The sequence below is a fragment of the Lissotriton helveticus genome, chromosome 4_1 (assembly GCF_964261635.1).
Source record: "Lissotriton helveticus chromosome 4_1, aLisHel1.1, whole genome shotgun sequence".
Taxonomy (NCBI): Eukaryota; Metazoa; Chordata; class Amphibia; order Caudata; family Salamandridae; genus Lissotriton; species Lissotriton helveticus.
Window position 1 is genome coordinate 295,485,010 of NC_136063.1, and position 72,089 is coordinate 295,557,098.

General features: G+C 44.5%; 1 protein-coding gene across 1 annotated transcript; it reads left to right on the forward strand.

The window, feature by feature from the left end:
* Window positions 1-15,446: 15,446 nt before the first annotated feature.
* FBXO32 (F-box protein 32) lies at window positions 15,447-57,202 on the forward strand. Its single transcript, XM_078686803.1, has 9 exons — window positions 15,447-15,688; window positions 22,182-22,294; window positions 35,675-35,724; window positions 36,875-36,967; window positions 44,724-44,817; window positions 45,579-45,763; window positions 47,688-47,870; window positions 49,118-49,261; window positions 51,057-57,202. The coding sequence occupies exons 1-9, from the start codon at window positions 15,576-15,578 to the stop codon at window positions 51,144-51,146; spliced, it is 1,065 nt and encodes a 354-aa protein (XP_078542929.1). The 5' UTR covers window positions 15,447-15,575; the 3' UTR covers window positions 51,147-57,202.
* The last annotated feature ends 14,887 nt before the right edge of the window (window positions 57,203-72,089 follow it).

The following is a 72,089-nucleotide window of genomic DNA, read 5'->3' on the forward strand; positions in this document are numbered from 1 at the left end:
CTAATGTTAGAGCAAGGATGCAGAAGTGGGAGGTTAGATAGATACTGTCCTCAATAGTTATGTACTGTGCTTTCAATTTGCTACTTGTACTGTGAAACAACTTTCGGCTCAATCACTTTGTGTTATTAATGTTAAGGAGCATTGGTTACAGACTATGTATTTCTTTCTTCATATAGTTGCTCCTTCCAAATCGACATCACGGAGGGAGCAGGCTCGAATGTCCCGGCAACGGAGGCTGGATGCCACTGTCGCCGAATATCGGCGGCTGGTGGCCCTGGAGGAGGAGGACACGCAGTCAACCGGTGGAACCACAACATCCTCCACTGGGACAGCTGCATCCTCCTCCGTGCCCCCACGGGCTGCCAGACAGCGCAGTGCTCCAGCGGTACGGAGCCGGGCTACCAAAGCCAACCGCAACCGCCAAGCAGCAAAGACATCAGCTGCCCCCCACAGGAGTTGCAAGGCACGCCAGCGCCGCTTATCCCTAAGAATGTCCTACCTGGAGCAGGAGGTCCTTAGCTATAAGAACTTGGTGGAGGGCCTCCGCTTCGACCATGCCACCCTCCGCAAGGAGTATGATGCCCTGGCCGCTAAATTCAACAGCACCCTCCAGTAGTGTAGTGTCCCTTGCCCTTTTTTTAGAGACCTTGGGGGGGGGGGGATTTGGGAGTTGGGTTCTTTTTGGGACTTTTGAAAGACAATTGTTGGGGTTAGGGTGGGTCTTGAGGGAGATTATTTTGTTAGGGCTACATAAATATAATTTTTTAAACTTTATCTGACCATACCTGTTTTTTACTGCTTTTGAGTCTGGTGGGTGGGGGTTTAACAGTAAGTTTGTTTTCCTGAAGAGTCCTAGGACTTTAGTAGTACTACCGTCAATCTCTCGTCTAGTCCTAATAGTCCATTATACTACCTCCCACCAAACGCTTATCTTACCTGTAATTTGTGTTTGAAAGTAGGGCTAGGCCTAGGGCTGGCTCCACGGTAAATGGGGATTAAGGTTGGCAATCCTGGGCGGATGAAATGTCCTCATTGCGGTGGTACTAGTGGTGTGACACAGTGGCAGTTGCATGCCTATGGAAAAAAAGAAAACGAAACTGGTTTGTCCTTACTGTAGCATTACAACGGTTACGGTACGATAGAGAATATAGCAGGTGACAGTACACTAGAACAGTGCCACAATGTAGCCTAACAAATGGTAAAGTATTGCAAGTATAACTAGTACTTGCGTTGAATTTATTTGACATTGGCTCCTACTACTACAAGAAATAGTACTGAAGCTGAGTAAGTCTAGAATATATCCTCGGATTCCTTCACCAGCCTGTTGCTATGACCTTATCCTCCCCAGCAAGTGTGTGGAATTATTGATGTCATTTAGTCACACATCAAGCAAAACCACACAGCCCGGGGGAAGAGGGTTAGGGTTTGGAAAATGGATGGGAATGGGGGTTTCTTTTTGGGTAGGTTTTGTTGAGAGAAGAAAAAAAAAAGCACAGCATGGACAAACAATAATTGAAGATAAAGAAATCTTTGGGTACAAACTAAAGCTAACCACAAATCTTTTAAGTGACATAAAGGAAGTGCATGCCCTACTGCATGCATTGTTAGTTACGGATAAGTAAGTAGTACTAGAATGCGACAGTACAGGGCTGCAGCGTTTTTGGCTAGCCTATCTCTGCACTCAGAGAAACACTTCTTACATTAAATTAGGTTTAAAAATTAGCCGAAGTAAAACCTATAGAATGGCTGTAGGGATCAATTTAGAAGCAGAGAGAGATCCAAGAAATGCAGTCACACTCATAGAAGAAAACAATGGATACTGTATCTGTATGTTGTTGGAGTTGTCCTGTTGAATTTGGTAAGTAAGTTGCATGCAGCAAACAATTCCTCTTATTAGCGGCACTCCTCCATTCCAGCTGACGCTTCGTCCATCAATGTTGGTGACCACTGACAGAAGACACCCTGTCCACTGCCTGCCTGGCGGATGTTGAATTGCGGCTCGTTAATGTGAAGCCTGACTCCATCTTTTTTCCCCATTGCACAGACTGAAACCCGGCCTGTAATTATTGAACGGAAAACAGTAAGTGCTATTACAATACCACTGATAAATCAATATAAGGTATGTACGCTGTGTGGTGCAAAAAGTCACACTTTGATTTTCCTAATAGACAGTACAATATTTTTGAAATTGCGTACTCTGTCTGAGTCACCTTTTGAAGGATAAATAAGTATGGCCAAATTAATTTAGCGGATCTTTCCCCTCAAGCTCGGTGTACTGTAAACTGTGTTTTAGAACAAAATTAGACCTTCCCAGCAGTGCTCCCACCCAGACCCTTACTAAAGCCAGTCGCAAAAATGTAGAAGACCCCCAATCAGATCTCAAAAAACGAGGCCTAGCAGAAAAATGGTGACAAAACGTACTTTGAAAGTAAAAGTAGGCCCAAATACCCCCTTACCCACCGTGGATTGTATTCAAACCACTTGCAAGCAAGCAAAAGTATCCATAGCCAGCATCGCGCCAAGAGTGCTATAAGACCCCAGAACTCAGTTGCAAAAATCTAGAACACCCCGAAACACATGCAATCCTGCTGCTAGGGCTAACCCTAACGAACCCTAAGTTACAAAAAGTGCCAAAAGGCTTTTCCTTATGGATTTTGTCCAAACCACTTCTATCCGGTATTAGACCTTCACAGGAATGCCCCAAGAGACCCGCCAACCCACCCGCAAAAAAGCACGCGACAACACCCCCAAACAGCCAAAAAGCAAAATCTCATACTTACAATATCTCTCGGCCTTCGGTCCAAACGCGCTGTGCAGCTAGGTCATCATCTTAACTCCTGTTTTCCACCACGGATTTTCTGAAAAGCAAATGCAATCAAGATTAGACTGTCGCAGCAGTGCTCCGACAGAGACATCAAAACCAACCCACAAACACCAGGAAGCCCCCCAAACAGGCCCCCGGAAACGCTACATTGAGCAAGATGTCAGAAGAAATAGCAAAAAAAAATTCTGCATGGATTTTGTCCAAACCACTTCTATCCGGTATTAGACCTTCACAGGAATACCCCAAGAGACCCGCCAACCCACCCGCAAAAAAGCACGCGACAACACCCCCAAACAGTCAAAACGCAAAATCTCATACTTACAATATCTCTCGGCCTTCGGTCCAAACGCGCTGTGCAGCTAGGTCATCATCATAACTCCTGTTTTCCACCACGGATTTCCTGAAAAGCAAATGCAATCAAGATTAGACTGTCGCAGCAGTGCTCCCAGACCCCAAAACTCACCCACAAACACCCGGAACCCCGCCAAAGAGCACCTCAAAGGCAAGCAAGTCAGCAAAAACGGCAAGAAATGTCCGCCTCATATTTGGTCCACAACACTTTTATTCGATATTAGAGCTTAACAGCAATGGGCCCAGAGCCGTCAACTCACCAGCAAAGAAGTAGAACACCTCCACAAGTGCTGAGTCTTTCTTCATTGGGCGTAATCCAGCCCTCTGCTTTGAGGGAAATAGGAGTCTGGAGGAGGAGGATAGAGGAGCATGTTCTTCTGAACTTGTGAACCTGAGGAATGTAGACTGCGGCACCTTCAAATCAATAAGCAAACAAGTGAAGACAGTTCTGCTGATGGGCTTGTTTTTGTGATTAGGTGATTAAAGTTTGAATTAAATTAACTGTGCAAAACAAAGAAAGACAGACACACAGGAATAAAAGTGAATAAGGACGAAAAAGAAAGTTATTGATTCATTGTCTCATTTTCAGGGCTCGGTGTCAGGGAATAAGAATAAGAGTTCGTCATCATACTCTGCGAATTCAGGCAGGATGAGGTCAGCGTCACCGAACAGAGAACGAATTCCCTCATCTACGTTGCTGTCCTCCTCGTCTTCATGCGGCATGCTTTCTCGTACTTTGTAATCTGGTGGTATGAGGTGCTGATTCATCTTGATCATTGTTAGCCTCTCCACATTTTTGGGCGAGAGGCGGCTCCGTTTGGGAGTTACAATGCCATCATCAGCACTGAAAACACGTTCAGAAGACACACTTGCGAGTGGGCAAGACAAGTAGTTTATAGCCAGGTTGGAGAGCTGTGGCCACAATTGTTTTTCCCATGCCAATACTGCAATGGCTCATCATTAAGAAAGACCTCTGTTGAGTCATTCAGATAGTCCTGCACCATCGACTCAAGGTCCTCAACGGTTCCTCCACTTTGGTTACTTTTTGCTGTGCTTGTGACCTCTTTTCGAGAACCATACCCAATCCAAGTTAGCCAATCCTCTTCAGCAGCCAATGTTACTCTTGTGAGTGGTGCAGATGATCCGGTTGCCGGTGTCTTTCCCGGCTGAGAGGTCACTTGTGCCACAGCCACAGGTGCAGAAGTGGATTCTTTTCACTGGGGATGGCCTGCTGATGCTGATGCTGATGTACTGCCTTCTCCTTCAATATCCTGCCGTTCTTTTTCAAACCTCTTGGCTGACCAGGCTAGCCAACGTTTGTACTTTTTAACATCTTCATCAGCAAAAGGAAAGAATGCTTGGCCTGCCAGCGCCTTTTTGTAGCGTGGATCCAGAATAGTAGCACAAATGTAATGCTGTTCTGAGTTGATCATTTTAAGACGTTCATCACCACGTAGGCGCTCTAATAATTTCTCTGACAAAACAAAAGGGTCTTTGTTTTTTTCATCTTTTTCTAACTCAGAAGACACCGCCTTCAGTTGGTGCTCCAGCATGCACAACAATGGGATAGCTTTTCCCAAATTACAGTCCTCCTTGCTGACTGCACGCGTGAAGACCTCAAAAGGACGAAGCATGTCTGTCAGGCTTTTAACTATGTCCCATTGCGCCGCACCCATCCTCAGGTCCTTCTGAGCTGTACCCTGTTTTAAGAAATAGTGATCGAGTACCGTTTACTGCTCATACAGACGTTCAAGCATGTAGAAGGTTGAGTTCCAACGTGTTGCCACCTCCTGGATGAGTGCTTTCACTGGCATTCGACGTTCATGTAGCAGGCTCCTCAGATGCTTCCGGGCCTTAAAAGAATGGCTGAAATGGTTGCACATTTTTCGGCAGGTGGCCATTACCTCGCACGCTGGACTGTCTTTATCACTCAAGAATTTTTGAACTACCAGGTTGATACAGTGCGCCAAACACGGCACTCTGAAATAGTCACCCAGCGACATGGCCTTAACTACATTGGCGCCATTAAAGTGGAAACATAACCAATCTTGCGTTTTTTTGGGGGACAGCCAGTGAAAGACCTTTTTGTTAAACTCGTCCAAAATGTTTCGTGCTGTGTGACTTTTCTCCAAGCCAAACATGGCTAGTGTTGCATGTTTCCGAGCAGCTTTAAAAACTTGGTCCGGGTCAACACCTGCGTTTAGCTTTGCTTTAACCCCTGAAAAAGAGACCCAGTGTGCAGTGATGCACATGTAATCAGCGCCTGCGCCACTGGTCCACATGTCTGTTGTCAGATGTATAGTGTGAACAGCACTCTTCTGCAAAGCTGCCCCAATCACCTCCAGCACATCTTCATGTAGTGCTGGAACCGCAACTCTGGCAAAATAGAACCGGCTAGGAACCTTCCATTTAGGGCAGAGCGCTGCCACTAATTCTAGAAAACCTACCGCTTCTACAAAAGAAAAAGGGAGAAGGTCCACAGCTAGCATTTTAGCCAGCTTAGTGTTATACAGACGCGTCAGTGGGTGGTTACGTTCATATGGCGCGTCTGAACAAAACATGGTTCTAATGTTGCCCTGGACCAAGCATTTACGGGATGATAATGACTTTGTTGACCCAATTATGCTCGCTGGTGAACTTTTTCGCGTTGGTGTCTCACTCGCTCCAACACTCTTAGTGTGCCTCACATGGGGTGTGCTGCTGACAGGGGTACTGTGTGTAAGTGACGTGTTTGACACGTCTTCTTCCTCCTCGTCATCATCAGATGAAACATCAACGTTTTCTTGACTTCCAATTCGGGCTTCCTTAATCGCCTTTAGGTGCGCAAACCATTGGACAGTGTGCTGTCTCCTAAAATGACCTCTCTGGCCTCCGGTACCATAGTTGGTACCTAACTTACCACGACTAACTGCAAGCTTACAAAGGGTACAAATGGCGAACTTTTCCCTTTTTGGGCAAACAGTAAAGAAGTCCCAAACTGGGGACTTGAAGTGTCTGTGGGGCCTGGAGGAGGCGGCGATACTGGTGGTGGTGGTCATGCTGCTAATGCCAGATGAAGTGGAGGATCTGGATTGCCCAACTTTTGTACGTTGTGCACTTTCACCGCCACTAATTAAGGTCGAGGTGGATGGAGGTCCCTTCTTGTGAGAAAGAAATATGGAAGCGGTACGAGTTGGTGTACTACTTAACTCCAATGATTGTGGTTTTTCTACTGCCTCCTCGTCGACAACATCATCATCATCACCCTCAGCAGCTTTTCGGGCTAGGGTCAAAATGTCTGTTTGCTGCATGCCCGCTGGGGCTGCAGTGACCTTTATGATGACTGGGTCGTCGTTGTCAGAGTCTTCATCAGCAGCAGTATCCGCCACTTCTTGTTGAGCCTCATCATCACACTCCATAACTCTGAGACTTTGGACGAGCTTCCTTTTACGCTTAACTACCTTTGTCAGATCATGGTGTGCCTCACTCTCAGACGGCAGTGGTGCTGGTTCCCAATTTTGATCCGTATCATCAGAAGGAGGTGTGCTTGAAGAAGATGTAGACACCACCCTTGATCTCTTCCTTGCTAGGGAGACAATGAATGACAATGAATGATCATCAGGAGGAGTGTCTTCCTCAAATGATACCTCGCCTTGATTGTCGATTTCCTGATGTGCCCCTACTTCGGGAGGAACAACTATTGTGGGCACTTGTGACCCTCCATGCACCTCTGCTTGCGCATCTCCTTGCGCTGCCTCTCCTTCCACATGTACTTGGGCTTGTACTTGCACATGTGGTTTTTGTTGCGGCTGTGGTTGTTCAACACTCGTCAGATGAGTTACAACAACCTGTGTTGATTGAGGGACATTGCTGCTACTTTCTTGCGATGAGCCAACATCACTGGTCGATGGTGATTGAACAACTAGACTAAGTGCCTCTGCAGCAGTCAAGGGCTTGGACTTAAGTTGGCGTGGTGGTGGTGGTGGCACTGAGCCCAATGTAGCGGGGGTGCTGCTCCCAGCTTGGTCCCCAGCAGATCCCGCTGCTGCTGCAGGCGTACTTTTTTTTTTCCTCCCAAAAAAAGGGGCGGCCGGCACACCAGTCTCCTTGGTAACTTGCTTCTTCTGCTCCTTACTGGCAACTTTCTTGCTAGAGGAGCTACGGGGAACTTTTTTTGGGGCCATCTTCTTCAGAGCAGGTCAGAACAGCAGGCAGCAGTTGCACGAGTTGCAGAGTTGTCTGTGTCCAGACGTGACGTCGCGTGACGTTATGCTGCACACACACACCGCTGCAGGACTTCTTCCTGGCACTGGTGGTTCTCTTGAGTCTTGTGAACCTAAAAGCAATGGAAGACAGAGGAACATCAGTTCCGTTATACACCCCAAAAAATGGAAAAACACAGAAAAATCAGCACAATCCCATGCCATCCATGATGTTTACATTCAAGACACCACACAGAAAGACTAGGCCCATGCAACACTCACTACCCCTGGGCATAATGGATGAAAAGTAGGCAAAATAAGTGCAGGCCTCAGACACTGCCTCTCTTCAAAATGGCCCCTTGCACCCCAAGCACATGTTGCCTGTACCAGCCAGCACTCAAGATGGCCACCACCACCACCCACATGGCCAGTCCACATCAACAGTACACCCCAAAAAAACAGAAAAACACCCCAAAATCACCACAATCCAATGCCATCCAGGATGTTTACATTAAAGAGAGTGAGACCCCACAGGCACACTCAGTACATGCACCACTACCCCTGGGCAAAAGGCCACACCAGCAGCCCCAAAAAACGACAAAAAACACAAAAAACAGCACAATCCCAGCCCATCCATGGCCTCAATGGTGTTTAAATTCAAGAGGACACCCCACAGAAAGACTAGGCCCATGCAACACTCACCACCCCTGGGCAAAGGGCCCCACCAGCAGCCCCAAAAAACGACAAAAAACATAAAATTCAGCACAATCCCAGTCCATCCATGGCCTCAATGGTGTTTAAATTCAAGAAGACACCCCACAGAAAGACTAGGCCCATGCAACACTCACTACCCCTGGGGATAATGGATGAAAAGTAGGCAAAATAAGTGCAGGCCTCAGACACTGCCTCTCTTCAAAATGGCCCCTTGCACCCCAAGCACATGTTGCCTGTACCAGCCAGCACTCAAGATGGCCACCACCACCACCCACATGGCCAGTCCACATCAACAGTACACCCCAAAAAAACAGAAAAACACCCAAAAATCACCACAATCCAATGCCAACCAGGATGTTTACATTAAAGAGAGTGAGACCCCACAGGCACACTCAGTCCATGCACCACTACCCCTTGGCAAAAGGCCACACCAGCAGCCCCAAAAAACGACAAAAACCATAAAATTCAGCACAATCCCAGCCCATCCATGGCCTCAATGGTGTTTAAATTCAAGAAGACACCCCACAGAAAGACTAGGCCCATGCAACACTCACCACCCCTGGGCAAAGGGCCCCACCAGCAGCCCCAAAAAACGACAAAAACCACATAATTCAGCACAATCCCAGCCCATCCATGGCCTCAATGGTGTTTAAATTCAAGAAGACACCCCACAGAAAGATTAGGCCCATGCAACACTCACTACCCCTGGGCATAATGGATGAAAAGTAGGCAAAATAAGTGCAGGCCTCAGACACTGCCTCTCTTCAAAAGGGCCCCTTGCACCCCAAGCACATGTTGCCTGTACCAGCCAGCACTCAAGATGGCCACCACCACCACCCACATGGCCAGTCCACATCAACAGTACACCCCAAAAAAACAGAAAAACACCCAAAAATCACCACAATCCAATGCCATCCAGGATGTTTACATTAAAGAGAGTGAGACCACACCACAGGCACACTCAGTCCATGCACCACTACCCCTGGGCAAAAGGCCACACCAGCAGCCCCAAAAAACAACAAAAAACACAAAAATCAGCACAATCCCAGCCCATCCATGGCCTCAATGATGTTTAAATTCAAGAAGACACCCCACAGAAAGACTAGGCCCATGCAACACTCACCACCCCTGGGCAAAGGGCCCCACCAGCAGCCCCAAAAAAACGACAAAAACAACAAAAATCAGCACAATCCCAGGCCATCCATGGCCTCAATGGTGTTTAAATTCAACAAAACAGTTGTATCATGCACCCATAACCAACCCTGGTCCTACTGGATACTGTGGCTACCCACAATATATTTTATTTAATGTTCTGAAAAAGTTCCAAAATTGTAGTTGCAGCAACTGTAATGCCCCAAACAAACTTACTTGTGAAAGTTGATTTCTAATCCAAAAGTGATCCAAAGAAAGTCAAAAAGGCCTCAAATCCAAATATCCAGCAGCACCCACAAAAAGTAATCCTTCCAGGTCAAGGTCTAAATGAAAGTGACCAGCACATGAAGAAAGCACTGGGAGGAGCCTGCTGGACAGGAACAGGAAGTTGGAGACTGTGGGGCACTTCCTTCCTCCCCCCCCCCCAAAAAATGGACTCCTTGCAAAAAAAAAGGCCATGCAAATGTCAACCTGAGGAGTGATTCTGATAAAAATCATCATTTTCTGAAGGTTTATCCTGTTTGCTGGTGAATTTCTTGTGCAGAATTGCAAAATCTCTATTTCGCGAGTGCGAGATTGTTCCTGTCCGCCGCAACTACGTGTTCGCAATTGCGAACTCTCGCGAGGCGTGCTGTGCAAGGTGGCAAGCCGGGATTACGTATTCGCGGGCGTCAAACTCCCGCGGGATCCCGCAGCAAGATCCAAAATGTCGCAGCACTCGCAAAATATGATCGAGAAAAACAACTCGGCAAATGCTAAATGACGGAAAGTGAACGCCGTGCACCACGCCGCGCGCCGCAATATTGTATCACCAAGCAAAAAATCTGCCGCGAGCGAATTCACGGATTTTCGACAAATTCGCGAGAGTTCGCGGATTGTGAATTTGCCGAAAATCCGAAAAATCCGCGATCGGAGCGGATTTTACGCCCATGCTTACTCCAGTGCCTTGATACCCTTTTTACCTTGGTAGATCTTCTTTGAGTCTACCACAAAATTCGCCCGTCAACCACGCATGTCAGGCAATGATGTCTATACTGTCCGGGGGAAGTAAGGCGCAAGGCACTTTGATGATTGCCACTACTCGCTCTGTGGTCTCCTTCTGCGGACATTAAGGGAGGGCATCATTTGCAAATGCAATGGTTATATCTGCTCTTGTTGCAAACATGCTCGCTCTTAACGCTAACGGTGCGAAAACATGTCTGTTTACTGCTATCACTACCTTGAGTACCTAAAATGAATCACATTACACAGTCCACCAGTAACACCTGGTGATCTTCCTTTAGGTAAAAGGAGTCACTCAGAGGTTGGGGGCATTGATAAAGGCCCATCTCTGCCCAACCACTCTTCACCAGTGTCATGCTCTCTCTTTCCCCAACCCAATGTACCACTCAGATCAGACAGAGAAACGCCACCAATAAGCAGCTGGTTCTGAGGTCAGCACCAACTCTCCAGAACCTCAGACAACCAGCATTCTTAAAGACACAGTATATTCCAAGAACTTATGAAATGGAAGACAGACCACAGCATAATCTCTGTACTATTCCCGGGTGGAAATTCCGAGTGACCAGTTGCACATAGGAACGCATCCACAGTGTACAGCAGCAAGGGTAATTCTAGATGTTATGGAGTCGGAGTAGAGAAAAAAAGTACTTTTTTCCAGTCCTCCATCTCTAACGATCTCTAACATTAAGTATTCTAGAATGTGGGCCTGATGATGTCAGCTGGGGCTTTGAGATACATTGTGACATCATTCACCTGAGGGTCCCTTTAAAGAAACACTACCTGAAAATCATAGGCACTGCTTGACAGCAGTTCTGTTTCCAAGATAAAACTGGAATCAAGTGAAAAAAAATTCTGTAGCGGTTCAGAACATACCAAAAATGCATTTGCTGCCAATGGATCTACTTCAACCCATGCCTAATTGCTCAGCATGAATTTCCACTTGGAAATGGTATGAAGATTTTAGGGTGTTTCTTAATTCACTGCTGGAATCTGGCCCCCCTTTCTGCGCCCCATTTCAGCCAAAGAGTCTCTATGACCTTGCTTGTGGATGCTTCAGCCCTACCGCTACTAATGATTCTATTAGCACATTTTGACTTCTATAGGGGTACTATGGAGGAATGGCCGTTGCAAATAGAGGTGACGGTGTAGCTGACAGTGCAGCAGGCATAGGGGAAGTGGAGCACAGGCGTGTGAGGGGCACACTGTATCACAATTATGGCTGTCTTCTTCTAGTCAGTGATTGAGGGAGTTATCAGGAATGTGGGTCTTGATGTTTCTGTTGCATCTGTTTCTTTTAGCGCTCTTATTTTCCTCTAATTTGTTCTCACTGATCTATGTAATACTAAAGTCAAGTGAAGTTTATCCTGGTTTGTACATTAACTATTCATTTGTTACTAGTTTTATTTTTGTACATTTTGCTCTCCAGTGAACTGTAACACTGTGGCAATAAATGACAGGGAATTCGAAACTCATAAATGGTTTTTTTTCAAACTTAACAATTATTTAGAATTTTACCAATACCTATACAGTAAAATGTTGAAAATATCACAGCATATTTACATTTTAAATCTCTTATTATTAAAACAAATCAATACGAAACTATAGCAAGAAAATTAGACAGAATTACTATAAACTTATGAACTCTAAGATGATAATAAAAATAATTAAGTATTAGAGAGTATATTTGGACAGAGTTATATTTTGTGTTAAACGAGTGTCCCTCAGCTTCTCCATAAAAAGGTTTTTAAGAGATTACAGAAAAACAGACATCCCCCTTAAAATACAACTACATTGCACCCCTGGAATGGAAAATATTGGTCTCTTTAAGGGAAAAAACTTGCATATCTATCTAATGCAAGGGAGAGTATTGATTTGTTTATTGTCCACCACTAAGCAGTTGTTTCAGAAAGATGCTATGAAACATAAGCAGTCAGTGTTTTGCAAGAACAATGTACGCCCTCAATTTACGGCTAAACCTAAGCGCATACATTTCATGAAATACATTTACCACCTAACAACATCCCTGTGTGGTTTAAATAATGAATGTTTTTGCATTATTTACACAGCATGTTTTTAACATCTGATAGCATGGGGTATTTTTTCAGCACATCTGCTCCTATTCGTTCGTTGAATGTTGTGCACTGTTCCCCTCTTTTAAATTCTGATGATGCTGACCTGGTTTAAAAAAGTAGGTTTTTTTTCTGTTTTCCACATCAATTACCACACAGCTACTTTAAGGAAAAAAATCATGCACTAATTAGAAAATCCATTGGACTGCCTGGTCTGTGCTGGTGTTGAAAGACCGCGCCAACCAACAGTAACCCCCTTCTTTCTACATCTATTAAGTTTATGATGGAAGAAAGTTGCTGAATTGATTCAAAAATGTGGTTCCAACAGCTTTCTTTGCTTCCTCTTGGCTAATCCCAAGGTGCTCATTATCATCCGCACAAGAGCTCATCTACCGACCTTGAGGTCCTAACGCTGGTAATAGTCTTCCTATATTATTTTTGAATTCTCATAACCACAATTGGGAAAATGACTTTGGTTCATCAAGGAAAGGGAGAGGTATGGCTCAGCGGCCAGGCGGCAGACTCCGGAGTGCAGGGCTCACAGTTAGATCCTGGTGCCGGCGGCAGCTCAGCTCAGCATCATGTGACTCTGGGCAAAATCTAACTTAATCGCCTCCAGTGCCTTGATACCCTTCAGGGGTGATTTGTTCATGCTTTACAAAATTATGAATTATAAGAGAAAAAAACAGATTTTAACATATTCTCTCATATCTGAACTTTTTTCTCAGTATCATTATGTTACATGCATGTCAGGGAACATGTGTGTTTATAGGGATATCAGACCATTTAAATGTGTTTCCCATAAAGTAATTTAGGGGTTCGCAACTGTGACCTCTAGACTGCAGCTTGCGAGACCTGACAGGGCAAAACGTGATTTTATTGGTTTGCGGCTCTCCAGAGTTTTTATTTGTATTTTTTACCTTTGCTCAGTTTTTCCTGGAAAACAATAATTTCCACACATCTGTCCTGGGATTTGCTAACACAGTTATGGAAAGTCTTAGGGAAAACTTGCACTGTTCACTTCACCAAGCTCACACTGGAACATCACTATCTGGGGAAGGGAAGCTTGTTGAGCCTGTCATGCCCTCTGTCTGCGATTACTTGAATTGAATGAGGTCATGTCACAAGCCACTGTTGGAGGCACAAACTTCAGCACTGTGTAAGTAGCAGGGATTAACAAGGAAGGCTTGAGGATGTAAATGTAAATGTAAGATTACAAATGTTTCATTTTTCATCTGTTAATGGCTGGAGATGACCATTTATTAGGAAAATATAATATTTTTGAGTGGAAATTTTTCTATCCATTCAAAATTGCTAAATGAATGACACGTGAAGCTGTGAATTACTGAGCAAACATGAAGTTTCAATTGAAGTGAGGACTGGACTGTATTGCATTTAAAGATAACAACGAAATAGGTGCATTTGAGTAAAAAAGTCTCATAATTATTGTACAATCTGTGGTGCTGCATACCCACCTAAAAATTACACTAAAGCCCTCACTAAAAGTTTGCAATTTAGTTCCATTGAGGCTGACAATGTTGCAACTGAAATTGCAGGCTCGGCTTAGAACACCTTCATTTCAATTGAAACTTGGGCCTAGATTTACTAACACTTCACGCTGGGTGTGTTTCTTTTGGACCACGAACTTGATGTGAAGCGTTGTGGTCGGATTTACTTTCCAACACAAAACATGATTTACGTTGGAAACTTGCCTGAGGTAAAACAAGACAGCTCTCTGCACTGCTTTGTGCATCTTTGAGTCAAGGGGGTGTGCCATGGATGGTACATTGGCGTTCTCAGGCAACCACTCTCCACATTTTTCCAACTTCACATGCGCTGCTCTGAACACATACAGAGTTGGAAAAGTATTAAAGCATAGTTTTTACACTACAAGGGTCCCCTTCCAGTACAAACCCTGTGGTTGACTAGAAGTACACACGCTTTTCCTATTGTACAAGGGAGTGTGCGTTGGTGCATGGCAGCCTAAAGTGTGGCAGCGCAGGGAGACAGGAAAACAGCACCATATCTCAGTAACTATGGTGCTATCCTGCTCTCTATTGTAAGCCAGGTAGCAGAGCAACTTTAGTTGCTGCAATGCGTTGCGTGACATCTTAGTAAAGCTGCCACTTGATGTTTGCTCAGTATTTCACAGTTTTGGGGCCATCAATAATTTTCCAATTTTGACTGAATAGAAAAATGCACATTAAATATTTGTTTTCATTATTATTCATTCTAGTTTTTTTTCTAATTCACTGTTGTTAATGTCTTCAGGATCAAAGGTCACATGATGTCCCTTCTAGTGATATGATCGGGGGTCAAAGAGCATGTGATGTCACTTCCTCTAAACCTGGCTTTTTAGGGAATCGATGTCCTTTATTTATTTATGCGTTTTTATATAGCGCAAACTTTACGTAAAGGTATCACAGAGCGCTTTACAATAGGACCAGTTATATTACATAAGGACTTCAGCGTACCTGAATAACATAAACTATACGAAACAAATAAACTCTAAACTCACATAAGAAAGGTAATAAGTACATATGTCTACTACAGATATTCGCGGTTAGAGTTACATATATACAAGTTGCAAATTCCCTCAAGATTACATTTTAAGAAGAGTTGAGGGTTGGACAAATATATATTACATATTTCCTGGGAGTTTCACTGGCATTGCATGGAGGTGTATCCATTTCCAGGGCTGCTTAGTTACACACACAAAATTGGAAATTGTAAACCAAAGAGAGAAAGAGAGAATCTTTCCAAAGGGCAGGGAGATGCGGACTGCAGACATTCCAAGCAGCGCAGTGCCAGTGCAAACAGCAGAGGCGAGAATGAATTACGAATAATCCCCCCTATCCCCCCTCCTACAGCGAGGGTTGATTGGCTGCGGAGATCCTGTTTCTTCTACCTGTGCTTTGTGTCTGATCGGTTCCTGACTGGCTCCTGCTGCAGACGAGCAGCTGCTCCTGAGGTGCAGAGTCGGGTAGCAACAGCAGCAGAGAGCACGTGGTACAAAGTTTCCACTGGCGGTCCGGATTTTGCAACAACAGAGATTAGTGCATCAACAAAGCCACGTGCTCGAGTCGGGGGCGGAGCAGCGCACATTTCCGGCAACAAAGGCAGCTGATATAAATGCAGCTTGGGGGAGCAGTCGGGCAGAAAATCAGATCTCAGCAGAGCGGACAGATATCCCCGAGAGGACAAGAGCCGGGCCGGGCCGAGGAGCGCGCAGTATCCCCCTCACACCCCCCTCACTCTCACCTCTCATCAGCACCCCCGAAGATGCCGTTCTTAGGGCAGGACTGGCGGTCCCCGGGGCAGAACTGGGTGAAAACCGATGACGGGTGGAAACGCTTTTTGGAAGAGAAAGTCAACTATATTAATGACCTCGGCAGGTGAGTGAGAGGCGGCTAGAAGCACTACAGTCATTCCTCAGAAGGACTATGCACCGAGGCGGACCCTTCACAGCCGGTTCTGCTTCCAGGCGCTTTATATTGTCTGTACGATCTGAAAACAAAATATCCTAGTATTAACATGTAGGTTTGAGGCCTCACTTGGTGTCATGTTATGTGAGCGTGGGTTATACGATTACGAGCCTGTGTGGATTTGTCTGTGCGTGCTGGTACTTGTGGTTTCACCTCTGGTATTGTAGATGCTGCGGAGGGCCAGGACTACTGGGAGAGTGAGTTACACTTGACACAGAAGACCGAGAGACAGTGGTTGGGCGTGCAACAGACAAATCCGTTTACAGTTTGTTATTACAAGTGTGGGTTTAGGCCTATGATGGGTGGATTACCAGTCTGTGCCATCGCCTCTATCCAGAGAGATTACGGGGCCCGCAGGAGACGGGCTGTTCCAGGCTTTACTCGGAGCGGAGCCCACAGACATACTGCTCCTGCGTTCTGACCAGGAAATGACGTTGTCAACTTTCCAAGTCCTCCATTCCCTGCCCTCTGTTATTCCTGTTTGCCTTTTTCCGCTGCTGTGCACCGGGTGTCAGGGGCGGGCTGGCCCATAGGACAACCTGGCAGAGCAGAAGAGCTGGTCTGATGGGTCTGTGTGTGAGCTAGTATTGTGTCTGTTTGGGGGACTGTTTTATGGTCTGATGGTTTGTTTTTTACAGGTAATTTACCTGATCTCACCACGGACATTGACAGAAGCAACCACAAATGCATGCTGCCTCGGCGCCTCCTATAGCTTGCAAAACGCCAACACCGCGTGTCTTTACAAGTTCAGCACTGCCATGAGTTGAAGAATGTGGGAAACTTTTTATTTAGCTTTCTGATTTGCTAATAGACCCTTTTATTTCAGAGCCCGGGCCTATTTTCTATCCCAGACCGAAGATACATCCAGGACATTCACCCATACCTCCCTATAGGTGTCCATGTTTTCAAATGTGCACCAGAAATGTGCACGCACGTTCCGCATCTTTGCTTTGTTTTCTTAGTTCCCTTGTCACTGGCGCTCTCTGTACAGCCGCCCCCCCCCCCCCTGCATTGATGCCGCGTTGGCGAGCCTCGGTGTCTGCTCTGACGCATTTGTTATTTCTGTCTTCCCTCGTGCCCCTTGCATGTCTGATCGAACACCGAGATATCGAAGCTACAATGTTGTATTCTCAGATTTTTATCGCAAGAACAACCTGAATACTACCTTTTTTGTTATAAATATGTCTGTCGGGGAGAGTGTCCATATATCATAGGCGCGTGCAGAGCGCCCAGCTGGGCTGGAGAGGTTAATCCGCTCCTCAGCTCTCACGTTCTGTTGATCCCCAGAAAGCTGCTTTGCGGGGGCGGGCGGGTATAAACAGTGACTCAGCCGCTGGCGGAGCTGGGCCGCGGCCGTGCAGCGCTGAGGAGGGGGGCAGGCTGCGGCTGGTGCGCGCAGACGCTCTGTCACAGGCATGTGATGTGCAGCTCCCCCCTTCCCTGCAGGATGTGGGCTGGTGGCTAAATTGTCGGCTGCGATGCGAGGGCACCTGAGTTATGATTCCGGCTTCCAAATTTTAACAATGTAACCGTGTGATCCTGGGCGAATTACTTCAGATCAGTGCTCTTGGCGGCCAGTGGAACACCATCTTACAAACCAGGCCTCGTAAAATGAGCGATATAAAAACGAAACATTTACCTAACATTGTGCAAGCAAGAAAGGCCACCAAGACATAATGTTAGCAGAAGACGTCACACCTCCAAGGACACACAGCACCAGTGGTGGACTGTTATCAATCATTGTTTTTAGATGTGGTACTTTAGCACCCCCAGAGTGCATTATGATGATAAACCGAAACCAAGGACCGGGGCACAGAGTCCTTGGTTAAACGGATTCATCTTGTAAACAAGAACCTATTTAAACTGTTTTTGTGAGTTATGCAAGCTTGCTCCCTCCTTACCCACAATGCTTTTAAGATTGTTACTAATCTGCTGGAAAACTCGTTGAACACTCTCCAGGGGTTGGGCCAACTCCTCCTCAGGGGTGAACGTGTATTATTACTGTGTCTTGTGCTCCTGATCGATATCTACTTAGTCTCGGTACTGAGGTCGTCCGTATCAAGGATTAGAGAAACGACACTTACATGCAAAGGCTTCTGTTCTAAGTTATTTTATTTTGTACTTGGTGTTTGCAGAACACGTGTTTCACCCTTTACAATGCCTTTGTGGCAGGGGCTTTCTCAAGGCTCTTTTACAGTTCTGTAGGACCTAATATATCCTAATTATTCAGAGATATCAATTATTCAGTTATATTAAGTTATATAACTTGTGTGCACCACAAGCAGTAATTAGTTAAAGGGGCAAGTATATTTTTAGTTTTGACCTTATGTATATTTTTTTTAGTATTAGCTGCCTTGCCAGACTATTGTTTTTCACTTAAAAATACATAATATACATAAACGGGGATTTTGGTCTACAAGCTTCATCCATTGGCCTGTTTTGATTTCACCCACCACAGCACAGCCCACTTCAACTACTGGCTCCGTTCACTTTCAGAGACTACACAAAGCCTGTGCACGTTGTTCTCATCTGCCTTAAAACAGTTCTTTTGATTTAAGTGACAACTTTGTGCATGTTTTAAGTGTGCTTTTTTTGATAGCAAAAAAAAAAGTTTTTTTATTTTAACATTAAATACCAAATATGTATTTTGCTTGCACTTCAACTGCCTATTGGTTGGGAATTTATATTCTATCTGCTTTTTAAGTTGCTGCAAACAAGTGTTTAAATATATCGTAGCTGTCTGTGATTTGAGTGCTTGGTTAGTTTGTTATTCCTGTCTCAGCCGCAAATAATAATACTAAAAAAGATTAGGTCGCAGTATTGTTTCTGTGGTTTTTATTTGTGTAGCATATACATGCAATAAAACAACATTAAAAGCACTGACATCACAAGGCCACACTTATTGGCTTTGATAGTGCCTGTTTTTGTTAGGAGAGGTTAAGACGCCACAGACGCTTACATCATGAGCTAGATCTACAGGCCCATGCACACATTCGCTGAAGCTCCTCCCTTGTGAAATGGAGTTGGTGACTGTTAGTTCCTTCTCTGGAGCTGTCGCGTGACACAGCCCTGAACTGCCAGCAGCAGCCTTGGTTACGCACACTCACTAGTGTGTCTCAGAATGTGAGCACTATTGTGAATGTCAATGCAGGTTGGACCAGGGATGTCTTTAAACATCCCCACTCATTTCGCTATTGCACCATTGCATGTCGCAGTGCACACATGCACTTCTAGTGTGCTTTTTAATGCACAGCCCAACAAGCCACCTTCCAAACGGTACTGATGCAAATATGTCTCGTACAGCATCTTATTTCTTGACCGTATGTCAAATGTGTCATATTTCTTTATACATGTGGTCTGGTAGAGCAATTCTTCATCAAAAGGCAAACCTAGAATGTTAGTGTATTTTTTCTCTACATCTGAGCGCAGCTTTTTCCCCCGGGGTAAAAAGTGAATTGTGCTAATGTAAAATTTTGCATGATTTACGCGTGCATACTTTCCACTGTATGGAAAATCTGCATGAGTAATTTTTAATTGAATTGGAAAATTGCTTCAAATTTAGGACCTTAGTACATTCCAGTATTGAGCCTTTCATTCATTGGGAATCCAATGCGAGAAGGAAATCTATACCATATGTAGGAGTAAACATAAGGGAGTAGACGTCTGTGTTTTAGTGGCAGAGTTTTGGGAAACTGTGAGTTTGTGTATACTGGAACTACAAGATGGCCGTGGACCCCTACGAGAGCACGTCTGCAGAGGTAGAGAAACTCCCAAGTTTCTGATCAGTGGTAGAATTTACGGAAGAACCTGGCTAGTCATGTGTCTGTAATGTCCAGGTCAGACTTTGTGGCAGGATCATGTTGTTAAGACCAGTGCTGAATGCCACACAGAGCTGATGCTGAGATTGCAGGTATGGTCTGACTGTGAGGGTGTTGGCCCGATTTCGGCGGGCCAGTGAGTGTCGTCCCATGGGAAGCTGTTCCCAAAAATCAGCACTTCTGTGTTGTCTGTTTAACTTCAGGCAGTCAGTCTTCATCCAGTTGGTGACATTCGTCATGGCATTATGGAAGATGGTTCTAGTGATGGAGGGGTATTCCGTGAGCGAGAGGATGAGCTGGGTGTCATCTGCATATGTTGAGGCCATGGGTTCTGACAATGTCGGCCAGGGGTGTCAGATGTTGAACTGGGTCGGTCTGAGGGACGAACCTTGAGGGACGCAGCAGATGATACTTTTGGGCTCAGAGGTGAAGGGCAGTAGCCGGATTTGGGTTATCTCCTTGAGCTGCAATACCGCCCCCACAGGAGAACGCCCCCACAGGAGAACGCCCCCACAGGAGAACGGAAATGCTGCAGAGAGTTAAACTGCCTGGTTAGATTTCACCTGCACAGCCCTTGCGCTATACTTGCGAAATCGCCTATGAATTAAAAAAAAAAATCTTAAAACTGGATTGGAGCCCACTCATTGGCGGGCCCCCATGTCACTCTAGTTTCCTTGCTTTTCATTGGTCAGAGTCTCCTCCTCACCTCAGCCTTCTCCTGGGGCTTCCCCATTTGCTCCTGCCGTGAAGCATGGAGCAAGCACAGCTTTGTGTCTGCAGCCAGTGTCCTTTCACTTGCTGCAGGCTCCTGCAAGTAATTACAAATAAAATCGGTTTGCATGTGTCTACAGTCCCTCTTCTTCAACACTCCCGCTCTCTGTTGTGTTTTTTGCTGTGCAACATATAAAAAAACACTTTGACAAAGTCGATAGATTTCACATAGGCGAAACCTGTTGGCTTTGCCAATGCTTGTTTTTGAAGAGTTGACAAAATGGTGCCCGATAATGTACTCCTTAAAGACCAGCAGATGCTGCGAAAAACGCTACTTGGGTTAAAGTGTAGGACATATCGTACTGTACTCTGTGCTAGCGATGGCGTGTTGTCCAGAGGACAGAGGCGATGTTCTTCCTTGAAGCAAAGATAAATAAAGGCATGGAAACAAACTGTGGCAGTAAAAGCCTCCTGCAGCAGCCAAGTGCTAGGTACTGTTCAAACTCCCTTTCCAGGACCACCCCCAGCACACAAACACTCCCATCCTCCCTCCCTCCCCCCACCCCCAACCCCCAACCCCCATTCTTCTTGCCCCCACCTTCCGAATGATGGTGTTAAATATATCTAGTCTTCTCATGTTAACTCTAAACCTTTCTGCTTATCTTCTGCTGCATGCAAACTATTTGAAGGTTCTGAGAGTTGTTTACTGTTGCTGGTTGCAGCTAAGCAGTATTTAATGCTTCAGTGGTTGTCTCCAGTTGGTGCCAGCCGCTTCCCCCTTAGAACTATTGCTTTGCGAGACTGCCTCTCCCGGAGCCACGTGCCTCATCGTGATGGATAGATACGGTTGCACCAGCCTCTTCAGCAGGTTGGGATCGTCTCAAGCCGGCACATGCAAAGCGATGACGTGTGCAACTGGATGGCCTTTCCTCCAGACCGGTGATGCCTACAGGGTAATGGCTGTGGGTGGATGTTCCTCCAGGCTGTAAATGTAAATTGATACTTGTATAGCACACTACTCACCCACGAGGGTCTCAAGGCGCTTGTACGAATACGGCTGTGGAACCCATCCTGGCTTTCCCTGTGAGGTGTCCACTCCTGGGCACCCCCAAGGTGGAGGCCAGGCATCCTTAGCGTTGTGGGGGCCGTTGTGGAGATTAAGCAAGCTATTGCCCAGAGTTGCAGAGTGGGACTCCATGATTAGAATAGGCACCGAAGCGAGAATTATCAGGTCCGTGGAATTTTTGAGCCCAATACCCGCCGAGGCGGGGAATTGAACCCTGGTCCCGGGCTAGACTACTGCATCAGGGTCTGCCGCTCTAACCATTGAGCCACAATTCTCCACACTGGTGATGGCCAGAGCAGTAATGCATATGGGTGGCTGTCCTGCCCTGTAGACGGGTGAGGCTACAGCAGTAGGGGCCAACTGAGGAATCTGCCCAAGGCGCTATTACAGCAGAATGAAATAACTAGATTTTTGGAGATGTTAGTAATTTCAGAAAATATAAATGTTGTGTTCCATTGCAAGGTATGTTAACGTTTGAGATTCCACTTTGCTTAGACGAAAGAGGGATTTTTGCTTTACAAAATATCTAAAGTATCTAATTGGTGACAACACGTGGGCACAGCTTTTGTTCAATTTGAATAGAAATGCAACAAAGAATAATAGAAGGTGCTTGCCCCCATTGCAAAATTATAAGCCAGTTCTAGTTTTGGAGTAGTTACAAAGTTAATTTATCACTTTGGAGAAGAGTTTGTGTGTTTTTTCATTTATGAAAATTGACCAGTTTGTATCCAGGAATAGGGAGTACAAGTAATATCATTTGTGTAGCTACCTTAACACTGCACTGCATTCTTGTCTTTGTCATTTGCAGTTACTGCAAGAAGGATGAATTCAATAAGGAGAACCTTTTCAACAGCAACAACTATGACGTGGTGGCAAAGAAGAGGAAGAAGGACTTATTAAATAACAAAGCGAAGATTCAACGTAAGGCTTGTTTCAGCAAGGTGTTTTATCTGGTTGCTTTGGGGTTGCTTGTGGCAAGCGTATCTCATATGTGCGCTATTACCAAAGACCACATCCATGGAAGCCTTCTGTCTGGTAGGACCGTAGAGCTTTTTATATTAGGAAAGTACTAAAGCAAGATTCAGGGAAAGATCTCTGAGCAGAACATAAGTGCGCGTTTAACTGGGGGCCATAGTGACATGCTTATTGTTTACGTACATTATTAACAAAAGCAAGATTTGACATAAGATCTTTGATTAGCAGGAGACATATAAGTTTTATCAGGGGCCTTATTGACATGTTTTGTTGTTTTACCTACACCATTACCAGAAGCAAGATTGGACTTTATGACAAGACATCAGTATACAAGATATACATAGGATCTCTATTGGTCAGCCCACACAAGCTTCTTTTGATAGGAACAATAGAGGCATGCTCTTTTATCCACTTAAATAACCTCTTGCTCGAGTGGATGACGCACTACTGTATTCATGCAATTCCTTTGTAAAGTGCTGGCTTGTTATGGACCATCACTTTATGGGAAACAGCGTTTACAACGCTGTCATTACATTGCTGTATCATTACAACGCGGTTGTTACAACGACCGCGTTGTTAGTACGCAATGCATTTACATTGCAACGACTTGCACTAGGGGGCGCTGAGGTATTGGAATGAATTCCAACACCTTCCCTACTGTTGCGCAAACTGGAGTAGGAATAGTAATTATTACTATTCCTAAGTCCAGCGCGTCCCCTTGTGCAAGTCATTGTAATGATTTGCGATATAAACGCATCGCGTACTAACAACGCAGTCGTTGTAATGACCGCATTGTGAAAGCACGCGATGTAACAAATCGCATTGCAATGTACCATATTCTCACTTTATAGCACTGAAGACCATGTAGGTGACCAATCCTCTTCCTGTATAAACAGCATCCAAAGCTGGCCAAATATCAGATCCGTCCTTCAGCGTGTCAAACTGCGACCATGGGGAACTTCTTCCCTTGTTGTAGTGCAGAAGGGTAGTCCTGATGGTTTTGTGGTAAATAAATAATTAATTACCGGTACTATTTTTCAGGATACTCATACAAATAGATAGCTCAATAAATAAGAGTCAAGATACGAGGTAGCTAGAGTTGACAGGCTTTAATTAGGCATAAAGGACTGGAACAGGACAGCCTGTACGGGGATAGGATGGCAGCTGCCTGGGGCAGGGACAAAGGAGCGCTAGCTTTTAATAACAGTGCACAAGTGTATATATAGTTAAAACATTTATATTACAGTCAATACAGGGGGCGTAGCAGTAGGCGTGGTTTGTAGCAGTCGCGAAAGATAAGGCATAAAGTGGGTGTAACAAGAGGTGTGTACAGGGCGTATACATAGACATGTGATGTAAACGTAACAGAATATGTCATAAAAAGGGGCGGAAACATGGAGGGGGCTACCTGAGCAGCTGGGACCTTTAACCTAGTGGTGCGCGCAAACTGGCAATGACGTGTTACTAGGGAGAACTGGGGGGCTATGACTTCTGCGCTAGAAGAGGAGACGAAAGTCTGGAGTGTCAGAGCGACATGTACCTAAAGCCTATCTAGTATCTAGTGTTTAGAGAACATGTTGATAGAATCCAAAAGTTATCAGGGTAAAGGCTAACAGACACTAAGACTGGTGCATACATAATTCTATATGTAGTGAGTGTGCGAGGAATATTCTATGAATATTAATACAGTATTTCTCTTACATGGAGACATAAAGGCTAGACCATGACGGAAACTATTGATGCGATTCAGTAGCTTAGGAATGCAGAGAAGGAGGGCTGGACTGATAACTAGAAACATAACATACTCTTGGCAGACTGGCAGGCAGAACCAGGCCGAGCCGGGCACTGCGAGGCATGAAGTAAGTGAAGGGTCAGGGATACAGGTGGGGGCTGTATCGCTCCTCGGAGAGGGTTCAGGAAACAGGAGCTGAATCTGAGTCCGGGCCCTTTTGAGGCCTAGAAACGGGGACAATTCAATGAATTAACGTGCACACTGTAAAATGTGGCAACGTAGGATTACATAGGCCTGATATTCGTTGTATTCACGAGAACTGGAAACTGGCATACTAGAGATGGACACAACTGTAATTGCGTCTTTTAATTGATCAGAGGGGAATACATGCATATCGATCATGCACATATATCATAACATGGGGAACACGTAGGCACATATAACATGGCAAAATTTACTTTTCCACATTCCCTCCTTGTGCCCTACGTTTCCATCAGGAAACATCTATATTCATGATACCATCTATCATTTCGTATAGCATCATTTGCTCGTCTCGAATTGTCTTGGAACGGGATTTAGGACTAGGAATACAAGAGGTAGCACAAATGCCGCAAATCGCAGGGCCACATTGTATACAGAGGCAGCAACTGAATATGATCATTACTGCAATACCTAGAAATGACAATACTTTCCATCCCCAGGCAGATATGATACTCCAGAGCCAACTGGACCATGTCCAGGTGCCTGGATTCTGGTGTAACTGATGGGCAATTTTGTGAAGTCTGGTTATAGCTGAATAAACAGACGGCGCGTTATTAGGAATGAAAATGCAGCAACTAGATCCGATGACTCTACATGCTCCTCCTCTATCGGCCAGTATGACGTCAAGAACGAGACGATTTTGGAGCACGACAAATCTCATAGCAGATTGCTCTTCGGTTAAGTTACCTAGAGCAGAAGTAGTCTCATTCACTACTGCTTCAAGGGTTCTGGTTAACCTACGTATTAACTTACTATTCTGGACAGGTCCTATAAAGAAAAAGAAACCTTTATTGAAATCTTGATACTGTTCTAGAGCAGTTTCAGTTTGATCGACAATTGGGGACTCGATCTCCCGTCTATGTCTGACGTGTACTAGATGTGTGTTTCTATGATAATCAGATGGGGCTAGAAAAACTGGTGGCAGTAGGAAGGCAATGTAACATGTTCCATCCCAATCGAGGGGCAGACGAACATATGCGGTCTGACCACAAACAAAATAAGAATGACGTGAGGCTTTGAAAATAGGTTTCCCACTGGCACTATACTCGACAGTAGTAATACAATCACTATGTCCTACATGTGCGGAACCATTCTTTCTGACACATAATTCGCCTTTGACTGGTAGTACTGAAATAGCAGGCAAGTCTGGAGTAGTATCAGACTGAACATTCAGGACCATGAAATTCGAAGAATAATTACCTAAATCATATACTTCATTTTCTAGATCTAACCCTGTTCTATGGGGGAGACCTTGCTTGTCTGGAAAACATGTTCTGTTCAGAAGGGACATATCATTTGAAGATGACGTTAACGTGGACCATGCTCCACACGAACCATTATGTGAAAACGTATAAGGAAAGAGTGGCAGAACTCCCTTCGGTGTCTGGAAAGGGGGGAGTCGACCACACACCCAACAATTAGTGGCATTGCTGGTCTGGTGTGAATAGTGTAACATTCTGATGAATGTGTTATTACGCATAGCAAGACGATAGGATAACTCGTGAGGAGGCAGATCACTAAATGTGTGCTCTACTGTAGCATTAGAAAACGTATTTACATGAGAAATTGGAAAACATAAATGCAATGCATAACTTGTGCAGGTAACCATCAAACTCAAAAATAGAAGAAAACTTAGAACAATGATACATTTGATAGAGTTTTGACTAACTCTCTCTCTGTGGGGGTCTATCTTATACATGTCAGAAACCTGTCTAACCGTTTCACCCGAGGGGGACTTAGACAATTAAACTGGCTGACTTATTTTACTAGACCGGAGCTTTAACTTATACTCCTGCTGCGGAGTTTTCTCTAACAGGGAGGGCTTGATTTCAAAGTCAGTAGCGGGACAGTCCTTGAGAATAGGGCAGTCTTTAGGATTTTGGCAGTCCTTAAAAATGTTCTTGGCAAATGTCTTTTCTCGGAGTCCATGAAACTTCTTGACGTGAGACAGATGGACCCATCCCTTACGGCCCTCCAACTTCACGGCCGTACGGGTGGTCAGAAGGACAAGTCTCGGCTCCTTCCAGCGAGGCTCCAGCGGACTTGAACGATCAAAGTTCCTGACCAACACGAGGTCGCCGGGAATGACCTCATGCGGTTTCACTTCAGTATTGTCTGGAAATGCGGCGGCAACCTGTGAACGACAAGAATGTAGGGCAGACATCAAGGAAGCTAGGTAATCTGTCAGCATATTACTGGAAACATCTGTAATACTGCGGGGTCTAGGTGTACCCCACATATTTGGGGGGCGGCCGAATACGACCTCATAAGGGGACAGACCTGATCTGGAATGTGCAACCATGCGCATAAAGAATAAAGCAACTGGCAGGGCAACTAGCCAGTCTACACCTTTCTCTTGACATATCTTGGCAATACGGATTTTCAGGGTTTGATTATGTCTCTCTACGAGACCGGCTGCTTCAGGATGGCGCACACAATGGAACTTCCACTGGTACCCTAACAAAAGGGAAACATGTTTCATTAACTCTGATGAGAATGGCTGGCCGTTATCAGAATACACGACCCTAGGGAGTCCATAGCGGGGAAAGAATTCACGAACCAACTGCCTGGCAGTGGTCGCAGCTGTGTAATCTGGAACTGGATATGCTTCTGTCCATCTGGACAAAGCGCATACAACTACGAGGACATACTTGAAACCTCGACATCGCTCCATCTGAATGTAATCCATCTGGAGGACTTCAAAAGGGTGGTCAGGAGGTTGGAATCCACCTTGTTCCACCGGGACACTTTTACCTGGATTGAACTGACAACATATCATACAGGTACGTACTTTCTGCTTGGCTGCAGCTCGTAAGTGCTTGTTGAACCAAAGGTTCTGGATACTGTCTAACATAGCTTTTTCTCCTAGATGTGCTGGACTATGTGCGGTATTAATAATGACTTGAACCATAGAGTCGGGGAGAAACCATGTGGCTTTTCCCTTCGTCACCCATCCTTGATCTGTCTGGACCCCTCCTTGTTCGGACCATTTCTTGATTTCTTCGGGAGTGGCATGTAACTGTATGTCTATGACATCTTGTGTGGGGTCCTTAACTGTCATACAAGTAGTCTGTTCTGGAGTGAATGTCTGTGTCGTGTTAACTGGAATGTCTGGAGTCTGAGCTGTAAGCTTGGCTGTTCGATCTGCTAGATCATTACCTTGGGAAATAATGTCAGTGACTTTCGTATGTGCCTTGCACTTCATGATAGCGATAGCTGTCGGTAAATGTATTGCATCTAACAGAGCTTGAATGAGGAGACCATGCTGAATCTTGGTTCCATGAGAAGTCATGAAACCTCTCTCCTGCCAGAGCACTCCGAAGTCGTGTACAACTCCGAATGCGTAACGTGAATCTGTATATATGTTTACTTTCAGGTTCCTGGCACGTATGCAGGCTTGGGTCAGAGCAACTAGCTCTGCTGCTTGAGCAGACAGGGTGTCAATACGATGTGTTTCTATAACTTCGGTGTCAGTAGTCACTGCATACGCGGCTACTAGTTCTCCTGTACTAGTTCTCATACATGAACCATCCACATAAAGTGTGAGGTCCGGATTAGGTAATGGAATGTCTGTCAGGTCTTGTCTTGGCTTAGTCATAGTATTAATGACTTCCACACAGTCATGTGTGGCAGGATTTGAAGTAACTAACGGTAACAGTGTAGCTGGATTTAAAACGTTGCAGCGTCTGATTTCTATGTGTGGCTGGAACAGTGTCAGTTCATAACCTGTTAAACGTGCAATTGTCAAGTGCTGAGTCTGTGTTCGGTTTAAAAGAACTTCCACAGAGTGTGGAACTTGTACTGTCAGGGAGTGTCCTAACACTATGGAATCACTTTGTCTGATAGCTAGAGCTGTAGCTGCAACTGACTTGAGGCACGCAGGCAAAGCCTGGGCTACTGGATCTAATGTGCTCGAAAAATAAGCACAGGGCTTGTACTGTCCTGCTTGATCTTGTGTGAGAACAGATAATGCAGTACCATCACGTTCTGTGACAAAAAGTGTAAAAGGCTTACTGTAGTTCGGTGTAGCTAGAACAGGTGCTTGGCATAAGGCTTTCTTTAATTCATTAAAAACAAGTGTATGTTCAGATGTCCAAGGGAGGACAGTCGATACGGCTGCCTCCTGTGTCGTTAACTGTATCAGTGGCTTAGCTAGAAATGCATACTGAGGAATCCATTGTCTGCAGTAAGAAGTGAGGCCAATAAAAGCTCGTACCTCCTTCTGTGTCTTGGGCTGTGGAAGACTCGCTATTAACTGGATACGGTCTGGTGTCAACTGCCTACCCCACTTGGACAGTAAGTGGCCTAAGTAGATCACTTGCTGGACACAGAATTGTAATTTGGAAGGGGACACCTTGTGCCCCTGCTCGGCCAGAAAATACAGGACCGTAAGTGATGCTCGCTCGCAGTCACGTTCAGAACGGGCTGTGATCAGTAGATCATCGACATAGGCAGGGCAGTGTCAGTTGGCATGTGAATATTGTCTAGTTGTCTCTCAAGTGCTTGACTATAAATACTAGGACTTTCTGTGAAACCTTGAGGAGCTCGTGTGAATTTATAGCTCCTTCCATTTAAACAAAAACCGAAAAGGTACTGGCTGTCTGGGTGAATGGGGACACTGAAAAATGCGTTCTTGAGGTCGATGACAGTAAAAAATGTAGCTTCAGAATCAATAGCTGTCAATAGGGATGAAATATCTGGGACTACTGGATACTGGGGTATAATACATTTATTAAGTTCTCGAAGGTCAATCACTAATCGATATACTGGAGGTGCATTTGGATCAGTACGTTTCATGACTGGAATGATAGGAGAATTACATACATTGGAGTCAGTTTCTACAACCACTCCTTGAACAATAAGCTCGTCAATAATTTTGGATAAGGCTGCTACAGCCTCAGGTGGCAATTTGTACTGTCTGATTCGTGGCAGGACTATACCTTGCTTGAGGGTCACACGATGGGGTGTGATTCGCATAAAACCTACATCAGTTGGACCTTGCGCCCATAGATGCTGCGGAACATTAGACAATCTTGGATCAAAATCTCGTAATACATAGTGACCTTTATAGTCCCTTAAAAACAAACGTATTCCTTCTGGGGAACAGCAAATTACTGCACCTAATTCTTTTAATGTCTTAATGCCTAACAAATTTTCTGGACATGACTTCGTAAGTAATAAATCAGTAGTTCGGGACAATGGACCAACTTCTAGAGTAACTGGCTTTGATATCTTGTTCACAATAGGCTTTCCTGAAAATCCAAGGGAAACATTTCTAGAGCCTGAGAGCGGAGCCCCTGGAACCTCGTCATGACTGATAGTAGTCCTACTTGCCCCTGTATCAATCAAAAACTTTCTGTCTTTCCCTAATACTTGACTGTGTACATAGGGACCCTCTTGATCTACAGGTATCTCGATGAGAGGCAAGCCTACCTCCCTCTCTAGGCTGTTTCATGAATACTGTTGATATTCTGGATACTCTGACTGAGCATACTGGTACATCTGCTGTGTAACATGCTGTGTTGCAGCGATAGGCTGCGGTGCTGGAACTGTCTGTTGTGCATTCTGTGGTGACTGAGAAGTCTGTGAAACTTGTTCTTGTCTAGGCGGACGTGGTCTTTCTTTAGTCTTACCAGTTGCTATGTTGTGTTTCAGAACTGCACACTCGTTTATAAAATGACCTGGCTGTTTACAATAATTGCATGCCCCTTTAACGGGAGCTGCAGGATGACTGGCTTGATTCGGACCCCTCTTCTGACTGTCTTGTGGAACAGATTGTGCAACTAGTACTTTCATTTTCGTGTCTTTCATACGTCTCTTTTCGTGTTCTTGCTCTTCTCTGATTCTATTCTGGTGATACTGGAGCATCTGAAGCATTTGGGACGGGGTATTAGCTTGCCAAGTACTTTCGACTTTCAAAACTCGATTTTTAACTTGTGGACTTGAATTCTCGACTAGTTTAGTAACAAAAAGATGAGAGTATGACTCGCTACCTGTCTTCAAACCACTGTTGATAATAAAACATTTCTCGAATCTAGAATAAAAATCACTAGTATCTTCATCCTGTTTCTGTTTGCATGCTGAGATTGCATCCCAGTCTTCCTTTTTCGTGGCTAGTAATCTTGGCAAAACCTGGATCAATAACTCGGGCAATTCTTTACATTTGTCCCCAAGACCGGTACCTGGTACACGTGCATTATCTTCAGCTTCTAGAGCTGCCCAATCAATCTTTTTCTCTCCCACCTCCCATTCTTTTTCCTTGAGTTTTTCATATACCCCTGCGGGCAACAGGACCTTTAGCATTTTAATGATATCTGGATACGTGTATTCTCCCATACGGAGCATGTCTTTTAATTCTCGATGGAACCCTGCTGGATCTTTGTCGTGACAGGGAATTAATTTCTTCATCTCTAAGAGTTCCATCTTTGTAATAGGGGTGTAAACAAATACTCGTTCTAATTCACCACCCGCTGTCCTAACTGGGTGTACTTCTCGTAACGGATGCTGTCTATCTATGTAAAAGGATTTACTTTCTGGAGGTGAGACATGAACAAAATGCGGATTCAGAAACGTTCGATATTTGTGGCGCTGTTCTAGAATGATACTAATTAAGTCGGTACCAAGACCTCTCCATCTATACTGGAGCAACTCGTTCAGAACATCATGTAACGGACCTGGATCAGAATGTTGACCCTCATACAGTGTAATGAGGTGCTGGATCATATACATACCCACCAGTCGCTGCTCGGCTGGGGGCAGTTTCAGAAACATTTGTGCCACTATTTCGTCTGGAAAAGTGGTAGAATCAGTAGTCCATCGGACTGCTGATCGGGCTAGTTCTTGTTCATGCATAGTACTAAGTTCACTATAACCGATTCGTGATTTCAGGATGTGATCGGTAGCTTGAAATACTTGTTCAAGAGAACCTTGTTCTGGTGCTGGAGGAGGGAAAACTTTCTTGTGTTCTAGACGTGAATGTCGGTCGGGAAGTCTAGATTTACCTACATACGCTATTCTGGAGGGATTCTCGTCGTCTACCTCTTCAGTATCAGAGTCGTCTTCTTTCTCGCTTACTTGTGCTGCTTTGCGTTTCTCGTGCAACCTTATTATTTCCTTACGAATTTTCTTGTACATACTGTCTATACTACTTAGTGTTTTGTGTCTTCCCTCGGCTATATTATCACTCCACCTTGTCAGAACTCTCATTTCGGTCGGATCCTTAGTCGGATAATCTTGTTCCCTTATTAAACAATTAATTAGAAACTTTAAAAGCATGAGCTGAGTCTCAGCTTTCCTTAGAGACATGATTTCGCCAATACTTTCTGGGTCTGTTCCTGTACGGATGAAACGATATATTCTGTCTAGATCTTCTCTCATATTCGGTAGGGTGTCCAAATACTCGGTCACCCGTCTTACACGCAATGAATATATAACCATATTATCATCGCCTGGGACTGGATCATAACGGCATTCGGTGAGAGCTCGTCTGATATCTGCAACGGACTGATATTTGGGCGTACGCTGTAACGCACGTTCATGTTACTCGACTAACGTTACACGTTTGTGTGGCGGCGGGGTACCAGGAGGACCTCCCCCCGCGGCCCCTAAACTGGAATCGTCGACTGATACTCTTCGTGCTGGCAGAGTGACCGATGTAGCGGGAACTTGTACTATGGGCTGGACCGGGGGTACCGTAACAGGTGCTGTAACAGGTGCCCCGGTAGCTGGAGGAGCAGGAATTTCATTATTTACAGGAGCTGGCGGAGCAGGATTTGCATATTCTGGGACTGTGTCGTCCAAATAGGACGAGAGAAAAATATCAGCCGCGGTCGGTTTGTGACGTAGCTTAATCAGAACTAATGGCGGCGGGAAATTACATGGTGCTTCCGGGGTTGCTTTTGACAAGCCCTCGGCAAGAAGAGGATACATACCCTTGATAAGGGCATTTCTCTGTCTGTCTGACTGTTCGGCTTTAACTCGTTCACCTACTTCGATTAATTCCCTTTCTTGGGCTCTTTCTGAGGATTCTCTACTTAACTCTGACTTTCTGATTTCTTTTTCGGTTCTTTTATGAGATTCTTTGCGCCATAACTCGATGGCATCTTTCTGGGACTGTCTGGATTTCTTTTTCCATAATGCTTCTTCTACTCGCATGATGCACTCGGCATCCCATGTACCTGATACAGGCCATCTATACTTTTCTTCTAATTCTTTGGTATACTCGACCCATAAGTCTAGATATAATATGGCACTTATGCCATGCTTATGATACATAAAATGACCTGGACTGTCCCTAGGCGGGACAGGAACTGCTTCCTCGAGCAGACCTTTTCTAGTTCTTAACTGACGTAATCTTGAGAACAGAGGCATGACTGGACTGGAGTCTAGACACAATACAATATACGATAAACACAATAATAACTCGAAAGAACAAATCATTCATACCACGACATTGAAAACACATGGAATAACATTACAGTTCGGACAAAATACTACCTGGAATACTGAAAACCGAACACATGGATTTCTCGAGAACAGAACTGACTAGAATGACTAGATGCACTGCTAAAACAGTACGAAGCTTACCGGTCCCATAAAGAGACACGTCAGGACCCGCATCCACCTAGGTGGACACTTCGTGTTGGATTTGCGTACCCAAACCCACGGACCAGAGACAAATTAATTGACCCTGTCTAGATACTACCCCAGCAACGGTACTCACCGGGCAGCAAGAACGGAAGGCCTCGGACTGGACTGGACTGCTGCTACGACGACGGGCGGACGAACTTCGGACTTCAGTTACAGGTGGGCCTCCGGATACCTCGGACCTTGGACTCTCGGCTTGGGCTCTGGTCGGGACTCGCCGCGTTCCCCCACCGCCTCGTCTGGACGCTGGACCGCAACCTCCGTCTCCTCCGTGGGCCTGAGGGATACTTGAAGCAGAAATATCTGCACGTGCACGGTATGGTTCCGTCACGGCTGCAGAGGATCAGGGGGCTTGCGTGGCTTCTCCGGCGCGTGGGGAAAGGGCAAGTCCCTGTTCGGGCGCCATTATGTGGTAAATAAATAATTAATTACCGGTACTATTTTTCAGGATACTCATACAAATAGATAGCTCAATAAATAAGAGTCAAGATACGAGGTAGCTAGAGTTGACAGGCTTTAATTAGGCATAAAGGACTGGAACAGGACAGCCTGTACGGGGATAGGATGGCAGCTGCCTGGGGCAGGGACAAAGGAGCGCTAGCTTTTAATAACAGTGCACAAGTATATATAGTTAAAACATTTATATTACAGTCAATACAGGGGGCGTAGCAGTAGGCGTGGTTTGTAGCAGTCGCGAAAGATAAGGCATAAAGTGGGTGTAACAAGAGGTGTGTACAGGGCGTATACATAGACATGTGATGTAAACGTAACAGAATATGTCATAAAAAGGGGCGGAAACATGGAGGGGGCTACCTGAGCAGCTGGGACCTTTAACCTAGTGGTGCGCGCAAACTGGCAATGACGTGTGGGGGGCTATGACTTCTGCGCTAGAAGAGGAGACGAAAGTCTGGAGTGTCAGAGCGACATGTACCTAAAGCCTATCTAGTATCTAGTGTTTAGAGAACATGTTGATAGAATCCAAAAGTTATCAGGGTAAAGGCTAACAGACACTAAGACTGGTGCATACATAATTCTATATGTAGTGCGTGTGCGAGGAATATTCTATGAATATTAATACAGTATTTCTCTTACATGGAGACATAAAGGCTAGACCATGACGGAAACTATTGATGCGATTCAGTAGCTTAGGAATGCAGAGAAGGAGGGCTGGACTGATAACTAGAAACATAACATATTCTTGGCAGACTGGCAGGCAGAACCAGGCCGAGCCGGGCACTGCGAGGCATGAAGTAAGTGAAGGGTCAGGGATACAGGTGGGGGCTGTATCGCTCCTCGGAGAGGGTTCAGGAAACAGGAGCTGAATCTGAGTCCGGGCCCTTTTGAGGCCTAGAAACGGGGACAATTCAATGAATTAACGTGCACACTGTAAAATGTGGCAACGTAGGATTACATAGGCCTGATATTCGTTGTATTCACGAGAACTGGAAACTGGCATACTAGAGATGGACACAACTGTAATTGCGTCTTTTAATTGATCAGAGGGGAATACATGCATATCGATCATGCACATATATCATAACATGGGGAACACGTAGGCACATATAACATGGCAAAATTTACTTTTCCACAGTTTTGTGGATGGCTGGAAAGACCTTGTTGAATGGTCATGCAAGGCGTTTAGTGGCCGACCGCTACTTATTTAGTTGGTAACCGTTGTCTGAATGAAGGCTCTAGAGCTTAAATTGAGCATCAGCTAGGGTCAATGAGGTTGACTATGAAAAGCATTCTGCAGTGTGAATCCTTTTGAGCTGCCTTGACCTCTGTTTGCCTAAAACAAGCCTCACTTGCTAGAGTAGCTCACATGGCCTGCATTTAAATTGATGGGGTCTGTGTTGAAGGTCTGTCTGTGTTGAAGGTCTTGAAGACAAGAATATTGTCACTTAAAGTGCCGATAGAAGCACTTGGTGCAAACTGCGAATTATTGAAAACGTATTAAAATGTATCTGAAAGGCCTCGGTGTAGGGATTTATTCGTGTCGCACCGATAGAGACGATGAATGATGGGCGATGTTAATGATGCTGTGTAGGTTTTGTTTTCCTTTTTTGTTATACACGGTTGTGACAGTTCTGTTGATGATCTTTATTGAGACATGCCAATGCAAGTCTGGTCAGCTGACCGATGAGTTGTTTCGGGCCTGCCTGCCTGTCTTTGCCTCGAATTGTTGTATCTCTGTGATCCTATGCTGGATTGATGTGCTACCATACAGCTGGATGATGATGATAATCAAAGATAAAAAAAAAATGATTTCTTGGACAGGGTTCAAGGCTGACTTGACCAGACTTCAGATCTGAGGCTTTGCCTTCAGGGTGCTGAAGCTAGACCTGGGTTACAGATGCTAGGGCTCTTCAGTGGCTGCTGATGTTGCAATAGCCATCGCTCGCTGCACACCCTGAATTTGACCAGGAGTGGTTGGTGCAGAGTTTTAGTGTGTTTCTGTGTTGCTAGCACCACCTGTAAGAACTAGTATATTCTTCGTCTCAAGGTGCCCTAAGCGCAGTAACTGCATTACCTAAAACATTCACTTCACAAAATGGGGCAATTAACGTCCACTTACAATGTGCAATCTTAAATTTGATCCTGTCTATATTGTGCCGAGTAGACAATGTATCCATTTATAGCTCCTGAAATAATATTGCTTTAATAATGACTCCCATTGTTCTTCACAGATTTCCACCAAGAGAAATGGATCTATGTTCACAAAGGGAGCACAAAAGAAGTAAGTGTCCATCCAGTTCTTTCGCAAATGAACAGGGTGAATTGGTCCATTATCCCTGTGCAGCTGCGCTTCAGGCTGAGACAAAGGGCGCATCACCTCAGCAACTCTCCAGTGGGACTGCTCAGCACAGTAGAACATCATCTCCCCCCTCCCACCCCCACCCCAGCTCATATCTCTATAGCCTTGGACACAGCATGCGCAATTTAATACGGGAAAAACAACGATTTTGATGCAACAATAGACACAACCCTTTCTGACCCTCCTGGAATCCAAATTTGGACTATTAGATTAAAATCAGCCCCCCCCTTCCATGCTGTTTATTTATTATTTAAAAAAAAAACCTGAAGGCTTCTCCACAGTAGTGTTTTTGCATCACAGAAGCATTGTGATAGTGCATTAGTTGAGAATAAGAGTTTAGTTACCATCTACCAGTATGCCTTAGTCACCATCCATTCAGGCAACAGTAACACAGGCAGGGCAATCGGTTACCCTCTTATGGAGTGATCGCAGGCCCCCAAAACATTAGGAAGGCACCAACGCCCTATCTAGTCAGTGTCTCCACCCCTGATGGATGTATTGTCCCATCGCACCTTTTTTTGCCTATATTTTGCCCTTCTCTATGCCCCCTGTTCAACCACCGTCTTTCCTCTCTGCTGCAAGCAGCCCTGAAGGGGGCGACAGGACAGGAAGGGGCCTTTTGACGCACAGGCTGTCTGTCCTGGAGTATATAACATAATGTTACATCGCTTCTTAATAAATATGTCCATGGTCTATTTACACAAAAATAGTTGATTAAAAAATGTCGCCATATGTTGTGTTTTTCAAGCACTGTAAGTGCAGCACATTTAAACAGTATATCAGAGTTTTATTAATAGCAGTTATTTCCAGAAAAGAAAACCCTTATCTGGTGTTTATAAGAGAATACGTCTCCTATCGCCTGTCCGCTGTCAAGGAGCTTGGAGCCATAACCCCTGTTGGTATCGCCTGATCTCAACAGGGCCGGCCTTAGCTTTGCTACATATATTTGTGTTTTCGGTTGTACTGCCCACAGCCCATTTTAAAGCAAATTGCTTGAATTACACAACAGGATTTTAGTATGGAATTAATTTCCTTTCTTACAGTTCTGTTTAATTTTTCTGTTTGCTCTTAGCGGCACGGCTACTGCACCCTGGGAGAAGCATTCAACCGACTGGACTTCTCGAGTGCTATATTGGACTCCAGAAGGTTCAACTACGTGGTGCGGGTGAGTACATCCTACCTGGAGCGAGTTAGTACTTTTGATGGGCCAAGAGCACTGAGCTGGGTGTTCCTTCACTGATGCAATGGATTCTGCTCTTTTGTGACCATGGAAGTCCTATTTTCCAATGGACAACCTGCTACACCCCTCTACACTAAGATGGTGGTACCTAAAAGTATGAATCGATTGAATGGAAAGTAAATGCGCATCTGTGGTGGTACTGGCATCATAGCATACTGCATTATTTCGCATCATGTAAAGATTGTTGAACTTTGTGCCATTATGCAGTTAGAATGGGTTCCTTTAGATCTTCTAATATACAATTTTGATTGATACAGGACTCTTCAGCTTTGCCCTTCCAATGGATGAGACTTCAGATAACCCCTGCCTTCCTTCCTAGTATCTAATCAGTTTGTCTGTGCATGAATGTAGCATCCCAGGTGCTAGGGCTGCATGCCTCATTAACATGTACTGTATTTTGGCATTTATTGCGAAAGGGAAAGAAAGAAACAGACCATTTCTTTAAGAAAGGTATGAAGAGTTTATGGTCGGTGCCACATTTAAACAGCTGTGGGCTTCATGATTGTACCCAGGAACCTCTTTGAATGGGGATTGCCCTTCCGTGAAGGGTTGCTTTTGGTGAAGAAGCAAGCATTGTATCACCTATATAAATCTTTATATTTATGTTTAAAATGGGTACTAAGCACAAGTTCATCATGCTACATCATATAATTATCATTTAGTGTAATTCCTGGCATGACCGTCGCCATTGGAAAAAGCAGCGGAACAATTACAGGTATATTAGCTGTTGCAGACATCACCAATTTGAGAATAAACCCACCATTTGCCCCAGATCTCGGTATATTTTTTCAAAGATCACCTCTCGCTCTATACACTGTTTCTGCTCTTCTGGCACAATTGCCCATGCCTCTAGTCCATTCCCCTATCGCGGGAGCCCCCTCAGCGGGCCCGTGGCCAGCTAGGTCTATTTTAGCTACAAGCAACCTTATTCCAACAAAGGATCTGATTACTTTATTGATTTGGTCCCAGCAGCTGACTTTCCCCCCCACCAACCCTCCATCACAACTTTGAGATCATGTCCCTTCCTACACGCAGGGCCCTGCCCGATAGAGGAGAGAGTACAGGTCAACGACTGGCTCTGCACGGTGAAGCGGTAAAACTAACTTAGTCGCAGAGAAGAAGGATTATCAATGGCCATTCACTATGTTTTGGAGTGTTCATCCTGCCAAGCAACTGGGTTATTTGTAGGACAGTGTGGGTGGCTGGGTGTTGTGGGAGCGCAGTAATAATAGCAACACGCACACCTGTTTTTAGCACGTGATAAGTGGATCCAGGACAGTTTCCCAATGTTCATCATGCGATCTCCCACCACTGGCTCTTCATCCTAAAGTACATTCTTTTCCTGTCTTGGAGCCAAACATTTGGACAGTGCGCTGCTTGTGAAGAGGATAGTTCCGCGCATCAGCATTAGGTCTTATGGTAAACTGTTCTCCGTTACGTTGAGCCAGCAGCTTATGAGACCGAGCAGCTGCTTTGGAGTCCACCTCTGAAGTCAAGCTTGTCCTGGCAGGTGCTGTTGCTTGCAGTACCTTCGACGCCAGTCAAGCGATTCAAGACTAGGACAGGGTCATTGAGTCTGTCTCTTGCATCACGCGCTGGCAGATCCAAGTAAAATCACGTTCAGTACATTTGGTACTACTGCCCAGAAGTGACTATGTGGCTCATCTTTAACGACCTTCGTGAAAATGCTGCCTGATTTGTTTATATGTGCTATTTGTTTATGTGATTCACATGTCGAAAAATGTCACTATTTTGTGTTGCCCTTAATGTTTGACATGATTTGACTATTAATGAATCTATGGAATAAACTAAAGTTGTGAAATAAATCACACAAGCCTATGAATTGATTTCCACTGGCTCGGTTTTTGAATCAGCTCTAAACAGTAGCTACTGGATACTTTTTAGTATATAACTATTGGTGGTCCCATCTAGTTAGCTTAGGACCCAAGCCTTCTTTAGGTTTCAAGCCTGATGGGAGTTGGCATTGAACTGCCCACGCCATCAGATGCTGCCACGTTTGACACCTACTGTATTTAGAACTAGTAATTAATGTTTAAGAGGTTTAACTCCTTTTCTGACCTGCTAGTGTGCTGAAAGAGTGCATGTCTCCAAGGAGGGAGTGTGAAGATTGCTATGGTAAGTGGAACAGCGTGTGAACGTGGCATACCAAGATGTTCTGTCAGTGTTGAAAGTATGTTGTGGACAGCGGGGTACGTATGAGGGACTGACTCTTTAAGAGGAGATGTTTTTGGTTTCAAGAACTTGTATGTAGGGGCAGTTGTATTGCCTATGATGGTTTTCCATGCTGGTGTGGTCAGCTGTGTCTGTATGCTCTAAATGTAGTATAGACATGCAAAGGGATTGTAGTATTCTTGTAGAAATAGTGTGTCCCGCACGAGTTACCCACTGTGAAATGCTCACTTGCATAAGTAAACTCCCCTTCCTGTTCAACCTCTGTACGCTGTCCCTGACCTTAGCTTCAGACGACTAGGTTACCTTGCCTAGAGTCGCTCCGTGTGTATAGTTTTTCTTGCAAAATTTGGGTGGCCTTAGTATTAAGATGCCCTGTATAGGGCGTTCTACAGATATGAGGCTAGAGGCTTGCCTCAGCGTTGTTGCTATGTATGCAGAACCTTGCAGACTTTGGCTGAAGGCTCCCACTTGTAGTTGAGATATATACACAAAACCATACAGACTTTGGCTGAAGGCTGTCTTTACGTAGTTTCTATACACGCAGAACCCTGCAGACTTTCACTGGAGGCTGGCCTCTCCTTAGTTGCTATACATGCAGAACCCTACAGACTTTGACTGGAGGCTTGCCTTTTCGTAATTGCTGTATATGCAGAACCGTAGAGTCTTTGGCTGGAGGCTGGCGTCTACGCTGCAGCTATATTTGCTGAACGTAGACTTTCGCTGAAGGCTGCCTTTACGTAGTTGCTATATATGCAGAACCCTACAGACTTTGGCTGGAGTCTGGCTTGTTCGTAGTTGCTGTACATGCAGAACCGTACAGACTTTGACTGGAGGCTGGCATGTTCGTAGTTGCTATACATGCAGAACCCTACAGACTTTGACTGGAGTCTGGCATGTTCATAGTTGCAATATTTGCAGAACCATACAGACTTTGACTGGAGGCTCGCCTTTTCGTAATTGCTATATATGCAGAACCGTACAGCTTTTGGCTGGAGGCTGGCGTCAACGCTGCAGCTATATTTGCTGAACCTAGACTTTGGCTGAAGGCTGCCTTTACGTAGTTGCTATACATGCAGAACCCTACAGACTTTGACTGAAGGCTGCCTTTACGTAGTTGCTATATATGCAGATCCCTACAGACTTTGACTGGAGGCTGGCTTGTTCGTAGTTGCTATATATGCAGAACCATACAGACTTTGACTGGAGGCTGGCTTGTTCGTAGTTGCTATATATGCAGAACCATACAGACTTTGATGGAGGCTGGCTTGTTCGTAGTTGCTATATATGCAGAACCATACAGACTTTGATGGAGGCTGGCTTGTTCGTAGTTGCTATATATGCAGAACCCTACAGACTTCGAACGGAGGCTGGCTAGTTTGTAGTTGCTATACATGCAGAACCCTACAGACTTTGACTGGAGTCTGGCATGTTCGTAGTTGCAATATTTGCAGAACCATACAGACTTTGACTGGAGGCTCGCCTTTTCGTAATTGCTATATATGCAGAACCATACAGCTTTTGGCTGGAGGCTGGCGTCTACGCTGCAGCTATATTTGCTGAACCTAGACTTTGGCTGAAGGCTGCCTTTACGTAGTTGCTATACATGCAGAACCGTACAGACTTCGACTGGAGGCTGCCTTTACGTAGTTGCTATACATGCAGAACCGTACAGACTTCGACTGGAGGCTGCCTTTACGTAGTTGCTATACATGCAGAACCGTACAGACTTCGACTGGAGGCTGCCTTTACGTAGTTGCTATACATGCAGAACCGTACAAACTTTGGCTGGAGGCTGGCGTCTACGCTGCAGCTATATTTGCTGAACCTAGACTTTGGCTGAAGGCTGCCTTTATGTAGTTGCTATACATGCAGAACCGTACAGACTTCGACTGGAGGCTGCCTTTACGTAGTTGCTATACATGCAGAACCGTACAGACTTTGGCTGAAGGCTGCCTTTACGTAGTTGCTATACATGCAGAACCGTACAGACTTCGACTGGAGGCTGCCTTTACGTAGTTGCTATACATGCAGAACCGTACAGACTTTGGCTGAAGGCTGCCTTTACGTAGTTGCTATACATGCAGAACCGTACAAACTTTGGCTGGAGGCTGGCCTCTCCTTAGTTGCTGTACATGCAGAACCCTACAGACTTTGGATGGAGTCTGGCCTCTCTGGAGCTGTGCTGCAGGTGGATTTCCTTGCTTCTATTAGGTGGCGTGCAGACTGGAGGGAGGAGCGAGGCTGAAGTCTGGCCTCCCTGCATAGCCGCCCCGCAGACGTGTGCACTAAGATTGACCTGCTGAGCTTCTTTGCGATCAGTGCTTCCGAGCAGGGGTTAACATTGCTGCAAAGGTCGTCATTCCTCAAGTGCGATGGTTGGCTCTGTACACAGAACAAAAATCTCCCTCTCCCAGATCAGTCATGGGAGCAGCTCCTTATGACGTGTCGGGCGCCATTGTTCTGGTTTTATTGAGCTTTAGAGACGTCACGTGCGCCGCTGTACATTAGCTTTGAGGGCAAGAAGTGAAGTAAGCCTTCTCCTAACTGCAGGGCTTTGTGAGATGACTTGGCAGGCGCCCGCCTTCGGGGAGGGGGAGGACTTGGCATTGTCTAATAAAATATTACAATCCCCAGATTCAAGCGCTTCACTCCTCCCCCTTTCTGCTCTGGGCCATTTGGTTTGTAATAATATTTACCTGCGCCTTGGCGTATGCGTCTTATTTATGCCGTTTTAGTGGGTCTCGAGCACGTGGGGTCCTGTCTCTAACCACGTTGCCAGACAGATAATTTGTTATGTCCGTTTGGAAAACAAGGAGCTTGTGAGGACTTGGCAATCATCAACACAGAACTGCAAGGGGGAGAGTGCGACAGCTTCTAAAGTCCAAGTCACAAAAGATAAACAACATGAAACTCTGCATCACGGTTCCTTCAAGTCTGGATAGAGCGTGCTGTAACCCATAGATGTGCCTGTGTAGTGCGCAGTCTCCTAGAAAGGTGGCTACAGCATGTGTATGGCCCCAGGATGGGCCACCGACATCTACCATGGCCCCACGATGGGCCACGGGCGTCTGCCATGGCTCCAAGATGGGCCACGGAAGTCTGCCATGGCTCCACGAAGGGCCACAGGAGTCTGCCATCACCCCACGATGGGCCACGGGAGTCTGCCATCGCCCCACGATGTGCCTCGGGAGTCTGCCATCGCCCCACGATGGGCCACGGGAGTCTGCCATCGCCCCACGATGGGCCATCGGCGCGAGATGGGCCACGGGAGTCTGCCATCGCCCCGAGATGGGCCACGGGAGTCTGCCATCACACCACGATGAATTGTAGCACTTTACAAATGACATGCTGATGCTTATTGCCCGTTCATCCTTAAAGGAGCCATCCGATTTAATTAGGTCCCGCTAGATTTCATAACCCCAGCTGACATCATCAACATTAAGAGGTAGAAAGCAGCAGTGCACAGACCCGAAAAAGTCGACAAATAGATTACTTTAAATTAAAAAAAAAATCACGAAAGTCACCGCAACTGAAAATAAAACCGACTTGAAAAAATGTAAACAAAAGAAAAATAACTTTTGGATCACAATATCACTCCACCTAGCCCTTAGTTGCACCTTCCATTTACCTGGGCACTCAGATGATGCCGTTTTGGGTACTTGGGTCGGAATGGCCCCATTAATGGTAACTCTCTCAGTATGCAGGTTGTTGTTTTAGACCCTCTTTTCCATCTGTGGCCTCTCACACTTGCATAGCACCAAGTGTATCCCTGCTGTTGAGTGAATCCTTCCACAGACGCAAGTGTTGTAAGCAGAAGAGGGTGCGGAACTGCCAAAAGAGGGGCACTAAAATTTCTTCAAGACAAAAACCTTTGAATATTCCTAGTGACCAAGGATTGTTTTCCTTAGTTGAGTGCCCATTGTCGCTTCTTTGGCACACTTCTACATTACACTGTCAGACCAAGACTTTCCAACCTACCACAAACCGTAATGGTGAAAAGCGACCCTCGTGCCTTCATCGCTGCGATCTACACTCACCTCTGAACAACCTTGACTACAGGAGGTAACCTATTACATCAAGCTCAGGAAAATCCAATCCCCCTTTGCGGTATGACTAACATCAGGTGGATTACCAGTTTTAAAAGAAAACCTCTATTTGAATTAATATAACTGGAACCACCAGATGAGCCAGTATTGTATTGTTTGTTCTGTTGCCCTGTTGATGAGTCATGCAAGCAAGGCGCCCTTCTCAGGCATGTTGGCACCGCAAGCTTGTTTTTCATGTCAGCAGATGTCAAGGTTGAAGAGTTCATGTGAGATTTTAATAGAGCGCTCAGTCAGAAAGCCAACTGATGTTCAAGTTCTACTGCAGGGAGGTGGGTGGCGGAGGATGGGTTGGTCTGAGTCACTCCTCGCCCACACTGCAGCCCTGGGCTGATGGCTGCATGTCACCTGGGCCAAAGGGAGCATTCACCAGTGACTAAAATGCTGCTCCTTGGAGAGCATGGGCTCACAGGCGGGTGTTGATCGAGTTACCCAGAAATTCAAGCCACACGTTACAGAGCAAAACACTATTGACTCCTGATTAGCAACTGTTTCTTTTCAACGACTGTCCTGGAAGAGTTGTCCAGATACATAACTGGACCTTACTGTGCAGCTTTCGGTTCATCTGATACCTTTAAGGCCAACTGTGAAATTTACGATCTGCAAAGTACCTACTCCTGATCATGCAAGTCTACATGTTGCACACAGTGAGTCCAGGCATAGTTAGGTCATTCAACTATGCAGGAAGGCTAAGGGGTTTTCCTTGTGCAGTGTAGCATAAAGCTGCTTAGAGGAAGGACTTCTGAGGGCTGCATTTGCATCATAAAAGTTAGCATACTCTGCACTTATTTCTCTTATCTTACCGTAAAATGCCTGTGGAAACTGGGGATATTTTTATTTTATTCTTAGCCTGTCTTTATAGCATGTTTGCTCAGAAAGGGCGCGAGGGTGATGGAGAGGGCACCGCATTTGTGAAAGGCATGTTTGAATAACCTGTGAGAATCATCATAAACTGCAGGAAGAAACTGTTCTGAATCATGTTTTAAAAGTCCAGTTTTTGTTTTTGGAATGGTGGGATTTCTTCTTAGGGAAACTCAAATGTGATAACTATTTGGGGGTCTTCATATGCAGAGATTTATAGAACTGGCATCTCTTTAGCAGGGAACTAATGGTAATGGAATGCAAATGCTGGTCTTTTGATCGGTGTAGTAGTGTAACCTTCTGTTTTCTGGGAAACGTGTTTCATTATCCGAATGTGTTTTTAGGGCAAAAAGCTCAAATTCGCACATGTATGTGGGATTTCAAAATAAAAGTACAGGTCGAGAATAATTCAGCAGTATTCCTATTTTTGTGTGGAATATATCCTGGTCAAAATGAACTTGAAATGCTGTTTGCACTTCTTTTTGCTGCCTCCAAAGATGACAATTGTTTTCTTTTTCTTCCAGCTGCTGGAGCTGATAGCAAAGTCCCAGCTCACTTCACTAAGCGGCATCGCTCAGAAGAACTACATGAACATTTTGGAAAAGGTTGTGCAGAAAGGTAAGCGAGCTACCTCCCAAAAAGCGTACAAGATCTGTATAGAGACTCGCTCTCAGTGATAATCAGCGATATGTGAAAGCAACTGGTAATGGTTCAGTTGCCACCATGATCCTTCACACATAAGTAGTTATAGATCTTAAATGCTTAACCGCATGTAGGAGCCATACCACACCACCATTGGATAATATTTTGTATTTGAAGTAAATAACTTTCTTTAAAATGCAACCTCTGTGCATTTCCATTAGTTTCATGTTTTGTACTAGAAGGCCTGAGATTAAACACCTGACTTTTTTGGGAGGCGTAAGTATTAACCAACTTAGATTCCTGAGGGGTTAGGAAAAAGATCATGATGTGCGTGGAATCCTGTCCCAAATTGGGTTGGTGTTTGCAGACTGAGAAGGGCAGTGCCTTTTGAAAGCAACCAGGAGAGTTCGAATTGGCCTAGTTAATCGACATCCTCCATAGACGGTGCTAATTTAACTTTCTGAAATGATGGTAGTCTGTAGTAATATGTCGGTGTATCCACCTTAGCATTTTAACAGCATAATGGGACAAGCAGTTCATTTGTTCCTATGCTCCCTTGAGGAAACAATATTGCGTCCAATCTCCAATGCAACTTTATGCTAAGGCTGTCTTTGGTGTTGAGTTGGAATAATTACTAGAGAAGGCTTTTCTTTTCAGTGTTGATCAAAATGACTGTTATTTGTATGATAAGATGGTGATCTGAATGGTAACATTCAAAATGTCTTTCCTTCCCCAAGTCCTTGAAGACCAACAGAACATTCGACTTATAAAGGAATTGCTGCAGACCCTTTACACATCCCTGTGCTGCCTCGTCCAAAGGGTGGGCAAGTCTGTTCTGGTCGGAAATATCAATTTCTGGGTGTACAGAATGGAGACCATCCTTCACTGGCAGCAGCAGCTGAATAATATCCACATCACTCGGGTAAGAGGATTCCTTCTTTCCCGTTAGCTGGTTCTTCCTCTGAGATCTTCTTAATGTTCCATGCATCATGAATGGAAAAGAAATGGTCCTTTGTAAATGAAACTGAATGGTCAGGAATGAGAATGGAGTCTGAATGGTGAATGCATTTTAATGTAAGTGAATGATCTATACATTGTGAATAGAAACGGAATAGTCAAGGCACCTACAATTTAATCAAGATAGTATCAAAAGTTCCCATCAACTGCTTATTCCTTAGGTTTTTGGATGTATCTGGGGTGTTATTGCCCATTTCCTGAGAAGAATGAGAGTAGGGAGTGAATTTGTGTAGACGCTGCTTGCTCCTCAGTGCCTGGAAGAGTACCATTCCCTTTTGCTTGTGGGTGCTGTTAGTTAGGTTCAGGTGGTTAAAAGATTGCATGTACTTGATGGGCATGTAGTGAGTAAATTTGTTACGTAGGTCAGGACGAAGGATTATGGAAAAGCATTTAAAGGTAGGGAAAGGGGTTGAGTAGAAATGATTGCCTTCCGAGGGAGTTTGTATAGTTGTCTCATTTTCGAAGAACACTGGCTCATTAATGGAAATTGATTGCCAAGCATATTATTACATTAAAAGGCACGTGCAGCTTGCCTATAAAACTTCAAAGCCAGATGTACAGGAGCCATAGTTAATTTTGGTGTAATTTTAGGGATATTCCTCATCAGACTGCCAGATGCTATTTAGATTGTGGAGTAGAATTTGAACACGAAATATTGCTACTAGCAAGCGCTGACCTGCCAGGCCACCTATAAAATTACTTGATGGTGTAGATGTTGCAGAACAGAATGATCAGAAGTAAAACATAAGCCCCATTTTATCTTAAAATGCTTAATAAAGCATTGCTATTCTATTCAAGATATTCATCCTTGCATTCATTTTGTTTAATACGTTTTACCATAATTTACTCTTTTCTATTTTTATACATAATTTTGATTTGGTCCAAAACCATTACTTACCTTTGTGGAAGAAAGACCTCCTATTCCCTCTTTCCACTCAACTTTTGCAGTCCATTAGTTAGTCTGACATTTTGGTTTAAAGTGTAAAATTCTTAGCGCAGTGGCAGTTTTACTTTAACGTGTTCGGAGTAAGGGTGCAAATAAAGACTACACTGTTTTTTGGGAACGTTTGTCACATATGTTTATGAACATGGGGCTACACTTACTTGGTTCACCTTCGTAAAAGGATCTAAAATGTTCTTTTGCATTAATGCCTCTAATACCCTGTATAAGATCCATGATGGGCATCCTAAGTTGAATGGAGTAACACCGGCCTCTCATCCTCAGTTAATATTGTGAATATATGGCCTGAGTGGTTGTCTGATTTGATCTTCAGTTCAGTTAAGAAATGTGTAAAGAGGAAGTGAATTTGTCTTCCAAACAGACAAACAATATTTGCAAGGTTCAATGAGTATGGAGCATTTCATGTGAAAACAGACCGCAAATGCTTCTTTTGCAAAAACGGAGGCACTAAAATCTAGAGTGCAAAAAATTTCGAACTTACGTAAATCTCTCCCGAAATGTAGACGTATATTTATCATTCTTAGACCTCAGGCAAACTCACTTCCTACATATTTTAGGACTGACTATTCAAGCTCCAATATGCATTTAAGGGCAGCAACTTGTTGGTGGGCATTAAGGTAGCTCAACATTTTTGTAGGGTAATATTTTTGCAGTTCAGATTTGGCAGTCTTATGTTTTGAAGTCCACGTTTGAAATGGGTTTTACCAGCCTTTTTTCCACTGCTGGCGATATAAACGCCCTTTAAGTATCCACTTGATGTACTGAAGTTTTGTAATGTTTGCAATTTTTGTCAAATTGGGCCTGAAAAGATTCTTGTCCCTATTCTGTTTTGCACCTGGTCTAACTTTGAAAGACGTCTTCTTTCCAGCCTGCCCTCAAGGGGATGATCTTCACAGACTTGCCCTTGTATTTGCAACTGAACATCATGCAGCGGCTGACAGACGGCAGGGACATTGTCTACCTAGGACAGGTGTCTTCTGAGCTGCAAGTGCTGAGCGAGGACCGACCGCTGTGGAAAAAGCTCTGCCAGTACCACTTCACAGAGAGACAGGTATGATAGTTGTTGATGCCTTTATTGTCCTTTCCACGTAGGACTGCATTCACCAAAGATTTGCAAGTGTAGCACCCTGATAGTGTAGGAGCCATTTTAAAAACACAGGTTAAACTATAATTCGAGTACTAACTTTGCACTTTGACTTAGCTTGACTCTTGATTGTAAGTTGGTGCATTAACGTACCCTAAAGGTTTGCATTTTTTACCAACACGTAGTGGTAAAAATGAAGTGACACCTGTCTTGAATAATTGGAGACTTTAATTGGACAGAGGAGATGAATCTGTATTTTATTCATTATTCTGTATGTTGCAGTATTTGTGTGTATGGATTGTTAAATCCATTTATGACATGTTGTTATGTCTTCCAATTCATTCCCAGTCAGCAGGTTGGAACCCATGTTTGTGTCTGAACTCTGCTGCTCGATAACACTTTGAATTGTATTTCTGTTGGTCAGAGTAATGTCTTCTGGACAAAATATACAGCTGTAACTAGAACATTTTCACTGATAAGCCTGTCAGTGCAGGGACATCGAATTGTTAGCAGTCACTTTAAAGCAACAAAAAAGATTTAGGGCCCGATGTAGGTAATTAGTATTTACCGATTCGTAAATACCGAATTTTACCGATTCGGTATTTACAAATCGGTAAATGCTATGTAGGTATTTTTACCGATTTATTTACCGAATCTGTAACATTCGGTCATTACCGAATCGCTATTTACCGATTCGGTAATTGCCATTGATTCCTATGGGCCTTGAGGCACATAGGAACCAATGGCAATTACCGAATCGGTAAATACCGATTCGGTAAAATTACCGAATTTACAAGGGGGACAGGGTGTCACTTTGACACCCTTTTGCACCCCTGATTCAGGCTTGTGTGCCACATGGTGCCACAGGTGTACATGCACAGATGTGCATATACACAGGAATTCGTTATTTACCATGACATAGTATGTCATGGTAAATAACGAATTCTTAAGGGCCGGTGGCGCTGTTTTCAGTGCCACCTACATCACAAATTTGCGATTCGGTAAATTTACCGACTCGGTCATTTACAGAATCGGTATATTTACCGAATCTGTAAATATACCGAATCGGTAAATTTAAGGCCCCCTACATCTGAAACTCCAAATACCGGTCGGTAACGGCCGATATCGGCCGTTACCTACCGATATTTGGCCTCCTACATCTGGCCCATTGTGCTTAAACCAGAGTCTAAAGAAACCATTGTTCACTTTTGTAGATTCGAAAACGACTTATTCTCTCTGACAAAGGGCAGTTGGATTGGAAGAAAATGTACTTCAAGCTGGTTCGATGTTACCCAAAGAAGGAACAATACTGCGACACACTCCAGCTCTGCAGACACTGCCACATATTGTCCTGGAAGGTCAGTGCACTGAGAATGACAAATATTCTATCTACATGCAAATAGTTTGTTTTTGTAACCTATCCATTTATGAAAATGTAATCCCTGGTTTAGAAGAGGATGTTAACAGAATATACTCCTAAAGAAGCCTGAGGGCAGTGAAGGGTGGGTTCCCAAGGACTAAGAAATTTCCCAGCGCATCAGAGTTTCTGTATATGAATTGTTAAAATAGACCCACGGCTGGAGATAACGGTACAGGACTCACTCTTGTATGGCGTCAGGATGGAGTGGAGCCAAAGGGAGCTGTATAGAAGAAATGGAATGGGGGTGGGGATGGAGAGTCACTGGTGATGAGCGGAGTCATTCGCAAGAGCCATGTAAAAAAGAAGAGCAGAGTAACTTCAGGAGAAAATGTCATGCCCTGGTGAAGAACTCAAAATTTGGTGATCCAGCTGGGACTGATGCGGCAGATGTGATGCACTAGGCTGCCATAGCCCTGATGCCTCTGCCACACCAGTGGTTGTATGGCCAGACCACCAGACTATCCATGATCCTGTTGGGTAACTCTCCAAATGGGTAACTATGGTATGGGTTATCCACCCATTAAGGGCCTGCATATTGTTGGATATGCATGGCCAATCCTATTGGCCATAGCTTTGTGTTGCTTGCTATCTCCTCTATACGAACATCTACTATGAATTGGTATGGTGTATTTTACTATGAGCTTAATGGCCGAGGACAAGCGTGTTAATCTTGCACCACGCCTCTAGGGCCCAACCTGGGTGCTGGACAGCATTGTGAAATTGAAAGACAATCAAGCAAGTCAGTTTATTTAATGCATGAGGTATACAGAATATGAATCATGGATGGATCCCATTACCACCTGCAGGCATGGTAGCAATGGTTTCTCTAGAGCTTTACTTCTTCAGAAGGTCTCCCCCTTAATGTAGGGAAGCCTTTCACAGCCTGCAAACTTCAAAATATATAAGTCAACATTTAAAGGTCCATTTCAATTAGACACATCTATTTGCTAAATGAATACCAGCCATGTCACTTTGGGTTTGAAAAAACATTAAAATTGCACTGGGTGAGTGACAGACCCTAGGTATTATTGAACCCCCTCCACCTTTCAAAAGATGTATAAATTCAAGATCAAAAACATTTTATGGACAGAAGACCTGTTTTGCCTGAGTAAATAGAACCAAAAAATGTCCACTACTCGGAGCTATGTCCCAGTCCAAACTACTATGTCTACCGAACCGTACCTTGTTATGGTCATTCAAGTTTGGGAGGGAGGCCCTATGGACTGATTTATATTTGGGACCATACCTCATTTACTGTGCTTCCAATTGGGCCAATGAAGAGTCATTGCCAATTGGGCCAATGAAGCAATGACTCTGTCTCTTCCTGTGATGAAGTTTTTTGACTAGACTTTATTTCATTTGAAATTTTTCTGTACATTTTTTCAGTGTTTATACTAAGATTTTTAATCCAGTATCGAACAGATACAATTTTCGTTACTATCGACCTGCACTTTGTATTCTACAAATGTTGTCTGCTTACAGTGTCTGTATTGCCGTTATGCGCTTTTAAAATCTGCTGTGTGACACTATATTAACATGTTTTTATATTAATGTGTGTGTTTGATGTATTGCGGCTTTTATGATTATATATTAATAATCAAAGTATTTTGACTAACTTTATATTGCTTGGTAATTGTTTGCTTATGAGAGTCTTATGCTAGCTGGTAGGAAAGTTAGTCATTTTAACTATGAAGAACATTGTAAATCGTCTAATAATGTGTTGTGTTTTTTAGGGCACAGAGCACCCATGCACAGCCAACAATCCAGAGAGCTGTTCTGTTTCCCTGATGCCCCAGGACTTCATAAACTTGTTCAAATTCTGAAAAATGTGGAGTTACCCAGTTACTGTTGACTAATGTTCCATGGACAAATTCCACGACTGAGCTTTTGCATTCAGATGTAAATAGTGTAAATATATTTGATGAATGCTGATAGACTCTTGAGTTGAGTGGAAGACTGGGCAGAAGTGAACGCTAACCTAGTCACATGCAAGCAAAGAGAATCCTGTGAACCTGAAAGTTGATATGACGGGACAAAAAGGATGTGCAATGGAAATTTACATTGATTCCGGGTCGGAGTGCAAGTGTAAGACAATCTTACGCATGAAGAAAGAAGGCAATCTCTCCTGTGGTAAAATGGAATGTATCCAATGGATAAATTAGAACAATGCTAAGATGATGGTGAATAAACTTGATCTGGATTTTGTTTACGGATAAACACATTTAGAAAACATTGACCTTCAAAGGCATCGTTGTGAAAAATCCGAATCACGAACTTCATCAAATTGAACCCTTTTTAAGATCTCTCGAAAAATCAGAATGTGGTTCACTGCACAGTTTAAAGGAAAAGCCACACCTATTTTCTACCTCTACAATATCGTACAAAATGGATTTCTTTTCACCAACTCTTCTTAAATATGGGTTGTGAATCCTTTGTATATTTCTTTTCAAATGATGACACAAGAAGGGAATTGTGGATTTGTATCCAATAACCAACTTTTATCTGTTTTTTGCGGAGCAGCCAATTTCTTGTACTGACCCTTTGATTCTTTTTTTTACATGTGTGTGTTTTGCATTACTCAATATTGAACGGTTTATAGCTGAGGAGTAGAAAAAAGAGTGTTTGTGAGTGTAAGCAACACAAATATGTGTATGTCTAGTTGGCTCAGCACGTAAAGAGTTTGTTAAAACTATCCATTACTGCAGGGGACAAAGTCTTGCTGTGTGTATGTATGTGTATTTATTATATGATCCACTTAAGGAAGGCAGGAGTTCTCCCATGCCCAAGTCCCAAGTCTTTCGCTTTTTGTGAAGGTCTGTTTTCTTATCGTTCCAGGTTGTAATGTCTGCCTGTTCCAATAATATAAAAGACCGATGGTGTTTCTGTAGCTTCATATTGTTCTGAATCTAAGATTCAGGAGGTCTTTTCAAATGGTTTCCCTAAAGCAAAAAATTTCAACTGTGCAGATTCTATCTCGAGAAATATAGGAGGGCTCATCCTGAGAAACTGAAACTGTTCATTATTTTGGGGTCTACAGTTTTTTTTAAATTTCTTTTCATCATGAAAATGTTAACAAAATACAGGTGCCACTTTGGAGCTATGGGGAAGGGTGAGAGGGTGTATAATTATACTGAAAGTGGTTTAGATGAGCAGAAATAATTTTAAAATTGGCCTCTTCTGTAGCTGTGGGAATAACAAGCCTTAGGTACTGCCATTGTATCTGGACTAGTTATTGCATTTGAAAACTCAAATCATATTAATTATTGTTAGTGCGGACTGCAGTTATGTATGGCAACCGATTAAGGGCAGAGTGCTCTACTGTAGGTTGCTAAGTTGGGCGCTTCGGTAGCATCTGACTTTCGCCCCCCCACCCCCAACAAAGGTAGATTCTGTTTCACAATATCATCTCATACGTGTAAAAAGTGATAGGAACTGATTGGATTAATCTGAAACACTGGTAATTAAACTTGATGCATTTTAGCTCCTCTATGCCATTATAAACTGACTCCCTAACGTGACATTTCAGCGAGCTGGCCCGAACTGCTAAGCTATGTTCCCTCTTAACAGAAATAATAGCTCCTCTAGACCCAGTTAACCCTTATTGTGACTTTATCAGAGAGGCGCAGCATACTTGGGGCCCATGTGTGGCTATAACCCCCTCCTACATCAGAGATCTACTTGGATGGTAAAAAAAAGTTGAAAGGAAACTTAACCTAGCAGCTCTTTCTATACCGAACACAGTTAGTCCAGAACTTAACGTTCTCATAGGGTCAACGCCTAGATAATTTGAGTATGCAGGAGTAGAGCAATTTCCGTATAACAGCTATGACCAGATTATTGAGAATAGAACATTCTTATATGGTATAATAGATGCACTTCTAATACCTACAGAACATTCCCAAACTACGCCATATAAGATCTGGGCTGGCACTGTCTCCATTTTGCCCTTCCTCACCATGGCCCACTGTCTTCACTGAACTAGTTCCACACGACGTTGGTCCGTGACCAAGTGTGGTTTAAGATTTCTAGTAAGCAACAGCATGTTCTTTCCAGAGACGATTTAGTTTGGTAAATTGCTTCCTTTGCAATGAGCACACTGTTACCAAGGAACACTCTTGTTACGTACACTAATAGTTGCATTTGGTTGTTGGCACATCCACAAAAGGAAATAACCTAAGGATGTTTCAGTACTGTGTCAAGTGGAGGGATTGCCAAAGTGCTGTTTTCCATGCCAGCACAACAAGGAGCTGGTTGGGGGCAGGAAAAGGGCAGCATTTTGGCATGGTATGGCGTGACATATTTTCCTTTCATTCAAAACCAAGAACAAGTCTGAGGTCGGCCACTCAAGATGCTTCGGAAGAAGCAAGCATAAATGCAACCCTATAGCAACACTTTCCCTGTTTAAAGTACCTGGCCTTGCTTGCAAATCAGTTGATAACAACATTCATGTGGTAGTACTCACTTAATACTATGTAAAGAAGTTTAATTAGAATGGGGGTTGGGAGTACATTGCCTCACAGTCCCAGCACAGTTCGCCCCTTTGCATCCTGGTAAATGCAGTACACAGCTCAAACTTACTTCAAAATTAGCTTGAGTTTTTCATCAAAGATGGTGCAGACATTGCTGTATATTTCTAGACACGTGTTTCTGGGTTGAGCCCGTCATCAGTAGAGAGCAGCAATTTAGGAGAGCAAAGAAAAAACATCTGGGGTTGCTGGAAATACTGCCAAGTTCCTCTCCGGTCACAGTACCACTCACACTGCGCATCTGGAGAGTAAGCGGTCTGTGTGTGGTTGAAAGCATAAAGAAGCCGATACACAAAAGGAAGCACTATGTATGCCTATGTATCCAGGCTTGAATATGCATATTTCAGAGCTGAGCTAAACATGACTGTGCTAGTGTGTTGTGGGGGAAATGAGAATGAATTATATGTTAATTCCTCTTAAAAAGGCGCTTAAAAAAAAAGTAATTCTTGGAAAAGACAAATCGCCAAACCCCCCACTAAAATGTGGTGGCAAAAGGACTTTTTCCATCTATATCAGTTGTGGTTGAATTGCTTGTCATTTTGAATTCTTTCATAATTTAATTGTGGAAGGTGTTGCTACCTTACGAAGGGCAATATTTAATCTTTACATTTTGCAGTCCTGTCTGGTTTATGAATAAAGTGAGGCTGAGGGTATTTCCTATTAAAAAAGGATCTGAGGCATAGAGATGGTGGATAACAGTGCATTTTTATCTAGCAGGACTTATGTAGTTATCAACAGCAACCACTGAACCACTCAAAGCTTTCATTACGATTTAGCCTCTGCTCTAATATTCTAACTTTCCAATCAAGTAGATACATATGTTGACTCCTTCCTGAAAGTTATTCTTCGCTATTTACATCCATGTTCTTCAATCTATGTCCAGTTAAATTGGATCAGTTTGGGCCTTTGAATGTCCTACAGTGTATAGGGCTACAAGGTCAAGCTCTTTACTTTGGTCCGACAGATTACAAAAGGTAGAGGCACCACCAAGTGGTTCCTCATCCTAAACAGTTTCAAAATAGAGGGCTGACAAAGCGAAACTTTCTTCTTTTAGCCTTTCGCAGATATGTCATATCAGATGGAAAGATCCATAAAGTGGACTCCTATCTGAAATGGCTAGAAGGTCAAACAAATTTGCAGGGACCATAGAAGAAGGGGCTGATAAATGCAGGTTTAAAACGTAACGTTCTCATCAATTAGGGTGAAGCTTAGGATATCGATCTTTGCCAGGCTGGTGAATTTTACTAGCAATGATATCTAGAGTATATTGCTGTCTTTGGGAACTGTCTCCCAACTGACCTGTTTTTCGTATGCACTTAAAACTGTATTACTAGAGAAATTGTACAACTAATGCTAACTGGTTTTTCTGCAGTCCGCGGTTGAATGGGGAAAAAGGCATCAGGTTCAACCAGGCCTATGTTGAACTATGTTCAATTTCCATTAACATTTTGGGAATTACATGTGTTGGACTCAAGGAAAATGTGGACTGTGAGAAGGATCTTGGGCATGTGTAAGGTGCTGTACAAATGGACAGAATGCTTCAGAGGTTACTTGCATGATGGATGGGTGGATATGTAAGGATGGGTGGCATTAACAGTGCTTGAAAATTGGAAACTGTCTTGCCTCCTTCTGAAAAAGAAAGGGTACTGCTGAACCAAAACTAGTGTGGTTATCCATCGTTTTGCTAGCCAATTATAAGGGCTGCATGCTCCTTAGCCAGAAGATAGTAAAAGTGAACAATACATTAAAGTGACGTGGATGTGAATGTTGCCCAGGGATCCATGGTCCCTCCTTTGAAAGATAACTTTGTACTAGATTAGGCGTATGTGTTACAATTGTAATGCGAAGCCTCATCAAATCTTGAAGCACACATTGGGTCAAGATGCAGATAATTACCTTCCCAAGAGTGATGACCCTTTTCACTGGATAATACTGAATGCAAACCTATAATTCGGTTAAGATTTGTAGTGCATACAATATGCACCTTTAAGACGATATTTGTATAGATTATATGGTATCAAATATGTGATATGTTGTGTACTGTTTTTTAATGGTATTTGTTTTTTTACATTGCTTTGACTTTACAAAACAGTCCAAAAATGACTGAACACGGTTCTTTATGATCATAATTTGCACCTAATCTGTATAACTAGTTGTATAAGTGTTGTATATTTAAAGCTTTAAGAATGGTTCTAATTTTGTGCAATACTGATTAAATAACTTCATGTGTGTCTGCTTTTTCCTTGCACAAGCGATTTCACACTTTTATTAAATATGCACAAGTTGCTTGATTTTTTTTTTTTGTGAGTCTACCACACCCTCTAGTAAGAGTGCTTGGTGCCCCACCTGATAAGAACCAGAAACTCCTTATTTTGCTTTCATCACGAGTTCACAAGTTATGTTCCATATAGCTTTCTATGTTCTGCACTTTTGAGCACCTTACGTAAAGCAAAAACATTTTTTGTTGTGTGTGGCTTTTTTTTAAAGCACTGGACTGTTGAATAATTTACAGTATAAGTCTGAACCCCTAATGTGTTAGTAACTCTTTTACATAGGATTATACCAACTATATGCTGCCATTTTATCAGAGCATGGTAGCATTGATTACATATAACCCTTGAAGGATCTGACCATCTGTGGCCTAATAATGTCTCTTAAGATGAGTTGGCTTTAGGACCATTGATTTCTATGTCAATTATTATTGTCTGTTTTTTTGGAGGAAATGAAAGTTGGGATAATGGAATCATATAATATGCTAACCTCCGTTTGTCATTTAATCTAAAGGCCTTACCGAATTCTGGGCATGTGCAAAGTAGTTTTCCAGTACATGCCCTTTCCAAGAATCTGTAATTTGCCCATAAAATGATGTAAGAACAGACTTTTGCAGAATAGGATATTTGCCACCTTGCAGTATGAATGATACCTTAAAGTTTAAAGAGCTAAGCTTAGATTGAGTTGCAAATTTAAAATATAGAAGGCAGGCATTTCTTGGGGTGTGCAGGTTGGGGGAAGAATAGATTACTTAAATTGATCAGGCTCCCTCAACCTTAGATTTAGAACAATATATCCTAATCCTCACATTTAATCTCCGAATTATTGGTCAAGACCGTTAAATGTCCAATTAGGTAGTGTCACTGAAAAAGCCTTCTCACTTTTAAAAGTTGGTTAGGTGCTGATGTTATGATGGTCAGATATATTTAAAAGTTGTCAATTCATAAAACTAAGCACAGAACTTCTGCATGTGTTACTCCAAACGTAATGGAACGTTTTGTACATGACTGTGATATATTTCAGAATATTTTATAAAATGTTTTTGACACCAATTTGCAATAAATAGCACTTTTTCAAATGAACTTCTCTGCTGTGTTTATATTCCCATGGACTGATTGTCACAGTTGTGCGGTTGCTACACACAACTGCAGTTTCCCAGCATCTGGACCATTTCAATGCCATCGCAGAACACCTCAAGTAAAACGAAGGGAGCTTGTAATGACAACACAGGAAGTGTTACTACTCCACCTTTCACCCTCGTGACAAGTGACAAGATGGAAGAGAAGAGGAAACGTGAAGTTGAAGTGTAACACCAATAAAATAACTTTCGAATTTCACCACAGCAGATGCAGATACTCCAAAATCCATTTACCTCCAATTCCATTAAAAATATTCTCAAATATGGTCCCAAATTGTTTTCTCAGATACAATGCGAGAATAATATAAGACCCAAAATTATTGTCCTAAAGAAGCTGGAAAAATCAGGAAAAAAACAATTATTCCCATTTGTAAAAAAACAAACCAAAAAAAAGGTGCCAGAAGCAATCCCAGTAGTTATGGGCCTATCAGTTTGGTGGACAACCTGGAGCAGGTTTTGGGAAAGCTCAAGCAATCGATGAGTGAGACTAAAATCTAGTACAACAGACCAAGTCTTTAGATTAGTCCTTATCTTGTGGAAATAGTAAATACTAAGTTAAATAAAGAACATCTTTATGTGGCTTTTGCAGACTTGAAGGCTGCTTTTGAACTCCGCTCTCTGGGCATTCCAAAAAGGTTGCTACATATGATAGTAGGGCTGCGCAAGTATAATTAGGCCCAAGTGCAATGGGGCAAGCTGAGGGAGATAACCAATAGAATATCATGAGAGGCATATGTGAAGGATTCACTCTCACGCCTACGCTCTTCTCACTATAAGTGAATGTCGTATTTAGTGATCTATCTGTCTCTGTTCACAACTCCCAATCTCAATGGCACACCCTTCCCAGACCTGCTTTTCGCGGATGATAATTATTTCAAGAACTTTAGTAGGGATATAACATCTGCTGAATAGGTTCAAAGTTTTCTTCAATGAAATCAACACCAAAACACAAAGTTTATGGCAAATGGACCCTATATCACCTTTCATATTAACTTAAGAATGGAAGGGGTGTGGGGGGGGGGGGGGCTATCGTTATTGAAGTCAACCGCCTTGATTACTTGGGCATTAGGATTGACAATGCATTAACTTGGTCTCCCCATATTGAGAAAAGCAGAGTAACAATTCCTCATAGAGCCATTACCTTTGTGGAATTGTATAGATCTACAAAATCTATATCAGTATCTTCAGCACTAGAGGTTTATAGAGCAACAGCTCAATCAGCAGTTCTCTGTGGGGCATAGATCTGGGGGATGCGCGATGTCAATTTGCTCACCAGCATGGAAAACCATTTTGTTAGATCCCCACTTAATTTACCACAGAGCACTCCTGTTAATCGACTTCATTTTGACGACTCTCTTAAAACAATAGACACTTTGGCAGTTATTAGACCACTATTGCACTGCACTTGGCTGTGGACAACTACAGAGTTAGAATATTATATGAACGGATTGAAGGAAATTGTAAGTCCAGATGGGAATTATAAACTGCATTGGCTGCACCATATAAAGTCCTCATTTTGTGTTTTGGGGCTGGAAAGAATGTGTTCTGCATCCACTTTTATTAACCAGGCTGCAAAGGATATCATAAAGTCCTACTGGATTTATGTTGTGGAAAAAAAGAAAAACACAAAAGCCGGTAGCCTCTTGGATACATTTTTAGACTTAAATTAACCACATCTTTTAAAACATATTTAGACAAAATAGTTCCCCACAAGGCTAAAACGTTATACATTAAGTTCAGACTTGGAACAACTTCCTCAATAGTTTTACTTGCAGGTGGGAGAATGGAATGTCTAGAAATGAATGTGATAATGCAAAGGAGGACCTTGAACATTTCTTGTTCTTTTGTCCTTTTTAGGTCTCGCCTAGCGACTCAGCGCATGCTCTGCTCGCCTTGGCGAGATCTATTGTCATGGCTTTTTCGGCAGAAGGGGGACAGGACATGTGCATGCGTACGGCGTTAGCACAAGAGTCAGCAGATGTGCACGTACAGAGGACAGGAGATGGGCTCGCGGCATTAGCACAACTCTTGCTTGCTCGCTCCCTCTCTCCCTCCCTGTCTGCGCTTACGCGCCTTCATTTTACTGGTGGTGGAACACATAACTAGGGTTGCTACTTTGTGAAAAATACCAGCCATCTGTTGCGTTTTAAGAGCCTGCATGGCCGGAACATGATACTAAATTGCACATTAAACAAAATCGTAACATGACTTTGCTGCCTTTGTTTACTTTAATTAACAGGTACCGTAAACGCAGCTCTTGTTTCTGTTGCTGAATACACGTTGTTTGCGGTGCCCCCGTCATCATTTCACCTGTCCTTGGCTGTCCTCATTGTTTGGACGTATACACAAAGATCATTTACAAACCAATTAGGTTTTGCCTGGCCTAGCCCACGCACGGACATTGACCGAATGTACCTGACTGTGTCTTCTGCGACTGTTTGAACTTTATTGTAATTAAAGTATTTATTTTTATTCTTTGGCACTCTCATGCCATAGCTGCAACAATATATCAGGAATACCACCCCTAAACCAGGGAAAGCATGTTAGGGAAAGCATTTTCATAAAATGCACGTGCTCAGTATGTAATGAATTGCCACCATAATATGGTGGCTTGCATTATAGGTATTGTATGTGTATATATATTTTTTAAATAAACCTTATTGGGTTTCAGTGACACCACAACCTGCGTAAAGGATTATGCCATGTTACAGTGTGCAGTTTCTATGAACAGATATATATATCTCAAATCCAGCGTTTAACTCTATACATATGAGTTACCTATAAGTGCATCGAAATTTGGAATCAGGAAAAAACATAACGCCATGACAGTATCCATTTAGGAAAGTAGAAATTATAATAGGAGAGCACCAAAAACACAGCTATTTCAGAACCACAGTATTCACAGCAACAGTCAGCCGTTCATACCTGGACCTATTAAACTTGCACCTAAACATCTGCACCCTCACTCGCATGCGCATTCCCCTTTCCCAGCTGCTAGTACAATAGTTGTGCAAGGTATATGGTTCATAGCTGTCGGTGGAGCACCCTTTTATTAAGGGATTATATGTGTATATACCGTGTACTGTCACTGGCTTGTGTCCTTGTCGGAATAGAGTTTCCAAACTTTTTGCATCTTGTACGGTTATATGATCGAAGCAACAATGGTTTAACAAATGAATAAAAGGCATTGTCATTTAGAATGCCAATAGCTCCAACTATCGCAAATGTGAGACCTATTGCAGTGCAAATTCTTGTTATATAACAGCTAGAAGGAAATTGATATTTCCCATATGTCGTAATCTGGGATTTACACTCTATGAACCAGCTTTGCGAACACTCAGGTCTGACACAAGTACAGAAATTGTGTCTAGACTTGGCAAATTCTTATTCTCTATGTGAATACATTGGAAATGATCGGGCTCCCTTTTTAATTGACAAGTTGCCCTTCATGTAAATCAGCTGGAATAGCACGTATTTTCCAAATTGTATATAATTGTTATTACTAGATTTGGGGGTCTCTAGTTGGCACAGGTAGGTACTTGTGACAAATAGGGACCCTCTCCTCTAGTCAGGATAAGGGGATTACACTCCTAAAATAACCCCTGCTCACCCCCTTGTAGCGTGGTACGAGCAGAAGGGCTTTACTTCAGAGGCGTTGTAAGTTAAGCAGTTGTGACCACATACAGTAACCCAGTGACAACACTACAGATGGACACCACACAAGTAGACTTTATATAGAGTTACCACAAGACCATAAACGACAAAAATACACACTATGATTACTTTAAGATGGCAGATTTAAGCTTAGTTCAGTTCAGTTCTTAGATGCGACACTCTGCGTCAATGCACCTTAGGTTGCGTTGCACTTCCAGGACAAGCAATGTCACAGCGATGGGAAATGCGGCAAAGTTCACATAGAAAGAAATAAAGACGTGAAGATCTTCCAGATGCGGCACGCTGCTCAGGGATGCGAGAAGTTCTCGGTTCGCTGCGTGGACTGCAGCAGCGACACACTTACGATGCGACGACAACCGCTCCAGCAGCCACGCTCTTCTCCCACGATGCGTGAAGCTTCCGCTCGATGCGACAACTACAGCGGCAACATCTAAGATGCGACGGCAGCAGTTCCGACGGCGGCGCGCTTCTCGGGGATGCGAGGTGCTCTTGGTCGAGGCGGTGCAATGCGACATTTCCAGCGGCGACACCCTCCTTCGGAGTTGTGACGGCAGGCATATCGACGGCGACACGCTCCGACCTCGTTGCAAGATTCTTCTCCTGATGTGGTGCAGTGCGACAACTACAGCGGGGACACCCTCCTTCGGAGTTGCGACGGCAGCAGCAGCGACACGCTTCCTCTTCGTTGCGGCACGCTTCTCTCCGATGCGGGGCAGTGCGACAGTTCCAGCGGCGACACCCTCCTTCGGAGTTGCGACGGCAGGCACAGTGACGGCGACACGCTTCTTCTCGTTGAGTCGCGCTTCCGGCTCCTTGCGACACGCAGTTCCTCAGAAGGCCCAAAACAGCAGCAGGCACTTACAATGAACTCTGGGAAGCTGGGGGGTGAAGTCTGTTGTCCCTGAGACTTCAGCAGGAGGCAAGCTCTTTTCCAAGCCCTTGGAGATTCTTCACAAGTTGAAAGCAAAGTACACATAGTTCCTTTCTCCTTCCTTTGGCAGTAAGGCAACCACTGCAGGCCAATCCCCCAAACAGCACTTCAGCTTGGGAATAGTCTCTCCTCAGTTTATTCAGGTTCCTCTCCTCAGTAAAGTTTTCTTCTTGTAGTCCAAAGTGATCTAATTGTATGGGATCAGGGTCTCAATATGTATGCCCCAAAATCCTTTGTTCTCTGAAGGGGAAGAGGGGCCTTTGCCCAGTCCAAACCAGTTCTGAAACACTCTGTTTATCAGACTTCTACTTTCCTTTCACAGTGCAGGGCAGAAAGATCAGACGCCCCACAGGAGTTGGAGCCAGCATTGTGGAAGGCAAGTACAGCCCTGGAGCACTTTGTTTACAGGACTCCTTCTCTTCTTTCAGTGTGCAGGGCTGAGACATCAGCTGCTCCCCAGGGAGTGGAGCCAGCATTGTGGAAGGCAAGCACAGCCCTATTCAAGGTTCAGGTGCAACTCCTCCCGCCCATCTAGATGCAGAACTCTCTATTCACCACCGGGTGACTCAGCCTGTCTCCTGGAATTCCCCAACCCTGTCACTCACAAAACCAGACATAGGAATACACAACCTAGCAGAGGCAGGTTGGAATGTTTAGACAAGCAAATACCTACTTTCTAAAAGTGGTATTTGCAAACACAGAATATTAAAATAAACTTTACTAAAAGATGTATTTTATTATTCTGAGTTCAGCCATACTAAACTCGAATTTCTACCATGTTCTCTGAGACAGTTAGTTAGGATTATAAAATGTAATAACTATAACAGCCCATTATGGCCTATGGAGAACAGGTAGCCTAGTGATAAACGAAAATGGCTGTAATTCACTATTAGGACGTGCCACACACATCAGGGCTTGTCCTACCTTATACTTACAATGCACCCTGCCCTTGGGCCTACCATAGGGGTGACTGATATGAAGAAATGGGAAGGTTTAGGAACTGAAAGAAATATTAAAGAAAGAGATGAAGTCCGCTGCACTCCTTGGTAATAAAGAATTTTAGACAATGAATAGGTGCAGTTCAATCCTTTAGGGTGCTCAGGGTGAACCCCTTTCTGTCCGACAGGGGCAAAGTATCAATGTTAGAAAAATACCTTACAGGCGTAAGGTTAGGAACCTGAGCATTCCTGTGTGCTAATAAATGCAATTTACACAGTGGTTTTCAAAAAAAGTTCAAAGTTTTATTCACTTTGTACGTTCGCAAATGTAATTCATCCTTCTGAATTAGAACATATTCATTTGAATAAACGAGGTTTTGAATTAAATGTTGTTTCAGTTATTCCATAATCAATCCATGAATTGGAAAAGTTCAATGCATTAAAGTTGTAAATATGAACATCCCGATGCATTTCAAGCTGAAAAGCTCTTCTTCAGGGGGTCAAAGTGTTCTAGGAAAGAGGAGGAGAATCAAAAGTTACTAATCAGGTCCCGAGTGAAGAGCAGATAGACGAGTAATTGAAGGGGAATGGTGATTGAGTCTACTAATAGCGGGTGAAGCAGTGACGTGAGCGTAAGGAAAAAAGTGAACGGATTTTGGAAAAATCGGGTCTATAAATAGTGCGTCCAGAATGATGAAGGAACGACTGTGTGGTGATTGTTGAGTACACCCAGAGTTCGCCAATATTAAACGATTGAGAGCGTGACGCGTTGAAAGTGAGGAATATGAAAAACAAAGCATGCATGTGGTTTAACATTTTATTGTGAACCCTCAAAAGTGAAAAAAGGTTAGAATAGCGTGCCAATGAAAGAGATTAGAACTGCGTTTTCCCAAAAAAACGGCGTTATTACAAACAAAAATTGGCGTGTCAATGAATATAAATTGAAATGTGCTCATTGGTGATTTTAGTATCCCCTCGTTAAAAAGATCGTATTTAGCCCGTGCAGTTGTGGAGCTTACCAAAAGTATCATGCAGTAGGCGCTAGGAATCCAAACGCTGTGAGCGCGGAAAGAATAACGCCCGTGAGATGCGGAAGTGTTTAAAGAGTATGCGCATGCGTAGAATGAAGGTAAACATCAGAAATAAAAAGTGGACTGAGTTGGGGGATCGCGAACCGTGGGCGAACGAAAATGATTGATTAAAGTTGTGGAGAAAAACAAGAAAAAGAAAAAATGGATCACAGAACATGAAAGTGGATAAAGAGTATATGGATAGAGGGAGGAGCTTGGCGGGCATCCGAGATGGCCGCGTGAGCACAGCGCTCCCCGGACCCCCGCCGCTCCCGGCTTGATATCCTGATTTAATCCTGAATTTTTGCGAGGATTCATATAGAGGACGTTGGGCTGATCTACCTGGACTTTTCGTAAACGGATTTGGACATCGGGTGCCTGAATTATGTTCACTTGAACTTTTGGGCTCCGCCCTCGAAGTGCGCCCGGGACTGGGTGAGGTTTGGTGGCCGTCTTGGAGTTGAACAACAACGGCAGGGGGATTGGTCTTGTGAGTCCCCCTTTTAAGTTTCGGTTTCGTTTCTGCCTCAGACTGGGACATTGGTGAGAGGGCTGAGCCAGAGCTGCGGCCGTGATACACGTATGTTGTCTGGCCCTTGGCTGCACTGTTTCTGGAGTGGGCTGCCGCTATCCTGGTGCTCCACCTCTTGTAGTCCTTTGGTCCAGGGGCCTCCATTTCTGGTGCCCGGTCTGTCGACCCTGGTGACATTGCTCGTGACGCACCTTCAAAATGGCGGGCAGAGGGGACCGAGAGACGCGCAAGACGAAGACACCTCTGCGCGGGGGTCCGGTTCAATCTAATGTCATGGATCGTTATACCCACTCTAAGGGGTCCCCCGGAGCGGCCCTGCCCGGTCCCACTGCGTCGGACCAAGTACTGGATGCGTCGCCGGAGCCCTCCTTGCAGGACATCATGGGCGCCATTTCTGGCATGAGGGAATCCATAGGCCACCAGTATGAAACTTTGGCCCACAAACTTGACACTGTGGCGATTGAGGTGAATTTGATTCGAGCCGATCTCTCCAAGACGAACGAAAAGGTGAGGTCGTTGGATATCAAATCTTCCAGCCTCACGACGGACGTCTCTGATATTCAGACGGAGATTGGCAATCTCCGCAGGGTGAACGATTTCATGACCCGGCGCTTGGAGGATTTTGAGAACAGGGCACGTCGCTGTAATGTTCGCGTGGTTGGTGTGCCGGAGAATCCAGAACCCCACTCGGTTGATCTCCTGGTTGAAGATCTTATCCAGAATTACCTTTCACCGTCTGGCCTTAGTAAATTTTTCACAGTGGAGCGCGCACATCGTGTTCCGGGGGGCCAGGGCAAGCCAGGCGCCCCGCCGAGACCTATTGTTGCCAAGCTTTTCCACTACAGAGATCGGGACGCTATCCTGCAGGCCTCGCGGGTGAAGGGTCCAGTGGCCTTTGAAAATGCCACTGTGAACTTTTATCCGGACTTTTCCCAACAGGTCCAGAAGCAGCGGATGGGATTTCGTGGTGCCAAGAAACGTCTTAGTGACTTGGGGATGCGTTACGCAATGCTCTTTCCGACCAGGCTGCGGGTGGAGTATGATGATCGAACTTTCTTTTTTGATCGGCCAGAGGCTGTGAATGACTGGCTGGACTCCCTGCCTAATCGACCTCCTGAGACTGAGTCCGAAGCCCACCCGGGCGGTGCTGAAGGTGGTGTTGAGAGCTGAACGTTTCGTTTTTGACTGATACCTTGTTTTGTCTGACTTTTCCAGGGATGTAAGCCTATGTTCCTCTACCTCATATGTGTTTTGATGTATGGTCTTATTCTCGTTATTTGTTGATCGGGGGGCGGGTGGAACGGAGCCTTTCCTCCTCCGGGGTCTTCGTGTAGAATAGGGGTTCTTGGGCGACAGGCACACTGCAGGTTGGGGTGGCTTTTTAGCTTTTTGCAGGGGTGCAGGGTGGGGGGTGTTTTCTTGTTATTTGGGGGGTGGGTGGTTGGGAAGTTCGTTGTTTGTCTGTTCTGTGTTCAAGGCGACTTTATTCTGTATTTGAATTGCTTTTTGTGGTCGTGCTCATTGATGGGGGGTTTGGGCTTTGTCGGGTGGGATGGGGGGTAGCGGATTGAGATTTGTTTCGTGGAACGTTAATGGTCTGGGTGATCGTATCAAACGCAGTGTGGTGTTGAAATGTATACGACGTTTATCTCCTGACATTGTTTTCCTGCAGGAGACTCATTTGATAGGCAATGTCTGTCATGCAATGAACAGGTGGGGCTATCGCCTCGTAGCGCATTCGGGGTTTACCACGGGTTCCAGGGGTGTGGGTATTCTCATTCGGGCTTCCCTCCCCCTGGCTATTGATGATGTTATACAGGATGACCGGGGGCGGTATGCTGTCCTTGTGGGTCGGTATGAAGGCCGTACCCTCTCCTTATTAACTGTTTATGTGCCCCCCGGCTTGCAGACTTCCACCTTTTCAGATTTGGGCCGTGTCTTGTTGGACCTTCCTGATAGTACTCTCTTTCTGGCTGGTGACTTTAATTCGGTAGTCTCTGGCCTTCATGATCGCCACCCCCCTAGGGATACCCCGGTGGCTCAGCAGTGGTTGGGTGGCTTTTTGGATACCTTCGGCCTAGTGGACTGCTGGAGGCTTTTGCATCCTACGCAGCGGCAGTTCACCTTTCACTCCGGGGCCCATGGGAGTTTGTCTCGGCTGGATTATTTCCTGATGCCTGCGACACAGTCCCCGGCTGTGCGTGAGATTGTGCACATGCCCAGGGGTATCTCTGACCACTCTCCGCTCTGGCTTCGTTTTGAGGTTGGGGTGGAAGCAGTGGGCAGGGTCGCTCCCATTAATCCGTGGTACCTTACCTCCCCTGAGACCCGCACCCTTTTACTTAAGTCCCTCGACTCGTATTTTCTGGATAACGAGGGGTCGGTTTCATCTGCTGTGTCCCTGTGGGAGGCCTTTAAGACTGTGATTTGTGGGCAGGCCCTCTCCCTTATTGTTGAGGCTAAGAAAGCGAGGAATAGAGAAGTGGTTGATCTTGAGGGGGAAATTTCTGTGCTGGAGGAGGGCTTGGAATCTGGTGTCACGCCTGAGAAGCTCCATGCCCTGGGTCTGAAACAATTTGCTTATAAGTCCTTGGTCACGGATGCAGCCAAAGTGATGTTTCGGGAGCAACAGGGACGTTTGTATGATGTGGGTGACAAAGCGGGTAAATTGCTGGCGTGGCTGGATAAGAAGGAGAGAGCTAATCGTGTGGTACCCGTGATTCAGTCTGCTTGTGGTGTGAGTGTGACGGACCCGATTGGGATAGTTGACCGGTTTGCCGAGTACTTCCGTGTGGTGTATACCCCTGTGTCTGTGAGGGATGTGGTTGACTCTCGCCTTCTGTTGCGTGATATAGCCCTGCCCATTGTTTCTGATTCGGACCGTGTGGCGTTAGACTCCCCCTTTACGGTTGATGAGATAGCTACTGCCATCCGTTCCCTCCGTTCTGGCAAAGCATTGGGCCCGAACGGGTTGCCAATCGAATTGTACAAGTTGCGTCCGGATAGGATTGCTCCGTATCTCCGCGCCATGTTTCTGGAGTCCCGGGAACGGGGTGTTCTCCCTTATGATCAGAGACTGGCCGCGATAGTTGTCATCCCCAAGGAGGACAAACCACGTGATCTTTGTTCCTCCTATAGGCCCATATCCCTACTGAATGTTGAACCCAAGGTGTTGGCGAAACTCCTGGCCACCCGTCTCTTGACGGTCATAAGTGATTTGGTCCATCCGGATCAATCTGGATTTATCCCACATCGCAACACGGCTCTGAACTTACGTCGTCTTCATGGCGCGATCGCGAGGGCGGGGCTTCTGACGGAGCCGGCCATTTTGGCATCGTTGGATGCGTCCATGGCCTTCGACACGGTGGAGTGGCCCTATCTTTGGGCGGCTCTTGAGAAATTTGGTTTTGGGCCTGACTTTATTGGTTGGGTCCAGTTGCTGTACGCGGCACCTCTGGCGCAAGTAGTGGTAAATGGTAGGGTTTCGGCTCCTTTCACCCTCGGCAGGGGTACCCGTCAGGGATGCCCCTTGTCTCCATTACTGTTTGCTCTCGCCTTGGAACCGTTGGCTGCCTGGCTCCGGTGGGAACCGTCTCTCAAGGGGATTCGCTGGTCTCCGGACTTCGAGGACCGCGTTTCGCTTTACGCGGACGATATCCTTTTATACCTTACTTCCCCGCGTAAATCTCTGTCGGTTTTGTTTGATGTTCTTGCTTCTTTTGGAGCTAACTCGGGCCTCGTTATTAACTGGACCAAGTCCTGTGTATATGTTCTCTCCGGGGTTTTGCCCCCCTTGCCGAGTAGACTTCCTATTCAGGTGGTCCGGTCGGGCTTCAAGTACTTAGGGATTTTTATTACGTTGGACCCGACGCTCCGCTTTGAGCGTAATCTCCTACCACCGTTGCTTAGACTGCGCTTGGATGTGGCCCGTTGGCGCAAGCTTCCCTTATCTCCGCTCGGCAGGGCGGCCCTGTTTAAAATGATGTCCTTGCCGCGATTCCTTTACGCGCTTCACAACTCATATGACGCTATCCCTAAGACCTATTTCCAAGAGATTGAGAGTCTTCAACGGCAGTTGATATGGGATGGGCGACCCCGTATCGCACTCGCAAAGCTCACCATCCCCTGGTATGACGGGGGCATGGCGCTCCCCGATATCAAGCGATATTATTGGGCTTCCCAGTTGTCTGCCATTAATCATGTGATGTTTTCCCCGGGTCGTAATCCTGCATTTGAGATGGACAGACTCCAGCTTCCGGGTGGGGACTTTACTAGAGCGCTTTATTCCTGATCGGCCGGGCGCCATCTTGTGGGCCCATCCAGGATTGCAGTAACGGTGTGGCGGGCTGCGAGTGTGAGTTTGGGGTGGGAGGATCGATTGACGTTGGCGACGCCGCTTTATGCATCCGAACGTTTGGGCGGGCTCTGGTCTACCAAGGGTTTCGACCGCTGGGATGTGATTGGGATCTGTAAGGTGGGTGACGTGTACTCGAACGGTTGTGTGAAGTCGTTCCAGGCCCTCCAGGCGGAATATGGGTTGAATGGTAGGGAATTTTTTCGCTACCTGCAGGTCCGGCATGCCCTCGCCTCAGTCTTGGTTCCTGATGAGGCCCTGCCTGAATCTTCCCCCCTCGAGGACCGTGTCCTTGATGGGCATCTTCCCGATAGCACTATCTCTCTTATTTACAAGAAATTGATTAATAATCGGGCGGACTTACTGGTCCGACTTCGGGAGGCTTGGGTTTGCGATGGGTTGGAACTGGACGACGAAGATTGGCAATCGGCGCTCTCTTCTCCCAAGGAGGTGGCCATTCCTGCCCGTCTCCGCTTGGTTCAGCTTAAGATTCTTCATCGAGTCTATGTCACTGGTCCGCGTCTGGTTACGATGGGCTTTTCTTCGGATGGGCTATGCAAGCGTGGATGTGGCTTGAGTGCGACCTTTTTGCATATCCTTTGGGAGTGCCCGGTTGTAGCTGCTTATTGGACTGCTGTGCTTGAGGTGATGACTGCTGTTACGGGTGTGGCCCTGCGGCCGGAGCCTCGCAGATGTCTGTTGAATGTGTGGGAACCCACTGACTACTCGGTGGCCCAGACCAGATGGGCTACACTTGGTTACATGATTGCGAAGCGGGATGTCGCGCAACTCTGGGGCGCTTCCAGGCCCCCTGAGGTCTCAAAGTGGGAAGACAATATGGACTGGTCCATGTTTCGTGAGAAGACGGTTTATGTGGCCAGGGGCAGGCCCAGGGCGTGGACGAAGGTTTGGGGCCAGTGGAATGATTATCGTGGGGATATTTGCACCCCTCCCCTGGACAACACAGCTGAGATTGTCCTTTCTCCCTAGACTAGAGTTCCCGGAACCCTTCCGTAAGGTTTTTTATACTTCCGGTTCTCCCCGCTGCTCCCCTCCCCCCCCCCTTCCCCGACTTGATTGGAGCCTCTGGGCTCTGGGTGTGTTCTCCTTATCGTGGACCCGTCCCCTCCGCTCTTTGGGCTGACCTTGAGTATCATTCATTCGCCTTTTAGTGTTTGTGTTTCTTTTTGTAAAAATAAAAATACGAATTGTTCTGTGATGTCTATAGAGTAATGCTTTGTGCTTGAGCTGTACCTATCCACGGGTGTACATCTTCTTACATGCACTGTGCCTTGTTATTAGCGGCCAGCCCGTGAGGTTGTAGGCCCATTCTTGTACTTTTCTATGCTTACTCCAATAAAGGTTTTGAAAAAAAAATAAATAAAAAAAAATAAAAAAAAGAGTATATGGATAGATGCATAAGTAAATGCGAGGTGCTGGTGAATCCTGTACCTAAAAACGAAATGCATGTTGAACAATATATGCAATATATACAACAGTGTATATATTTACTTACGCGTGATCAACAGGGGAAAACAAGAACAGAAAAAGAGACAGATTACCGAAGGGTGTAAAGGAGACATGAAGAATCGTAGATATGCAAAAAATACAGTGTGGTGAAGTGATAGATAAGATGGTGAATGAAAAATGGAGAGATCACAAAGGTATGTGATCAAAGCAAAAGATGGTGTGGATAGAAGGTGGTATAGGAACATTGGAGAACAGAGGAGTGTAATATGAAAGTGGGAAGGAAGAAAAAGAGAAGAAAAAAAGAAAAGTATCAATGAAAAACAAAGGTATAAAAGCTTAAATGCAGACAAAAGAGAAAACCAACAGGATAATAGACGAATGTACATATTGGTCAAAGGAAACTGCTAAATTACAGACGTTCATTGAGTAAGGACTCAATGAACGTCTGCGGAGCCCAATTTGAATATCCAGTACAGTTCTCTCTGGAGAAGATATTTTCTTGGGTCTATGCCTTCTGGTTTGTTGGCTACCTCAAGGACGAAGAAGCGAATTTGATTTATGTTGTGGTTATGTTGAGTGAAGTGGGAAGAAACACAGGATTTTAGGTTTTTGTTTCTGATGTTACTCCTGTGTTCATTACGTCTCGTTTTGATTTTACGTTCGGTCTTCCCCACATAGGGTAATCCACATGGACATTTCAATAAATACACAACATTAGTGGTATCACATGTGGCGTTTACTTGTAGCAGAATTTGCGTGCCTTTGCTAGGATGAGTGATGCTGTTCCCCGGTATGATGTTATGACAATTCAAACAATTATGACAAGGGATGGTTCCTTTGTAGATGGTAGAGTGAGTGATGCGAGGTTTTATCATTGTTCGCAAATTTTTAGAACGTTGGTATGCAAAAATTGGCAATTCATTAAAGATGGCATTAAAATCCGGTTCCAATTGAAGTAACTGCCAATGGTTGGTAATGCATTTTTTAATCAGGTGGCTTTTGGTGGAAAATTTGGAAACGAAAACGTTTCGTTGTTCGTTGGAGGTTGTTTTGGCTTTGGGCTTGAGTAGAGTAGATCGATCAACTCTGTCATATGCGGTTCGAACAATCTGGTTAGGGTAACTTCTGTTGAGGAACTTGTTCATGATGATGGTGCTATCATGTTTATTAATTTCATCTGTAGAGGCTATGCGCTTAGCTCGCAAGAGTTGTGAGTACGGAAGATGTTTTTTGAGACTGGGTTGATGAAAACTTGAATAGTGGAGATAATTATTGCGATCGGTGGGTTTGATGTATATGGCTGTTTCCAATTTGGTGTCTTTGATGGTGATATCGACGTCTAGAAATGAGATTCTGGTCCGGTTGAAATTGTGTGTAAATTGGATTCTGTCGTTTATGGCATTGAGATGACTGATGGCGAAAATAAGTTGTTGTTCAGTGCCAGTCCATATTAAAAAAATGTAATCTATGTAGAGATAGTAGATTTTGAGATGGTCTTGCCAATGAGGTTTAGTCAGAATGTGTTGGGTTTCAAAATTGTGCATGAACAAATTTGCGTACGATGGGGCTGCACAATTCCCCATCGCTACGCCTGAGAGTTGAATGAAAAAGTTGTCTTGGTATTTGAAATAACTGTGTAACAAGGTGAATTGGATGAGTTCCATCAGAAAGACTTGTAGATCAGGTGGTTTGTTGGTTTTGAGTAGAGCTGTTTCTATGGCCTGAATTCCGAGATTGTGAGGGATGGATGTGTAGAGAGAATTCACATCTATTGTACACAGTATGACAGGTGTTTGAGGGTCAATGATGATATTGCTGATTTTGGACAAAAAGTCTGTGGTGTCTTGTAAGTAGCTTTCCA

Coding starts and splice junctions, on each gene's coding strand:
- FBXO32 (XM_078686803.1), top strand. CDS start 15,576: ATGCCGTTCTTAGGGCAGGACTGGCGGTCCCCGGGGCAGAACTGGGTG. Junction 15,689..22,181: donor TATATTAATGACCTCGGCAG/GTGAGTGAGAGG, acceptor TGTCATTTGCAG/TTACTGCAAGAAGGATGAAT. Junction 22,295..35,674: donor TAACAAAGCGAAGATTCAAC/GTAAGGCTTGTT, acceptor TGTTCTTCACAG/ATTTCCACCAAGAGAAATGG.